The sequence below is a fragment of the Pleurodeles waltl genome, chromosome 1_2 (genome assembly GCF_031143425.1).
Source record: "Pleurodeles waltl isolate 20211129_DDA chromosome 1_2, aPleWal1.hap1.20221129, whole genome shotgun sequence".
Classification (NCBI taxonomy): Eukaryota; Metazoa; Chordata; class Amphibia; order Caudata; family Salamandridae; genus Pleurodeles; species Pleurodeles waltl.
Window position 1 is genome coordinate 896,896,043 of NC_090437.1, and position 72,089 is coordinate 896,968,131.

The following is a 72,089-nucleotide window of genomic DNA, read 5'->3' on the forward strand; positions in this document are numbered from 1 at the left end:
TCCTTGCTGCCAACCAAAACCCATTTCTAAAAATATATATATATATATATATATATATATATATATATATATATATATATACACCAACACTCAGGTAGTTATTGTGAGAACCCAGGGATTTTCAAGATGACTACAGCTCGGACCGCGGCACAGAATTGCACAAATATTTGGCAGAAAAATAGTTCTTGGTCTAGAAAGAGCCCTTTTTGTTATTTGTTGCACATCCATTCAGTAATTTTTGAAATATTAAACAAAAAACAAATTTGTATAAATAGGGGCGCAAAGGATCTGCGCACCCTCCCGATCTTGTGCTGAGATCTGATTGTCTTCAACAAGGGCATATTGGCAGCCAACTTGGGACTCTGCTTCAGCCAAGGCCCAGAAAAAAAGACAAAAAATAAGAAAAGGGGCCAGAGTAGGGACACCCTGAACCATTAGCTCTGATGGGGCCATAAATCTGCAGCACAAAAAAAAAACAAGTGATGTCTCCAGTGCTTGTTTCCAGAAAACCCACGGGTGGGCCAGAAATAAAGGAGGGGTCACAGGGTCCCCCTTTTAGGGCTTATTTGCTCGCCAGGGGCCACTACTGCCCAGGGGAAAAATGCTTTTTTTATATAAGGATAAATTGTTCTGAACACAATCATGCCCTGGGGACCACCACCTCCCTGGGGTTTAAATTCAATATATTGCAGGGGGCACAGACCCCCGCGCCTCAGGGACCACCACCTTCCTTGGACAAAATACCTTATTTATATAAGGGGGTCCTGAGACACCCCCTTGGTCCAGGTACCACCACCCCCCTAAGCGATGTATCAATTATATGTGGGGGTGCCCACCACAATCCGGCCCCAGGAACCACTACCTCCCAGGGGCTATTTAACAATGGAAAGGGGGATTGTGTGGCCCACTCGTGGAGCCAATAATCTCCCTGGGGACTACCTTCTCCCCAGGGCCAGCTTTTGCTATGTCCATTGGTACCACCCTAGGACATAGCTGTTTGTTGTGACTTGGTAGGAGCTTTGACAGCTTCCGCCAAGTCACAGCAAGCACTCTGGTTTCAGCAAGCGTAAGCTGTGAAACAGCTCTAGCTTGCTGGGAGCTGAGGTTTCCTCTTTTATCCAGCCTGCAGACATGCGGGCAAGGAAACAGATGCAATGATTGTGCTCACAGACAGGGAGTTGCATGCTTAGCAGCTCCCTGTCTGTGACAGCAGTGCTGACTCTGCAGGAGGTGGGGAGCTGACTGGAACTGCGGAGGCCTTTAGGCTCCCTGGTGGGCCCATTTCACACTAGTTGCCCTGCAGAGCATGCAGGACAGATGGCCAGGCCCCAGGAGATGGGATCCGGGGCTGAGACCAGCCGGACACGCCCCCCCCCACCCCAACACTGGCCATTAACCCAAAAAAGGTAGCACTTAGGTAAAGTCACCCTAAGTGGCCAGGGTATGCCCAGAGGTGGGTATCTTGCTCACTGTGCCACTGGATTCAAGCTAGCCTGGCTGAGGAAGGGTGATACCCTAAAACCGGTCTAAGGATGCTTGTTTCTGGTCCAGGGTGGACCTGGCCAGGCAGTTTGGACTTGTCTGTTCCCAGGGAGAACAGGGTTAAGACTGATTTTCATATGGCTGGGTCCAAACTGGGGTGGTATGGTGAGAAAAAAAAGATGGAATAATCCCAGATCTGTGACTTGGGTTGAGTGTTTGAAAAGTTTCAGCACTCCGTCCATCATCTTTTTGTGTAGCACTTACCAACTAACCAGTAGAAATTGTTCCAGTTGGATAGACATTTTGTGCAAAACTGTGGACTCTTGTTAGATAAACGAGCAGGTGAGTTTCCATTCTGGCCATGATGCTCATTTCACAGAAGTTAAACCTCAACAAGAAGCACTTACAAATAGAAAGGTAACAGGTGCCCCAGTTGAAGCTTCACCTTTGGAAAGGACAAATGATTCAAACGTCTGGGCTTGACAAAAGCAACTCTGCAATTCCATATTGAAAAATTATCTGAAATCCCTTGTGGAGGTGAATGTATCTTTCATCTATTGGAGTGCAATCAGAGATTCTATAACCAACTATCATTCCCAGACAGACTCTCTCACAGCCACTCTTACACCCAGAGTCACACTTTCACACCTATTTTCACACCCAGAGAGACAGGGCCTGTGGCCATCTCCCGACGCGCACAACCAATAACTGTGCGCAGCATGAGGTTGGATGGTTAGGGTGGTAGGTCAGGCCCTGTGGCCAAACCCTACAGCGCACGGCCAAAGACCATGTGCAGCAGTGGTTTGAATAACGTATAGTACTGAAAATTATTTTAAGTTTTAAAAAAAACATAGAAATTCACTGGAAAAAGTAAGGTTACAGTGACGTTACAGTTAGGAAATAGAATTAATAAAACCTCTGAAATGCAATTAAAAAACTAAGCAGTCAGAGTTATTTTAAGTAACTATAACTCACGGCCTAAGGTAAATATAACTCACGCCCTCGCCATACCCTGCTAATTACCCCAGATATTACAGCACTCATGACAACTTTTATAATGTTAGTAAAAATATCAATGAAACATTAGAAGTCAAATTATTGAAGAAAAAACTGTACATGCAGGGGCACGAGCTACAGTTACTTGAAATAACTCTAACTGCTGAATTTCTCTGGTTTTGTGCGAGTAAATTCAGAACCTAACTATAATGTCCCTGTAACCTTTGTTTTTTAAGTTAAAAAAATATATATACATATTTATAAACATATTTAACAAGCCAAACAGTTCTGCAGTCCTGCCGACCTTGTCTACCAATCAGGGCTTGTGCTGGAAAACAGCAGCAGATCCTGTTTATCAATTATAATTTGTCCTTCAGCTTTATAAAACAAAATGCCACACACAGTGTGTCAGCGTCTTTCAATAATTTATTCAGTTATGTGTTTCAACCGTGGCTGTGACGAAGACCCTCTGTGGGTTGAAATACATAGCTGAATAAGTTATTGAAAGACGCTGACACGTTGTGTGTGGTATTTCCTGTTGATTTATAATGCTGAAGGACCGGATTATATATATAGATATATATATATATATATATATATATCTATATATATGTATATTACCTATTGGCAGTTGCCAGTAGGAAGCTACTGTGAGGACCTAGTTTCCATAGGAAAAGCATTTTTTGTTTAGCCAATATATATATTACCTAATTACCTACTGTTGGTTGCCAGTAGGTAGTTATAGTTAGGACCTAGTCTCTGTAGAAAGAGTGTTTTTCGTTTTGCCTGTAACTTTGGCCCCGCTTTGACGAATCTTCACAAAAGTTTCAAAACGTATACTTTGCTAAGTGCAGCTTCCGTCTGAAACGTTTTGGGGTGATCTGTTAAGTGGGGCCCGAGAAAAAGCGGGGGGTGCCTAAACATGTTTTTCCCCTTCATTTTTCTATAGGACCTTAAGACACGCCTACAGCCCGAACCACTGAAAGGAATTACACCAAATTTGGCACAATGCTAAATTCTGTTCCGCAGATCCACGCGCAACAGGAAGAATATGATTGGCTGCTTGCAACCTGAGACAAATGTTGTGGATGCCATTTTCTTTTCTCAGAAAATGGTCCCGGGGCTGAAATGTGGGTGATGGGGTCAGGGTACAGGTTCCCTGACCCCATGGGGTGGATATAGTTGTTGTGATGAGACAAATAATGCCTTTGAAATGCGGGAAAGGATTTTGTTTTTACGCTTCGCAAGATCTGCAGATCCACCCACAGGGCCCAATGCGGCACCGGTGTGAATCTGCAGTTGGATCCACTGAGCTCGGGAAACCTACAAAAAAAAAAGACACTCTACATTCTGTATTACATACAGAAACTCTCACACCCAGTGTGACATGCAGGCAGACACTGTCACAGCCAGAGATGCTGTTATTTCCGGTGTCACATCTACACAGACAGTCTCACATTCACTCTCCCAATCACAGAGACACTCTCACACACCCACCCTTGCATCAAAAAGACACTGTCACACTCCCTTTCACACCCAGACACAGACTCTCATGCTCAGTCTCACACAAACATAGAGACTCTCACATGTAGTGTGAAACCCAGAGGCACACTCTGACACTCATCCTCACACCCACACGGGCACTCTCACGCCTAGTTTGACATCCAGGCAGATGCTGCGACAGCCATTCTCACTCCTACATAGATGTTGTGAAATCCATTGCCCCATGTACACAGACACTCTAACACACAGAGAGACACTTTCACACACACCATTGCATCCAAAAAAAGTTTCATAGTTAGCTCAGGTAACTATAGCTGCTGAATTTCCACAGTTTTGCAAGAGTAAATTCAAAACCTAACTGTAACGTCCATGTAACCTTTGGTTTTTCAGTGAATATTTATGCATATTCATATATGAATGTATACATTTATATATTTGTTATGTTATCCCGCGATCACCTCCCAATCTTTCCCTGCTTCAAATCACAAAGAATAACTGGGGCACCACCAAGTCAAAAATGAAGAATCCAATTTATTTCATCACTCCTTAAAGTGCAAGGTGCAAACAGAAAAAGTGGCGGCGCATTTCGGCCTGAAGCCTCCTACTGGCCATAGAGTTGTGCAATACCAGAGCATATTGAGATACCACCCTCCTCCAATTAAAATGCTACTAAAACTAGACCGCAAGTTGTTTTATCGTATGATCACCTAATTGTCTCTTTTCAGTAGAGATAGGGTTATTTTCCTAATTTCTATTTAATGCTCTGTTTTATTTATGTCAATGATCCTTTGCATCTTATGTTAAATTTCATTAAATTGTCTTTTGCTTTCTTATTTTAATTAAATATGATGCTTTCTTTCATTTGTATATTAATTTTAAGTGAAGTATTACAGGTTCGCCCTATGTATAGTCAAACTTGTTACCATGTTGTCCATTAGCCAGCCTTCTGAATAACTCCACATTTTTATGGCTCTGGTTACAAAAAGGTGACCATTCTGGCTCGTTGGACTGCCAAAATCTACTGCTTGTCACTAAGATTATTGGTAAAGTACCCAATGACTTTTTAAATCTAGTTTTTGACCTCCATACCATAATCTTTATCTAGGAGAAAAAATGGCTTAATTGTCACTGAGATCTAGTTTCTATCTCAGAATTCCATAGAAACAATCCTAGGGGATAGATTTTAGAGCAGATCAAAAGAACAAAAGAAGACTTCTATAAGCTTCACAGGAAGAGATACAGCACACATACATATAATATATATTTATATATATACACATATTTATATATACATATATGTGTGCGTGTGTGCATGTGTGTAGATATAGATAGAGATACATATATTGATATAAATAAATATAGATATAGATATAGATGCTGACTGGTGGTCACCAATGGGTAGTTGTAGTTAGTTCTGCTAAGCCATAGGAAGAGAGTTCTTTGGTTTGCTAATGTCTGTGGCGCTTTTTGACAAACCTTCGGGACACTTTCCAAAAAAATAAGTTCCTCCTTCTTAGTTCCTTCCTGGAAAGTTGTGAGATGGTTCGTCAAGCGGGGTCAGAAAAAAAAATGGAATTCAAATTTCCCTTTGCATTTTCTATTGACTCCTTTAGGCAGCGGTATTCCAAAAACTATTTATTGGAATTACACCAAATTTAGCAGGAAAGTAGATCTTACTCCCAAAAGCATGCTTTTTTGATTTGGTGTGCATCCATTTAGTAATTTTTGAGATATTAAAGGTCAAATATATTTGTATATGTAGATCAAGGGACTCTTGTGACCCGAGAAATGATTCCCCTTTCCTGAAGTAAAATAAAGAAAATATTAGAAAGGGGGCAGGTTAGGAATATCTCTCTAGGCTTGTGGTAAGCTCCCAGAAGGACCCTCGAGGACAAATAAACAATTTGTTTTTAAAAAAAAGCTACAATCTTGCAGGAACACATGGGATTCCCGCATGATCGTAACATAAAAGGAAAGATATGGTGGCAAGGTGCTGCCATGATAAACTATGGGAAGGGGGGTGGCCTTTCCTCCTCGAGCCCTATCAAATCTTGAGGATACCATCTCCTCAGACCTGAATTATGAAGAAAAAGAAAAGGTGTAGGAAAGTAGCCTCTTTCTAGGATGGTTACCCCCACTTTTGGCCTGTTTGTGAGTGCGTGTCAGTGTGTTTTTACTGTGTCACTGGGATCCTGCTAACCAGGACCCCAGTGCTCATAGATAAAAACCTATTTGTCAGTCTGTTTTGCCTGTCTCACTGGGATCCTGCTAGCTAGGACCCCAGTGCTCATAGTCTGTGGCCTAATATGTATGCCTGGCTGTGTAGTGCCTAACCGTGGCACTGAGGCTCTGCTAACCAGAACTTCAGTGCTTATGCTGGCTCTGCTTTTAAATGTGTCACTGTGGGCCAGTGACTTCATTTACCAATTTCACTTGGCGTACTGCACCCCCCTTATAAGTTCCTAGTATATGGTGCATAGGTACCCAGGGCATTGGGGTTCCAGGAGACCCATATGGGCTGCAGCATTTCTTTTGCCACCCATAGGGAGCTCAGACAAACCCTTACACAGGACTTCCAATGCAGCCTGCTTGAAATAACGCACACGTTATGAGTGCTGTGTCCCTCACATAATTAAGTACATACTAAAACATATTTTGTGATATGTAGCTTCATAATGGTAACTTCGAATATAGTCATGTAACATGTCTAAGATCATGGAACTGTCCCCCTATTCCAAATCTGGTATTGGGAAGCCAATTCCATGCATCCTGGGGGCTCCACCACGGACCGGGTTCTGACCTCCTGGGGTCTGGGCAGCCCAGTCCCAGGAAGGCAGAACAAAGCAGTTCCTCTGAGAGCAGAGTGTTACACCCTCTTCCTTTGGAAATAGGTGTTACAGGCTGGAGAGGGGTAGCCTCCCCCAGCCTCTGGAAATGCTTTGCAGGGCACAGATGGTTCCCTCCTTGCATAAACCAGTCTACACCAGTTCAGGGACCCATTCTTCCCTGCTCTGGCAGGAAACTGGACAAAGGAAAGGGGAGTGACTACTCCCCTGTCCATCATCACTCCAGGGGTGGTGCCCAGAGCTCCTCCAGTGTGTCCCAGACTTTAGCCATCTTGCTTTTCAAGGTGTGGGGGCACTCTGGAGGGCTCTGAGTAGCCAGTACCAGCAGGTGGCCTCAGAGACCCCTCCTGATAGGTCTATACCTGATAAGGGAGCCAATCCCCGTCTCAGGGCTATTTAGAGTCCCTCCTGTGGGTTCTCTTCAGATTCTGCTTGTAAGTTTGCTTCAGGAATCCTCTGCAACAACTTCAGACTCTTCTGACCTCGGTTCAACCGCAGCCTGCTCCAAGAAACGCTGTGACTGCAACAAAGGGTCTTCAAGAGAAACTTTTCTTCAGCAACCTCAGCTCCAAGTCAGCAACTGCAACAGTTTCCATGGTGTGCATGCGCGGGGGACTCCATCCTGCACCAGAAGGACCAAAGAAATCTCACGTGGAGTGACGGAGTCGCTCCCCTGCTCCAAGCAGGCACCTTCCCAGGTGACAACCGGTACCCTGGGACTCCTCTCACGGTGATGAGGGTGCTCCTAAGGACACAGAGGGTGGGCATCACTGACATAGAATGTCCTGAGGTCCTGCTGACACAATTTGGAGGAGGTAAGACATTATCTTCCCAGAGAACTATGGTACCCCTGTGTATTGTGTCTTCTTCACCTCCTGAGGCCTCTGTCCACTCTTTTCATAATTCCTTCATGCACTGCCTAGCCCAAGTCCCCAGCACTCCACCCTGTGATGCTCACCTCGCTGAGTTGTTCTTCAGCGGTGTGGGAACTTCTTTTGCTGTGCTGCATCACCCATGTTTTACACCTCCTTTGAACCTAGATCCTGCAGCTTCTGGGGGTGCTGGCTGGCATCCCGAGGGCTGTCTAAAGTGCTGAGAGCCCTCTCTTCCTCCTCGCACAGAGTTGAGGCCCTCAGGTCCCTCCTGGGTCCATCCAGTGCCATTTTGATGAAAAATGGTCTTTTGCCGTAGCCAAGGCTTGTTGGCGCCTTCCAACACAAAATCTCACATGCAACAAACTTCACACTGTGGGACATCATTTGCATCATGCAGGAACCCACTGGCATCTTCCTAGGGTGCATTTCTGCAGTCTTCAACTAACCAGGGACTCTTCTTTTGCACCCTCTTCTGGGTTGACAGGGGCTCCTGTCCTTCCTGGAACTTCTTTCGACTTCTGGACTTGGTCCCCTTCCTTTGCAGGTCTTCAGGTCCAATAATCCAGCAGTTGTTCTTTACAGACTTGGTTGGCTGCTGCGAAATCCCAAAAACGAGGTGCAGTGTGTCCTAAGGAAACTTGCTGTACTTTACTCCTGCTTTTCTGGGCTCTGGGGTGGAGTAATTTACTTACTGTTACTGTATTCGTACTCTCCCAGTGATTCTGCACACACTACACTCGTCTAGGAGGGAATTTGTGATTCTTTTTTAGTATATGGTTTGTGTTGCCCCTAGACCTATTTTCTCCCATTGCATTCTATAGGATTTCCTACTGTTTGCATTGTTCCATTACTATTTACTTGTCTAATTTTGGTGTCTAGTGTATATATTGTGTATAATTTCAGAAGGGGTATTGTCTCTAAGATATTTTTGGTACTGTGTCACCCAAATAAATACCTTTATTTTTGGTAACACTGAGTATTGTCTTTACTTGTGCATAAGTACTGTGTAACTATAAGTGATATTGCATGAGCTTTGCATGTCTCCTAGTTCAACCTAAGCTGCTCTGCTATAGCTACCTCTATCAGCCTAAACTGACAGAACACTACTACATTCACTAACAAGGGATAACTGGTACTGGTGTAAGGTGCAAGTAGCCAAGGTACCCACTACAAACCAGGACAGCCTCCTACATAAGGGCACGCTGTCCCCTCCCTAAACTGAGTTCAGCCCTGGGGAACCCATCCCTCAGGGCCACTTTATAATTAAAAGGGGGGGGGGAATGTGGCCCTACTAACCGACGCCGGTACAGGCCCCAGGGAAGCCATCTCCACCTGCCTAACTAATTATGAGTGGACTGATAACACCACTTAAATGTTTGAAATGACATGATTGATGAGAGGACTGGGCATGGCAGGGGCGTGACTTATATTTACTTTAGGGCACTATAACCCCTTCTGTGCCCAGGATGTAATGTTTACGTCCTGAGGCACAGTGCTCGTGTGCCCAAGACGTAACCATTACGTCCTGGGCACAGAGCCCAGAGGGAGCGCTAGCACTCCCTCTGTGGGGTTTCCCCCCACCCCCAAGGCAGGGATAGAAGGGTAAGCCCTTCCCCTTCCACCCCCGACCCCCCGCCACCCCCGTGACGTCAGCACGCGATTGCGCGCTGATTGTCACAAGGCCTCCTCCCATCGCGCTGGAAGCTCAGCTTCCAGCGTGATCGGAAGAGAAATGCAAAAGCATTTCTCTTCCGATAACGTGGAGGAGGCCGAGAGACTTCAAAGGGAAGGAAAGTTATTTCCTTTCCTTAACAGTCTCTTTCAGCGTTTTGGTAGCCGGACTGCAAGCAATCTGGCTGCCAAAACGCCCACTAGACACCAGGGATTTTTTTTTTTTTATGAAATTGCCATGAGGGAGCGGCTCCTTGGGCAAGGGTCACTCCCAGGGAGGGCATTTTTTTTTAAAGGCCTTTTCTGCCCCCCTTGGAGACAGATCGGCCTATATTTATGCCATCTGCCCCCGGGGGGGCAGAAACCTCTAGGCACCAGGGAACATTTTTTTTTTTGTATTGTTTTTGTTTTGTTTTATATTTTTGAGGTGGGGAGCGACCCCTTAGGTGTCTCAGACACCGACTGCGACTCGCAATGGGGTCGCAATGACCCACCTCATGAATATTCATGAGGTGGGTCGCAAATTGCGGCCCCATTGCGAGTATAGGCACTCACTAACATGGAGGCCTGCTGACGTCAGCAGACCTCCATGTTAGCGACCTGCTTTTAAATAAAGCAGTTTTTTTTTTTTTAAGTGTAGCCCGTTTTCCTGACAGGAAAACGAACTGCACTGCAAAAAAAACGAAACCTTTTGTTTTGGTATTTTTTAAGGGCAGGGAGTGGTCCCTTGGACCACTCCCTGCCCTGAAAAAATATTTTGGGGTCCAGTCACAAACTGGAAGGGGTCCCATGGGGACCCCTTCCAATTTGCGAGTGGGTTACCATCCACTTGAAGTGGATGGTAACTGCGATACGATTTGCGACCGCGTACGCGGTCGCAAATGGTATTGCATCCCACAGCGACTCGCAAATAGGAAGGGAACACCCCTTCCTATTTGCGAGTCGGAAATGCATATTGCGAGTCGGTAACGACTCGCAATATGCATTTCTGCATGCCAAACCCACGTTTGCGACTCGCAAACGGGTTGCTACATCTGGCCCCAGATTCAGACCTAGAAGATACAATTTTGCATGACCCCCTCTGAATATTTTCCGTGCCTGGAAAAATACCTGATGTGGATCTAGAATATGTAATTTTGTATGGCCCTCTGGCTGAGACAAATAATTTATTCAAGAACGAATTTAAAAAGTAAGTGTGGAAAAGAAGCAAAATCAGTAATACAGATGCTGCTAAATTACTGAGAAGGTAACAAAGCTTGGCGTGTATAATAATATCATGTATGAGTGTTTACTGAAGGCATTGCAACTTCTGTACTGTTTTTTGTAATTATATGGCATCATTTTTATACTCCGGGGGCACTATTACAGGAAGGGCACACTTTTCCTGTTTGCGCCACAGCGCACCTTTAAACAGGTACGCAGGGAGCAATCAGGGAAAGTGTGCTCTATTATGTTGAAAGTGCTGCTCTTAGGGCAGCTGCAAACTCGTGCTGCCCCCAAGGCAGCACATTCAAGAGAAATATAAGGCTGTTGTTTAAAAGCTGCTCTGTGTTTCTCTGTGCAGATGGCAACCTGCCTCCACTTTAAGAGGGATTAGAGATCCCCTGGTGACTGCACCTGCCTGCAGGGGGATATCTGAGGGCTCCATTGGGACCTCTTTATCGCTTCAGATGGTGGACTTTATCAGGCGCACTGAAGTGCACCTCTTTTTGTATGCACGCTGAAAGTGCTCCTCCTAGAGGCATGGTTGTGCAGAGGTCCTTATTTACATAGGGGAAAGTCCCATTCAAATGAGGTGATGTCCTCTAATGATAACTCTGGCGCTACATGTGCGCAAGTGCTATCTGTATTACTGAATTGTAAGCATTGCATTTGCAGCCCCTTCTGTAATAGCAAAGTGCCCTGAGAGCGCACAAAGCAGGCACAAACACTTGTGCGCCCCCAGGGCACTTCTGTAATATGGAGCCTGGAGGAAAATAAACTTTTTAGCAGGGTATTTCTGAGAGTCAAAATCAAGGAAAAATTGTGGCCACAATTCAATGTCACACCGGTTTCAGGGATGATGTATTTTGTGGTGATCATAATGTGGAATATGTTGCTCCCCTCCCAGGAACTGAGGTAGCATTGTTGATAGGATATATATATATATATTTATATTTATATTATTACTTTTTCATAGAATGTCTGACTAATGTATGGTAACAATGAGTCAATTTCTTGGTAAAACTACAAATGTATTCTTCATTCATATCAGAAAGAATCTGACATGTTGAGCGAAACATACATTTCCAACAGCAGGAGTATTTCAGTAGACTCCATAGTGCTGTAACATCTAGTAAGCTTACATTCTATATTCATAGCAAAATTGAGAAAATTCTGAACGTCGTCTTATTGGATTAGGAGTTGTTGAATATAAAGCAATGAGTATATGTACATAATTGGACTATTCGTTTTTTGTCAGGGTGGCAATGCAGCAGGCTATATCAGAGGAAGCCTTCACAAAGACAGATAGGCATTGGGCAAGACAGTGATAAAGCTAATGGGTTTGGTGGGAAAAGTTCTGAGAGAAAGAAATTTAAATTTCATGCTCTGGGAAGTCCACTGAGTAGTTGATATTTTATTCTGTCAAGGTTTTTATCTTGCAGCTTTTGCAGCCCTTTAGCCACAAAGGATAGGATGTCAGCCAACTGCCGTTTGGCATCCACTTCATAGTCCTGGGTACAAGATGAAGCAAGCTCAGTCTTTTAAGGCCCCTCTCAGGTCACAGACAGCAGGCCTAGTCTACTTCTATTCTTCCTTAAGTCAAGAAAATGCCCTGAGGAGGGATGGTGCATGAAGATACCACATTTATGCTTAGCACTATCTAGTGTATGTGAGTGTGTGTGACTCATGAGCCCTCCCTAACCAATGGAGTAAAAGTTCCTAGGGCTTTCCCTACCCACTTTTGCAGCTGTTCCTTTTTGCCTTACATTACACAATCCTTCAGTGCCTCTCACTCCAAAAAGCTAGGATTGAGAAGTCCCTTTCCCCTTTTGCAGAACCTAAGTGCCCACCCAGAGGAATGACTAGGGTAAAGAGCAGCCCCTCATATGTTGTTACTTCAAACCAGTTCTGGGGGAATATCTCCCCCACTGGGTTTGGTGCATGCCTGACTGGGAGGACTGGAAGGCAAAATGCTGGGGTCCTTCCAGGAGTCACCTATTATTTGATTGTAACAGAAGAGACCCATTTGAAGTAAATGAAGTTCTTGTGTACACCCCAACTGGTCTTCCTGTCATGGGAAGAAAAAACCTCCCTACCACACTAAGCCATTGTCTGTGCTGTAGGAAACATTTTCACACCTTGCTAGGGCTAACCACCCACTGGACTACTGCTAGAGAAGTAATAAATAATAGCCTCCAGAAGCTTCAGGCAGGGAAAAGACAACTTCCATAAGTTACCTTTTGTGAATACATATTTATTTAAATAAGAATTTACTGTTACGTTGGGCTTTCAATAGTTATTAGAGTGGCTTGATTTAGTCTTATTTCAAGCTGGTCCCAGCACAGAGAAAGCAGAATAAATATGCAATCCTATTCCCATCCTTTCCTATGGGCCAGCTGAATCTTCCTACACTGAACATAGCTTTTGGGTGTTTGTGACTGTTAGAAATTGGGTCTTTGGATGGCAGTCAGGTTACCCCCTGTCCACGCAAGGGCCCTAGTCAGGGTAAAGGAGAATCACCCTCAGTTAACCCCAGCTCGCCACCTTGGTAGCTTGGCACAAGCAGGCAGGCTTAACTTCAGAGTCTAGGTGTAATGTATTTGTACCAACACAGACAGTGACTCAGAGAAAACACTACAAAATGACACAACACAGGTTTAGAAAAATAGGATATATTTATCTAAACAAAACAAGCCCAAAACAACAAAAAAACACCATACACAAGTCAAGTTATGAATTAAAAAAAAAAAAAAAAGAGTCTTAAGTCCTTAGGAAACAGTGCTAACACTGTTAGCATGAAGAAAGAACATGGGTTGCTTAAAAATAACTCCGCAAGGGTGAGCGTGCGTCAGAAAAGGCCAGCGATGCGTCGACTTTCTCATTCGCAAGTGAGACCGTGAGTCGCTCTTCCTTCGGTTGGGTCGGCGTGTGGCGTTTTTCCTCTCCGCAGGAGAGCGATGTGTCGATCCAGACAGACACCTCGGGTCCCGGCAGGCTTTGCGTTGTTTTTCTGCGCCCAGCAATGTTTGCATCTAAAATCCTGCCACACGGTGTCAGCAAAACCATGCTCTGTGGGCTGTGACGTTATCAGCCTCCATCAGTGGGTGTTGCGCGTCGTTTCTACAGCCGAAGCATCAGTCTTCCATCCACGATGCAGGTGGAGCATAGATTTCAGACGTGAAGCCGGTGGCGCGTCGTTTCTCAGCTGCCTCCCGGAAGGTGTGTCAGAATTTTCCCTGTACAGCGATCTGTGCGTGGATTTTCAGTCTTGGTCAACCAGCTTCACCTTCCAAGGTCCCAGGAACTGGATAGGGCAGCACTTGGCAGGGCAGGAGTCTCAGCAGAGAGTCCAGGTGCTGGCAGGAGAAGTCTTTGATGGCCCCGAGACTTCAACAACAGGAGGCAAGTTCAGGACAAGCTCTTGGATATTTCTTCACAAGCAGGAATGCACAGCAAAGGCCAGTCTTTGTGTCACTGTCTAGGGAGAGGTGCAAACAGCCCAACTATGAAACTAACCCAGACAGGGAATCCACAAACAGGCAGAGTCACAGAATGGTTTAAGCAAGAAAATGCACACTTTCTAAAAGTGGCATTTTCAAACACAGAATCTCAAAACCAACTTTACTAAAAGATGTATTTTTAAATTGGAAGTTCAGAGACCCCAAACTCCATATGTCTATCTTTTCCCAAAGGATATCTATGCTTTAATCATTTTTAAAGGCATCACCCATGTTAACCTATTAGAGAGATAGGCCTTTCAACAGTGAACAATGAATTTGCCAGTATTTCACTGTCAGGACATATAAAACACATTAGTATATGTCCTACCTTAATCATACACTGCACCCTGCCCATGTGGCTACCTAGGGCCTACCTTAGGGGTGTCTTACATGTAAGAGATGGAAAGGTTTAGGCCTGGCAAGTGGGTACACTTGCCAAGTCGAATTGGCAGTTTACAACTGTGCATACAGACACTGCAGTGGCAGGTCTGGGACATGATTACAGTGCTACTCATGTGGGTGGCACAACCAGTGCTGGAGGCCCATTAGTAGCATTTGATTTACAGGGCCTAGGCACCTCTAGTGCACTGTACTCGGGACTTACAAGTAAATCAAATATGCCAATCATGGAAAGCCAATTACATACACATTTTATATAGGCGCACTTGCACTTCAGCACTGGATAGCAGTGGTAAAGTGCCCAGAGTAACAAAAACAGCAAAAAATTAGTCCAGCAGACATCAACAACCTGAGAAACAGAGACAAAAAGTTAGGGGAGACCACACCAAGGATGCCAAGTCTAACAGTGACTTTACGGACATGTTAACTTTGAATTTCTGCACGTCCTACTGGCAGCCCACAAGGCACCTTGCGTTGTGTGCTGCAAAGCCTACATTGAGTAACCTGTTAATATTTAAAAGGAAGGTTTTCTACATATAATTATTTAGACAGGTCACAGTGCTCTGCAGTTGTCAGTCTACACAGGGTAAGCCTGAAACATGTTTACCCTGTCTCTGTAGTGGATGGCACAATAGGTGCTGCTGTCTACAAGTGACACTTAACTTCTAAACTCTGGGTGCACTTTCTGCATGATTATTCTAAGGACTAAGGACTTCTAGGCAATTTAAAGGGGTCAGATAGGAACAAGCCATTTACACCAAGTTTTTAGGGTAGGAGCAGGCTCTTGACTACTGGTTAGCAGGGGTAAAATGCACAGAGTTGTAAAGTTAGCCAAACAGATAGGACAAAAAGCGGGGGGACAGCTAGGGGATAGTAATTTCCTGCAGTAATATGCTGCAGGAGAAGAGAAAAATATGGGACATTCATTGTCACTGTTATTCTTAACACAGATTTGAGATAATCAGTATTCAACAATGTGAGGAGAAATATACTTTTAAGTAATTTGGGGCATACATCTGGGTATGACTTTGGACAGAGAATTTGAACAAGAATGGTCACAGAGGATACCATCAACAGAAATAAATCAGTAATGTTTCTTAGCAGCATGCTTTCCCAACCCCTATATTTTCAGCATGAGGAGTACATTTTTTCACACGTATGATAAGTGTGGATTATCACGTGGGAAGACTCAAAGATCAGCATGCCTTAGAATTGTGCTAAAGACACCTTCACTCTTAGCTCAGAGGAAAAAGCTGTATGATATAGGCAACTGTTGGACCTGGCATCTTTTGCTGTAGTTTCCCCTGACTTTTTTATTTCTGACTGCCTGTTTTGACTGTGTGCTGAAGTCAGTTTTTGCTGTCTTTAGAACTCTGTGCACTTTATCACTACTATCCAGTACTAAAGGATGTGTTCTGTGTCGAAAACTTTGTAACATTGGCTGCTCCATTGACTGGCATATTTGATTTACTAGTATGCCCTTTGGAAAGTATACTATGTGTGCCCAGGGCCTGTAAATCAAATGCTACTAGTTGGCTGCCTGCAGCACTGGTTGTACTACCCACTATGGTAGCCTTTCACACATGTCTCAGGCCTGCCATTGCAGAGCCTGTGTGTGCAGGTTAAACTGCCATTTCTACCTGGTGAGTCTGGCAAGTGTTCCCACTTACCCCTAAGGTAGGCCCTGGTTAGCCCCAAGCACAGAGTGCAGTATGTTTAAAAAGTTCGACATGTACCTTTAAGTTTAACATGTCCAGGTAGTGAAAAATCCTAAAATTAATTTTTCACTATTGCAAGGACTATCTTTTCCATAGGCTAACATTGGGGTTACCTTGGAACATCTTCTAAGTGTAATTTTCAATTAGAAAAAGATAGAAAAATTGAGTTTGGTGCCTCTGGACTTGCAATTTAAAAATAGTCTTCTGGTAAAGTTGATTTTCCAACAGCGGGTCCAAAATTGCCTCTTTCAGAAAGATGACAGGTTCATTCTTAAATCGTTCTGTGCTTTAACCTGTCTCTGAATACACATCTGAGGTTAGGTGACAGCAACGTTTGTGCATTCTTGCCAGACAGCCACAAACAGGAAGGACTGGGTGTGAGCAGAGACACATCTGCATACTGCTAGTCCTCCTGGGCAGGCAGAGGGAGAGGCAGTTCACACTTACATCTGAATAGGCTGTGTCCTGCCCTCACACAAGGTTCTGATTTCCCCCTAATGGTAGTCTGAAGCCAAATGATGATTTGAAAGGGAACCATGTGCACGTCAGAGAATTGTTTTGAAGTTAACGCTACATCAAAGGCCATTTTGGGTATAAGTACTGGGCCTCTAACACCATACACTCAAAACACTTCTGGACTGAGGACATTCTTTCAAGAAGAAGAACTACTGTGCTGTCAGGAGGGACTGCCACTTTGCTGTTTGCTCTGCTTTGTTGGCCTGCTGCCTGCTACTTTTTGCCCGGGAGTGAGAGGACTGGATCTAACTCTCTACCTCCTGCAATCCAAAGTTTCTCCAAGGTCTGACTGAGCTTACCTCCTGATTCTGAAGCCTCAGGGTTATCACGGGTCTCACCTGCATCTTCCTACCAGTTCCTGGGTCCTGTGCTCTGAGTCCCGCTCTGCCAAGTGGTGCCAAATCCAGTCCTAGGCCCCTGCAACACAAGAATTGATACAATGACACAGGCTTGTCACTTGGAACTGACACATCCCACAACAGGAATGCTGCTTTGCTGCTGCCTGCCCAGAAGCTATGGACACTCCTTGCCAACTGCCGGATGCAACAACCTCGACTTACAATACAACCCTGGCTTGGCTGACGAGACACCCACGCATCCGAACCAGAATTCATTGCTTCTGGATATCAATGCATGCTTGATCAAGAAATGACACATCTCCTGCCAGAGTAACGTCCCCATTCCTCTGGATCAATGCATTGTTGCAGAGCATCGACACAACAAAGGTACTGTCAGTAGATCTGCGTGATTCCTGTACGTGGCCCGTGATCAATTGCGGTCAGACTGCACTTTTGGATTTGCCCCTAACCAGCATGACTAGATAGCTATAGTTGGAGCTTTTGTCTTCTAAGCACTGCATTTTGATTTAACGTTTAAAAATTCATATCTTGACTTGTGTATGTTGGAAGTTTGTTGTTTTGGTCTTGTTTGATTCAGATACATTTAGCATATTTTCCTAAACTGGTGTGGAATCCTTTTGTGGTGTTTTTACTGTGTTACTGTGTATGTTTGTGCACAAATACTTAACACATTGTCTCGTTAGTTTAGCTTAACTGCTCCTTGCCAAGCTACCAGAGGGTGAGCACAGGTAAACCTTTAGTGTGTATCTTACTTGCCTTAACTAGGATTATGGTCCCTACTTGGACAGAGCGCAAACTTCTGCTCACTAGACACCCAATGTCTAACAGCAACCTTTCTCACTTGTTTATCCCTTGAAAATTAGAGCCACACAGAGAGGGAATTCATTGATCTTAGTTGATCCAGTGGATCCGGAAACTATCATAGCAATGGCAGACACAAACAGGTGTATTTGACCACCGTCAATGGTTAACCTATCTTTTCTACCCCAATATTTTCCAGAGGACCCTCAAATGTGTCTCTATATTCTGCTTGTGTGTCATTCCCATTACACATGATGGTGGCTGAACTATCCAGAAGTTCCATCACCACACAACTGATAAACCTCTCATTGACCTATACTGTACAATGCTACTGTGGTTGCTTGAATTATCATGCCTAATAGAGTATGAGTAGTATTGCATGCTATGGGTCTTACTATGGCCCTGGCATCCAATGACCACCAAGGTCATGGTGACTGTCAGACCACCACCAATGTGGTGGTCCGACTGCCACATTACGACTGTGATGGTAGCGCCATGGTTGGATCACAAGCACCACCACTTCTCCTTGACACAACAGTGTGGCAGTGCTGGTGGTCCTATTCCCTGGGGATTACGACTCCCTTTCCCAGCAGTGGTTTCATGGTGGTAGCACCACCATGAAATGGCTAGCGGAGACAGGTGCAGGAGGCCCCAGGGGGGAACTTGGCATGGGCAGTGCAGAGGTCCCCCCGGCCAGCCCCGTCGCAATGTTCACTGTCTGTTTTGCAGACAGTGAACATTGGGAAGGATGGTGGTGCGCCCTTTGCACTTCAGCATTGCAGCTGGCTCGATTACTAGCCCAAGACAATGCTGTAGGCTGTTTCCCGCTGGGCCAGTGGGCAGAAACGGTGTTTCCACCTGCTGACCCAGTGGGAAACCCGTATTGGGGCCGTTGGGGAGGAGGCTGCACTGGCAGCATCCTACCCATTGGGACTTCGGAGGACGGGCTTTTCCATCTGCCAAAGTTGTAATGACCCCCATGTCTTTATGGAGTAACTGTATTACAAGAAGGCGTAGTTTCTATTTTGACTGAATCATTTATTTACAGTTGCCTCAAGTTTATGTACTGTTCTCCACATATTCTTGTCCACATTTAGCATCATGTGATTTCACAGGTTATATGTTTTATTGCTGTATACAAGTTTCTCATTCTGTTAGTTGTTCACCTCTAAAGGAGGAGGTGGGGCTCCTCTGTGGTTCCTGTGGTGCTCTTGAAAAAAGAGAAAATAGTTTGAGTTGGCTAACAGTGGGTTTAATGGTGGGGTACATAACTTTTTTATCTCATTTGGTGCTTGCTGCTCTTTTTATTTCTTCAACATTGTGCTAATTATGTGCTTTTGGATGTACTACATTGTACACTGGTTATGATCCCTGGTGTTTCAGGTAAAGCTGGCCTTAGATATTATAACATACATCTGAACAGTATCAACTCTTCTGGAAAGACTGCAGTGATGACTTATGTATCTGCTTCTCTGGGACAACAGCTGTTGAATTTATAGGACTGCTATTAAAATAGATAACCAGGCAAATTATCCCTCAAAGCGTTAAAGGCAGCATTGTTTTTTACAGGAGACCTGAGTTAGTGTTTGAAAGGCTATCTAACCAGTGGGCAGATCAGACTATTGGTTACTCAATGATGAAATCATAATAATGCTTTCCATGCAATCTAAACTAGATGTAAGATCAACTGAGCCTTACGTGGAAAGTCTCAGGTGCATGAAAAAATTATACAAGACTTGGGTTGAAATCTTTACAGGCCCAACTTCAGATATTTGCATTGAAGTGAACTGAAATATTGCTCAGAATTCTCGCGGTCATGAGATCCAGTGTAGAGGGATTTTACATTATAGTCGACCTCCAATATTGTTCTCCAAAATGTATTCATTTTTGTTTGATAAGCCAAACGTATGTGCAGTATTTAATTCTAAAATTGAACATATTCTTTCTGAGCATGCTTGAATCTCTCTGCACCATCATCAGGGTGATTCACAATCCACAAAGAAGATATGTAGGATGAGTTATGCTTGGGCATCTTGGCGTTCCCTAAATATAAAAAAGAGGTCATACCCCATAATATTGTATGCACATTAGATTTATTACAGTACAAATGGACCAGGTGGTAAACCTTAAGAATCAAATATGTATTTATCTGGTTCCACAATGAGCCATTTTTGCTCTGCCAATTAAAATTAAAGGTCCATGTTTATTAAAGTAAAACTCCTGCTGGAGTTTTGGTCTCTCAAATTTACTACGTGGTGGGGTAAAATTGAATCTGTTAGGATGATAGTAATCCCAATCATTATTTTTTTCCCTATAAAACTGTCCTATGTTTCCTTTAACCCCTTACCAGCTGGGCGTTTCACCCCCATCCCCCCAGTGCTGAGCCCTTTTTTGGCTCTTTGGGCTAGTTTGCGCTTAGGTCTTCATAACTTTTTGTCCATATAAGCTATCCACGCCAAAGTTGTGTCCTTTTTTTCCAGCATCCTAGGGATTCTAAAGGTACCCAGAGTTTCTGGGTTCCAATGGAGGAGACCAAGAAATTCGCCAAAATACAGCAGAAATTTCATTTATTTCAGAAAAATGGGAAAAAGGGCTGCATGTGTTTTTTTCCCCTGAAAATGGCATCAACAAAGGCTTTGAGGTGCTAAAATCACCAACTTCCCAGCTTCCAGGAACAGGCAGACTTGAATCAGAAAACCTCCTTTTTCAACACAATGGTGGTCATTACAACCCTGGCGGTCGGTGTTAAAGCGGCGGTAAGACCGCCAACAGGCCGGTGGTAACATTTTTGGCAATTACGACCGTGGGGGAAACCGCCAACAAAGACAGCCACTTTAATACTCCGACCGCCAGGGCGGTACAGACAAACAGCGCGGCGGTCACCGCCAACAGACAGGCGGAGGACAAAGTACCGCCCACAGTATCACAACCTACCAATCCACCAACTTTTCCGGGGTGGATTCACCGTGGATAAAAACACAGTGGAAAGAGGATTCCAAAGGGAAAACGCTCACCTCTACACACCCCACGAGGAACTTGGACACCATGGAGCCGGAACTCCAAATTCTCCCTGCGATAGTCTTCCTGCTCCTCTACCAGGAGCACGAACGCCGGAGGCGAAGACCACGGTGAGTACTGCACCTGCGACACAGGGGTGGGAAAAAACAGGGACACACACACGCAACACCCCCACCCTCACCCATGACAACACACACACTAATACATATTGATACATCACAGTTACACCCCTCAACCCCCCCTGGAAGAATGCAAAGACAAAAGAAAATGAGTGTAACCATTGTAATATATTAAAAGCAAGTATAAAAATATATATATATATATATATATATATATATATATATATATATATATATATATATATATATATATATATATATATATATATATACCATTAACAAAATATACACCAAGCATAGTACTCCAGGTAGTGCTCCAATTAAGTCTGTGGAACACTGGGCCCACATGGTATGGGCGAGGCCCACACAAGATCCCCGACCATGACAGAGAGAACACAGCAGGGGCGTCAGAGAACAATTAAACCGGCACCTCAGGGGTAGGGAAAGGGGGGGCACCTCAGCCGGTTGAGTGCACGGCGCCAAATCCACGAGAGGGCCACATGCCCACTGTTCAATCCTGGGGAGTGCAAAGCCACAGTCTCTCAAGTCTCTACAGTGGGTGGGTTCCCCACTGTTCCATCCTGGGGAGTGCAAAGCCACAGTCTCTCAAGCCTCTACAGTGGGTGGGTTGCCCACTGTTCAATCCTGGGGAGTGCAAAGCCACAGTCTCTCAAGTCTCTACAGTGGGTGGGTTGCCCACTGTTCAATCCTGGGGAGTGCAAAGCTACAGTCTCTCAAGTCTCTACAGTGGGTGGTTTGCCCACTGTTCCATCCTGGGGAGTGCAAAGCCACAGTCTCTCAAGTCTCTACAGTGGGTGGGTTGCCCACTATTCCATCCTGGGGAGTGAAAAGCCACAGTCTCTCAAGTCTCTACAGTGGGTGGGTTGCCCACTGTTCAATCCTGGGGAGTGTAAAGCCACAGTCTCTCAAGTGGATAACAGTCTCCACTGGTTCTGGAGGGGGCATTGTGCCCAGAGTGCTTCATCCTGCTAAGGACAGAGGTAGTGGATGTCATTCTCCACTGGTTCTGGAGGGGGCTTGGTGCCCAGAGTGCTTCATCCTGCTAAGGACAGAGGTAGTGGATGTCATTCTCCATTGGTTCTGGAGGGGGCATTGTGCCCAGAGTGCTTCATCCTGCTAAGGACAGAGGTAGTGGATGTCATTCTCCACTGGTTCTGGAGGGGGCACTGTGCCCAGAGTGCTTCATCCTGCTAAGGACAGAGGTAGTGGATGTATCTTTCCACTGGATCTGGAGGGTGCATTGTACCCAGAGTGCTTCATCCTGCTAAGGACAGAGGTAGTGGATGTCATTCTCCACTGGTTCTGGAGGGGACATTGTGCCCAGAGTGCTTCATCTTGCTAAGGACAGAGGTAGTGGATGCCATTCTCCACTGGTTCTCGAGGGGGCATTGTGCTCAGAGTGCTTCATCCTGCTAAGGACAGAGGTAGTGGATGTATCTCTCCACTGGTTCTGGAGGGGGCATTGTGCCCAGAGTGCTTCATCCTGCTAAGGACAGAGGTAGTGGATGGATCTCTCCACTGGTTCCGGAGGGGGCATGGTGCCCAGAGTGCTTCATTCTGCCTGTGACGGACTCAGTAGCGTCAGTGCCCTTGGTGCGCATGGGCCAGTGTTGCTTGAGACAGCGGTGCCCTGTTCAGCGGTGCTTGAGACGGCGGTGCCCTGTTCAGCAGTGCTTGAGACGGGGTTGCCCTGTTCAGCGGTGCTTGAGACGGCGGTGGCGTGTTCAGCGGTGCTTGAGACGGCGGTGCCCTGTTCAGCGGTGCTTGAGACGCTGGTGCCCTGTTCAGCGGTGCCTGAGACGGCGGTGCCCTGTTCAGTGGTGCTTGAGACGGCGGTGCCCTGTTCAGCAGTGCTTGGAGCAGCGGGCTCCTTTGCAGTGACTCAGCTGCTGGCAGTCCTTCATGACCCAACGGGGCTTGTGCTGGCGGTCCTCTCTGTCGCAGCAGGGCTTGTGCTGGCGGTCCTCTCTGTCCCAGCAGGGCTTGTGCTGGCGGTCCTCTCTGTCCCAGCGGGGCTTGTGCTGGCGGTCCTCTCTAGCCCAGCTGGGCTTGTGCTGGCGGTCCTCTCTGTCCGCAGCGGGCTTGTGCTGGCGGTCCTCTCTGTCCCAGCGGGGCTTGTGCTGGCGGTCCTCTCTAGCCCAGCGGGGCTTGTGCTGGCGGTCCTCTCTGTTCCAGCGGGGCTTGTGCTGGCAGTCCTCTCTGTGTCAGCAGGGATGATGGCTGTGGCCTCCTGGTCAGCGGGAATGACGGCTGTGGCCTCCTGGTCAGCGGGGATGATGGCTGGGGCCTCCTGGGCAGCGGGGATGACGGCTGTGGCCTCCTGGGCAGCGGGGATGATGGCGGTTTCCTCCGCCGTGCTGCTCTTCCCAGACTTTCCTGGTTTCTTGTGGCCCTTCCCCACCTTGGAAGGTGTCGCAGCTGACTCCACACTCCCACTGGGACCCCTGGGAGTAGCTTTGGTGGCTCGAGTCTTCCCCCTCCCCTGCCGGGCACTGGCCAACTTCTGATGCTTCACAGGTGGAGGACTGTCTGTGCTGTGGCTCCGTGCCACACTGGCTGCCCTGGTGGCCGGTGCACTCCAGATTCCGGTGACTACAGGCACCACTGGTCCCGGAGATGTTGTGGCTGAGGTGCTAGTTCGGGACCTAGGAGATGGACGGGATGGGGGAGGTGTGGGAAAGAGGTCAAGGTTGGACAGGAGAAGTTTTTTGGAGACACTGGGACGGGTAGCTGGAGGGGGTTTGGTTGTAGGAGGTGTTCGTTTGCTGACTTTGGGTGAAGGTGCATGCGCTGGAGGCTGTCGTGAGGTGGATGGCTGTTGGCTGGGTGTGTGCCTGTGTTTGTGTATCTTGGGAGTGGGCGTCACAGACACACTGGGAGAGGACACAGGGGACGTGTTAATATGTTGTGTTCTTTAGGTGTTTGGCACACGACGGCACGACACCGCGTGCCGGGTCTATTTCGCGTGCTGTCGGGTTCTCCGTTGCTCTTGAGCGCCAGAGAATGGTTGAGAGGCTGTGGAGGCGCTGGAGGACGTGACAGCGGCAGTCTTTTCTTCTTGTGAAATAAACATAAAGAAACCTTCAAGATGCCTTTTACCTTCATTACAACATTGAAATTTGGAGACGAGGGAGCCAGTTGACCGACGCTAATTACCCATGCATTGTGATGAAGAGAGATCCTCGTCTACTGCCAGCAGTAAACCTACAGTAACATGGAGCCCTGCTGGGGGAGGATCGAGTGACTGATGTGGCAGCAGACAACTGGAGTGGGACTCTGCAGGTGCTGTGGTTGGCATTTTTAAGCGCCATCTTGGATGTAGTTACTGTCAAAATTACACTGGGACATAGTAACAAGGATAACAGTGAAAAATACTTTTACATAAGTGTGGTTGGCGTTTTTTCTAAATGCCATCTTGGATGTAGTTGTCGTCAATGCTACACTGTGTCATAGTAGCAAGGACAACTGTGAAAAATACTGTTACATTGATTAAAAGTTCTACTAACAGCTTTTTATGGGAACAATAACCATCTGAAAAGGTCCTGGACAGTTCTGGTTTTATTGCTGCCTCTTGGTTTGTGCCATGCAGTCTGTTAATCCTCCACCACCCTTTTTGGAAACTCCAGGGGCCCCTCCCATCCCATGGAGACAATGGTTTGACGGTTTTGAGACATACCTAGGAGCTATTGGAGCCTCTCGTTTTTGCCCTGAAAGGAAGAAGTGTCTTCTTTTACATTCTTTGGGATATGAAGGTAGAGAGATTTTCAAACACTTACCGGACCTGCCGCAAACTGAGGAAGAGCTTGATGAATATCATATAAACACCAAGAAGTTGTCCACAAGGTTTGAAGTGCTGCCGAGTCTGGTGGTTTTGCGGCACAAATTCTTCAAGCGTCAGCAGGGTCAAAGTGAGGATGTTGACGCATACGTCAGTGCACTGAGACAATTGGCCTCGAAGTGTGAATTTAGAGATTTCCAAGACCAGCTAATAAGGGACCAGTTTATTGGTCACTGCTCAAATAAGCACATTCAGCAGAAGCTATTTACCATGGGAAACCCAACCTTGGAAGAAGTCATTAAAACAGCCAAGAGCGTTGAACTGGCGCAGATCTCTCTAAAGGAACTCTCAATTAGTACTGGGGTGAAGGACTCTGATCAAGTGCAAGTGAATGTCATTACTAAAATGGGAGCCGTAATGAAAGGCGACCTGAAGAAACAGGACAATCCATTCTTTAGGTCTTCTAACTTATGTTTTAGATGTGGGAACATGCCTCACTTTAAGGATGGCGAAAGTTGTCCAGCGAAGAATGCTGTATGTAGGAAGTGTAGTAAAGTGGGTCACTTTGCTAAAGTCTGTCAATCCATGTTTAATAAGCAAGCTAAGGTGTCTACGGTGGTAGAGGAAGAAGGGGAGAATGAAGAGGATTCTTTTGTTAAGGCCTATCAGTATGTGATTGTGGTGGTCACGGAAAATGTAGGTGGGTCAAAGATCAAAACCAGTGCATAGATCCTCTGGTAGATATTCAGGTTGGTGATAAGTGGCTTCAGTTATTAGTGGACTCTGGGGCACATATTACTATGATCACATCGGATCTCTTCCACAACATTTGGGGTGATAGGAAGTTATTGCCTCCCAACAGATCACCTGTATCTTATGAGGGCAGGAAAATTGATTTGGAAGGCTACATAGAAGACAGTCTAGAGTTCAAGGATCGAAAGATCTTTGGTAAAATTTATGTGGGATATAAAGGTTTGAACATTTTAGGATGGTACCACCAAGGGCTGTTTGGTATGGTGTTGAAACCTGGTGCTAAAGAACAAGTCCTTGTTGTAGGGAACTCAGAGTCAAAGACACCATTTGAGGAGGAGTTTCCTAGCATTTTTGCACAGGGTTTGGGAAAGATTGCTGGTTTCAAGCACAAAATTAAGGTGAAGGATAGGGCCATCCCAGTGAGACATAAGGTCAGGTCGGTGCTGTTTAGTCTAAGAGATAATCTTAAAGCTGAATTGCACAAACTTCCAAATAATTGGGTAATTGAGCCTATTGAGTCCAGTTTGTGGCTTTCTCCGTTGGTGGTTGCCCGTAAACGAAATGGGGACCTACATTTATGTGTGGACCTGAGGAGTCTCAATAAGGAGATATGGGTAGACTCATATCATTTACCTAAGATTAGCGACCTGCTCGATGAGCTTAGAGGCTCTGTGTTTTTCCAAACTAGATCTTGCATCGGCATATCACCAGGTGGTGTTGGATGAGGATTTGCCTCATTACACAGCCTTCAATTCCCCGTTTGGTACTTTCCAGTTTTACAGGATGCCATTTGGGTTGTCCTCCACTGCGTCAGCATTCCAACGCATCATGCACAAAATGTTGGGGGAAGTACAGGGCATTCTGGTTTTCCAAGATGATGTCTTGATCCATGCTAGGGATTTGGAAGGTCATCATGAGAAAATCAGATCTGTCTTCAAAAATTTTCAGTCCTATGGCGTCTGTGTAAAGAAAAAAAAAAATTGAGTTTTACAAGAAAAACATAGAATTTTTGGATCACTGCGTGTCTGGGGATGGTGTTGCACCGCGGCCCAGCTTGGTAAAAGCGATCGTGGAATTGCCTAATCCCAAGGACAAAGACGAGTTGCAATCATTTGTAGGCATGTGTGAATATTATTCTAGGTTCATTTCCAACTATGCTAGCAAAATGAAAATTTTGTCAAATTTGCTCAAGAACAAAGTACCATTCTCTGGCGCTCGAGAGCACCGGAGAACCCGACAGCCGGCAGCACGCGAAATAGACACCGGCACACGGTGTCGTGCCGTCGCATGCCAAACACCTAAAGAACACAACAGAATGGTAGTGGGGTGGTGACTGCACGTGAGCGGGGTGTGTTGGTGGGTGTGCTGGTGATGGTAGTAGTGGCTGTAGAGGTAGTGCATGCAGGTGTGAGTGTAGGCGAGACTGGGAGGGAGGAGGGAGACGAGGAGGAGGGGGACACAGTGGAGGCAGTGGATGTTGGTGTGTCTGCATGTGTCTGATGCTTGTGTGAGTGCCTGTGGGATGTGTGGTGCTTATGTTTTGCCTGAGCTTCCCTTGTGTGTTGACGTGTGTGCATGCTGGTCTAGAGGTATGCTTGGGATAGGCTGGGGTACAGGGGATTGGGTCTGGGTGGAGGAAGTTGGAGGGGGGAGGCTAGACACAGGGACAATGGCTGCCATCAGTGCTGAGGCCAGAGTCTGAAAAGCTCGCTGAAGGGCCGCCTGACCAGAGTGAATGCCATCCAGGAATGCATTGGTTTGTTGCAACTGCCTTTCTACACCCTGGATGGCATTCAAAATGGTAGGCTGCCCAACAGTGAGGGACCTGAGGAGGTCAATGGCCTCCTCACTGAGGGCAGCATGGGTGACTGGGGCAGGGGCTGAGGTGCCTGGGACGAAGGTGATGCCCACCCTCCCGGGTGAGCGGGCACGGGGCAAAGTCTGAGGGGCTGCTGGGAGGGTGGTGCTGGAATGGGGTTGGCGGCTGTACCTGTAAATGGGGGGGGCACAGATGTTGCCGCCACCACAAGGGAGCTCCCATCAGAGGACGAGTCCGTGTCACTGGTCTCAGCTCCTGTCCCCGCCGTGGAGCTCCCCTCGCCCGTCGTCCCACTGGTGAAGTCCGATTCCGTAGTGTGGCCCTCCATGGCCATGTGGCCACTGCTCCTCTGTCTAATGATGCTAATGCACACAAGAACAGGGAGACCACAAAAAGGGGGACGACGACAGAAGAAAGACATGTTGAGTGCATGCATTACCGCTACCGTTGGCAGACATGACAGACACACAAGCCCCCTGCACTACGCTGCACTCTTGGGCTCCACTGTTCAATTCCTGGGAAATGGCCTACTAGGCTATGGACGACATCTGCACACATAGATGACACAGGTGCATGACTAGGGGTACTTGGCACTCTACAGAGGTGTGGTGGGGTGCCACATGGCCTGCCTTACGGAGGGACCTTGCCTACGGAAATCGCACTGGCCTAGGGAAACCCACAGCCCACCTCCCCCACCCAGAACCCTCCACTCAAGTGCAGGTGCTGTCAGAGCTCCTTTTCCTTTCAAGTGGGTCATTTCAAACAACAGTGGCCATGGCATCAGGGATGTCCCATCCTATGTTTTCCAACGTGTTGTCCAGAGTGTTGTCTGCCCTGCTGAAACACATGCGGAGCTACATCGTTTTCCCTCAGGTGGAGGATTTGCCTACAGTGAAAGGTGATTTCTATGCCCTGGGACATATCCCCTACATCATAGGTGCCATTGATGGGACACATGTGGCTTTGGTCCCCCCGCAGGAGAGAACAGGTGTACAGAAACCGGAAGAGTTATCATTTGATGAATGTACAGATGGTATGTTTGGCTGACCAGTACATCTCCCACAGTGGGAATGGTTGTCTGGGTCTGGGGATATCCCTACAGGTTAGTGTGTGTCTAACAGTTGTCCCTCGCCATTTGCAGGTGACTGTGGTTACCCAACCTGTCATGGCTACTGACCCCAGTGAGGAATCCCAGGACAAGGGCAGAGGAACACTACAATGAGGCCCATGGGTGAACTAGGAGGGTGAACGAGCGGACCTTCGGCCTCCTGAAAGCCAGGTTCAGGTGCCTCCATATGACAGGTGTATCCCTATTCTACTCACCAAAGAAGGTGTGCCAGATCATCGTGGCCTGCTTTATGCTTCACAACTTGGCTTTGCAACGACAGGTGCCTTTTCTGCAAGAGGATGGGTCAGATGGTGGTGTTGTTGCAGCTGTGGAGCCTGTGGACAGTGAAGACGAGGAAGCAGAAGAAGAAGACATGGACAACAGGGACTCAGTGATCCAGCAATATTTCCAGTGAAACACAGGTAAGAATAAAAACCTGCCTACTACATGTACTTAAACACTACTACCTCTCTACTTTCTGTCGTTTTCACCCAGTGTATGGTCACTGAGTTGTCACTTTCCCTTACGATTTCACAGATGTGGGTCCCACAGTGTGACATCTGCTTTGATTCCTCATGGACTACAGCTGTGTGACATAGGTATGTTGACATTACAAATGAAAGAGCTTTTTGCCACGGTAATTGCTAATACACTTCCGAAATCACAGACTAACTCGAGATTGTTTTGTGCATTAAGGGTGTTTATTTAAGTGCTCAGTATTGGAGGGGGTAGCAAAATGCTGAGGGGTGATGGTGGAGAAATGTCCATGGCAGAGTCCAGTCTATTAGTCTCACAGGTGCATTGCCCTAATGGGCATAGGAAGTGGAGCTGGGGCAGTTTAAGGATGGACAGGGTGACAAAGTGGGACAGTAGGATGACATTCAAGGTGACATCATTTCTTGGTGGGGGTCTTGGCATCGTTCTCTGTATTTGTCCTGGATCTCAGTGACCGTTTGCGAGGTGGTTCTCCCTCTGCAGGGGGTGGGGTGCTGGTGTGGTGGTCCTGTGGCGGTGCCTCCTGTCCACTAGCGCAGACGGAGGTAGTGGGCAGTTCATCGTCCATGCTAGTGTCAGGGGCCCCTTGTAGTGCCACAGTGTCCCTCCTAGTTTTTGAGTACTTCCTTCAGCACCCCTACGATGGTGCCCAGGGTGGAATTGATGGCTCTGAGTTCCTCCCTGAAGCCTGAATACTGTTCCTCCTGCAGGCGCTGGGTCTCCTGAAACTTGGCCAGTACTGTTGCCATCGTCTCCTGGGAGTGGTGGTAGGCTCCCATGATGTTGGAAAGGGCCTCGTGGAGAGTGAGTTCTCTGGGCCTGTCCGCCCCCTGTCGTACAGCAGCCCTCCCAGTTCCCCTGTGCTCCTGGGCCTCCGTCCCCTGGACTGTGTGCCCACTACCACTGCCCCCAGGTCCCTGGTGTTGTTGGGGTGGTGGGTTAGCCTGGGTTCCCTGTAGTGGTGGACACACTGCTGATTGACGTGTCCTGGGGACGGAGGTATGGGCCCGCTGGGTGGGTGCTGTGCTGGTGTTTCCAGAGGGGGGGAAGGTCTGTTGTGGCCTGTGACTGGGTGAGGGGAACCGACTGTCCAGAGGTCCCCGATGGGCCGGGCTGGTCATCTAGATCCAGTTGGACAGAGGTGCAGCGATCACTGTGGGCCTTTTCTGTTAGTGGTGTGGACATGTGTGGACCCTCCTGTCCGGTGACGTAGGGTAGGGGTCATGCAGGGGTGTAAAAGGATGTTTATTACATCTGTATGTGGCATGGTATGCAATAGGTGGGTGACCATGTACCCCAGTGCTTGCATTCCTGTGTGGGACCTTGTGTGATGATGGTTTAGGGGGGTGTATGGGTATGTGCAGTGGGCATGCTTTAGTGATGGGTGTCCATGCTTTGTTGTTGCATGCAGGGCTTGGTGTTAGGATGTGTGGTTTGTGATGTTGGGACATTTGTGAGGAGTTAGAGTGATGGGGTTGAGGGTGAGGGTGGGGGTATGTGCTGGCATGCAGGTGGGGTGGGGGATGTAATAGTAAAGATTTGACTTACCGGAGTCCATTCCTCCACCTACTCCTGCAAGGCCCTCAGGATGCAGAATTGCCAAGACCTGCTCCTCCCATGTTGTTAGTTGTGGGGGAGGAGGTGGGGGTCCACCGCCAGTCCGCTGAACCGCCAGGTGGTGTCTTGAGACCACGGAACGCACCTTCCCCCGTAGGTCGTTCCACCTCTGCCTGATGTACTCCTGATTTCTTGGGTGCTGTCCCACTGCATTCACCCTGTCCACTATTCTTTGCCATAGCTCCAGCTTCCTAGCTATCGAGGTGTGCTGCACCTGCGATCTGAATAGCTGTGGCTCTACCCGGACGATTTCCTCCACCATGACCCTGAGCTCCTCCTCCGAGAACCTGTGGTGTCTTTGCTGTGCCATGGGGTGGTGTAGGTGATGCATGGGGTGGTGTGTGGGGTGATAAGTGTGCTGATATGTAGTGGTGTGTAGTGTGAGGTGCCTAGAAGTTATGTGGGTGGTGGTATTGTGTGCCTGTGGATGCTAGTATTGTTGATGGTGGTGTCTCTCTCTGGCCTTCTCTCAGTAATTTTTGTCGTAGGGGTTTGTGGGTGATGTGGGTGTGTGTTTTATATTGTATTGGGTGTGTGGGAGTGGTGTGTGTATGTGTATGTGTATCAGGTGTGTGTATTTCGAATTGTCCAATTTGGTAGTGTTTTGTAAGAGTTTGTGTATTTTGAGCGCAGCGGTGTGTACCGCCAATGGAATACCGCGGTTGAAAGACCAGTGCGTGGATTCGTGTGTCGTGATAGTGTGGCCGTATTTCTGTTGGCGTGACGGTGGAGGATTTGTTTTCGCCAGTTTATCACTGACCTTTGGTGTGGCGGACTTGTGTGGGTGTCTGAATTTTGGCAGATTCCGTGCTGTGGGTCATAATAGCTGTGGCGGATTTCCGCGGCCGCCAGTGTGTTGGCGGTCTTCTGCATGGCCGTTAGCGGCTTTTACCGCCAATGTTGTAATGACCGCCAACGTTGGCATTTTACAGGGACATGCCCCATTTTTACTATTTTTTGTATTTTTAGTCTCCTTACAGTTAGTGACAGAAATGGGTGTGAAACCAATGCTGGATCCTGGACAACTAAACATTTCTAAAAAGTAGACAAAATTCTAAATTCAGCAAGGGGTCATTTGTGTAGATCCTACAAGGTTTTCCTACAGAAAATAACAGCTGAAATGAAAAGAAAAGATAGAAATTCTGGTAAAAAACAGCCTTTTCTCTCTAAGTTTTACTCTGTAACTTTTTCCTCTGATGTCAGATTTTCAAAAGCTATACACCAATATGTCTGCAGGAATCTTCTGGTTGCGGGGATATAGAGGGCTTGTAGGTTCATGAAGAACCCTATGTACCCAGGGCCGATAAATGAGCTTCATCTTGCAATGGGTTTTCATTGTATACCGGGTATACAGCTATTTAGTTGGTGAAATATAAAGAGTGAAAAATAGGTATCAAGGAAACGTTTGAATTTCCAAAATGGAAACAAGATAAGGTGTTGAAAAACAGTGGTTATTTGCACATCTCTGAAATCGGGGGTCCCCATACTAGCATGTGAATTACAGGGCATTTTTACATTTGAATTGGTAAAATGTAGAGAAAGACAATGACAGTAACACTTGTTCTTCTATTCTGTGTTCCCCCATGTCTCCTGATAAAAATGGTACCTCACTTGGGTGGGTAGGCCTAGTGCCCGCGAAAGGAAATGCCCCAAAAAGCAACACGGACACATCAAATTTTTACATTGAAACCTGACGTGTATTTTGGAATGTGCCTAGCTGTGGATTTTGGCATCTAGCTCAGCTGGCACCTAGGGAAACCTACCAAACCTCTGCATTTCTGAAAACTATACACCAAGGGGAATACAGGATTGGGTGGCTTATGGGGTTCACACCAGGTTCTGTTACCCAGAATTCCTTGCAAACCTCAACATTTAGCAAAAAAACGCTTTTTCCTCACATTTCAGTGAAAGAAAGCTGTGGAATCTGAGAGGAGCCACAAATTTCCTTCCACTTAGCATTCCCCCAGGTCACCCCATATAAATGGTACCTCACTTCTGTGGGTAAGCCTAGTGCCCATGACAAGAAATGCCCCAAAACACAATGCGGACACGCCACATTTTCCCAAAGAAAACTGAGCTGTTTTTTGCAAAGTGCCTAGCTGTGGATTTTGGCCGTTAGTTCAGCTACCACCAAGGGAAAAATACAAAACCTATACATTTATGGAAAGTAGGCACCTAGGAGAATCCAGAAAGGGGTGGCTTGTGGGGCTCTCACCAGGTTCTATTACCCATAATACTTTGTGAACCTCAAAATTTGGCAAACAAAAAACACTTTTTCCTCACGTTTCAATGATGGAAAGTTCTGGAATTTAAGAGGAGCCATAAATTTCCCTCCACCCAGCATTCCCTCAAGTCTCCCAATAAAAACGGTACCTCACTTGTATGGGTAGCCCTAGTGACCACAACAGCAAATGCCCCAAAACACAATGTGGGCACATCACATTTTCTCAAAGAAAACAGCAGTATTTTTGCAAAGTGCCTAGCTGTGAATTTTGGACTTTAGCGCAGCCGGCATACAGGGAAACCTAGCAAACCTATACATTTTTAAAAACTAGACACCTAGGAAAATCTAGAATGACTTGTGGGGCTCTCATCAGGTTCTGTTACCCAGAATCCTTTGCAAACCTCACAATTTGTTAAAAAAAAACACTTTTTCCTGATTTCGGTGATGAAAACTTCTGGAATCTAAGAGGACACACAAATTTCCCTCCACCCAGCATTTCCCTAAGTCTCCCGATAAAAACTGTATCTCACTTGTGTGGAGAGGCCTAGCGCCCATGACAGGAAATGCCCCAAAACACAATGTGAACACATCACATTTTCTCAAAGAAAACAGAACTGTTTGTTGCAAAGTGCATAGCTGTGGATTTTGGCCTCTAACTCAGCTACCACCTAGGGAAACCTAGCACACCTATACATTTATGGAAATTAGACACTTAGGGGAATGCAGAATGGGGTGAATTGTGGGGATCTCACCAGGTTCTATTACACAGAATCCTTTGCAAAACTCGACATTTGGCAAAAAAAACACTCTTTCTTCACATTTCGGTGATGCAAAGTTCTGGAATCTAAGAGGAGCCACAAATTTCCATCCACCCAGCATTCCCTCAAGTATCCCGTTTAAAAATGGAACCTCACTTGTGTGGGTAGGCCTAGAGCCCATGACAGGAAATGCCTCAAAACACAAAGTGAACACATCACATTTTCTCAAAGAAAACAGAGCTGTTTTTGGCAAAGTGCCTAGCTGTGGATTTTGGCCTCTAACTTATCTACCACCTAGGGAAACATAGCATACCTATACATTTATGGAAATTAGACACTTAGGGGAATCCAGAATGGGGTGACTTGTGGGGATCTCACCAGGTTCTATTACGCAGAATCTTTTGCAAACCTCAACATTTGGCAAAAAAAAACACTTTTTCCTCACATTTTGGTAAAAAAAAGTTCTGGAATCTGACAGGAGCCGCAAATTTCCGTCCACCCAGCATTCCCCCAGGTCTCCTAATAAACAATGTACCACACGTCTGTGTGTGGGGCTAGTACCCGTGAAAGGAAATGCCCCAAAACACAACATGGACACATCACATTTTCCCAAAGAAAACTGAGCTGTTTTTTGTAAATTGACTAGCTGTGGATTTTGGCCTGTAACTCAGCCGGCACCTAGGGAAACCTAAAAAACCTATACATTTTTTAAAACTAGACACCCATGGGAATTCAGAATGGGGTGACTTATGGGCTCTCATCAGGTTCTGTTGCCCAGAATCCTTTACAAAACTCAAATTTTGGCCAAAAAAAATACTTTTTCCTCACATTTCGGTGATGCAAAGTTCTGGAATCTAAGAGGATCCACACATTTTCCTCCACTCAGCATTTCCCCAAGTCTCCCGATAAAAATTGTACCTCACTTGTGTGCGTAGGCTTAGTGCCCATGACAGAAAATGCCCCAAAACACAACGTGGACACATCACATTTTCTCAAAGAAAACAGCTGTTTTTTGCAAAGAGCCTAGCAGTGGGTTTTGGCCTCTAACTCAGCTACCACCTAGGGAAACATAGCATACCTATACATTTATGGAAAGTAGACACATAGGGGAACCCAGAATAGGGTGACTTGTGGGGATCTCACCAGGTTCTATTACACAGAATCTTTTGTAAACCTCAACATTTGGCAATAAAAACACTTTTTCCTCACATTTAGGTGAAAGAAAGTTCTGGAATCTGAGAGGAGCCACACATTTCCTTCCACCCAGCATTACCCAGGTCTCCTGATAAACACTGTACCGCACGTCTTTGTGTGGGGCTAGTACGCGTGAAAGGAAATGCCCCAAAACACAACATGGACACATCACATTTTCCCAAAGAAAAATGAGCTGTTTTTTGCAAAGTGCCTAGCTGTGGATTTTGGCCTCTACCTCAGCCAGCACCCAGGGAAACCTAAAAACCTATACATTTTTTAAAACTAGACACCCATGGGAATTCAGAATGGGGTGACTTATGGGCTCTCATCAGGTTCTGTTGCCCAGAATCCTTTGCAAAACTCAAATTTTGGCAAAAAAAACACTTTTTCCTCACATTTCGGTGATGCAAAGTTCTGGAATCTAAGAGGAGCCACACATTTCCATCCACCCAGCATTCCCTTAAGTATCCTGATAAAAATGGAACCTCACTTATGTGGGTAGGCCTAGTGCCCACGACACAAAATGCTTCAAAACACAACGTGGACACATCACATTTTCTAAAAAAAAAACTAAGCTGTTTTTTGCAAAGTGCCTAGCTGTGGATTTTGGCCTCTAGCTCAGCTACCACCTAAGGAAACCAAGCAAACCTATACACTTATGGAAAGTAGACACCTAGGGAAATTCAGAATGGGGTGACTTGTGGGGCTCTCACTAGCTCCTATTACGCAGAATCCTTTGCAAACCTCAACATTTGGCAAAAAAACAAAAACTTTTTCCTTATATTTCAGTGATAGAAAGTTCTGGAATCTAAGAGGAGCCACAAATTTCCCTTCACCCAGCATTCCTTCAAGTCTCCCGATAAAAACTGTCCCACACTTGTGTGGGTAGAACTAGTGCCCATGACAGGAAATGCCCCAAAACACAAAGTGGACACATCACATTTTCTCAAAGAAAACTGAGCAGTTTTTTGCAAAGCGGCTGGATGTGGATTTTGTCCTCTAGCTAAGCCACAACCTAGGGAAACCTACATTTATGGAAAGTAAACACCCAGGGGAATCCAGAATGGGGTGACATGTGGAGGATCTCACCAGGTTCTATTCCCCAGAATCCTTGCAAACCTCAAAATTTGGCAAAAAACACTTTTTCCTCACATTTTGGTGAAGGAAAGTTATGGATTATGAGAGGAGCCACAAATATCCTTTCACTCACTATTCTCTCAGGTCTCCCCAAAAAAATGGTACCACACTTGTGTGGGTAGGCCTAGTGCCTGCGACAGGAAATGCCCCAAAACAGAACATGGACACATCATATTGTCCCAAAGACAACTGAGCTGTTTTTTGCAAAGTGCCTAGCTGTGGATTTTGGCCTCCAGCTCAGCTGGCACATAAGGGAAACCTAGCAAATCTATACATTTTTTAAAACTAGACACCTATGGAAATTCAGAATGTGGTGACTTCTGGGGCTGTCATCAGGTTCTGTTACCCAGAATCCTTTGCAAACATCAGAATTTGGCAAAAAACTTTTTCCTCATATTTTGGTGATGGAAAGTTATGGAATCTAAGAGGAGCCATGAACTTTCTTCCACCCAGCATTCCCTCAAGACTCACGATAAAAATGGTACCTCACTTGTGTGTATGGCTAGGGCCCGCAACAGGAAATACCCCAAAACACAACATGGACACATCTAATTTTCTCAAAGAAAACCGAGCTGTTTTTTGCGAAGAACTTAGCAATGGATTTTGGCTTCTAGCTCAGCTACCACCTAGGGAAACCTAGCATACCTATACATTTATTGAAAGTAGACAGCTGGGGGAATCCAGAATGGGTTGACTTGTGGGGCTCTCACCAGGTTCTAGTACCCAGAATCCTTTGCAAACCTCACAATTTGGCCCAAAAAAACGTTTTTTCTCACATTTCGGTGAAAGAAAGTTATGGAATCTGAAAGGAGCCACAAATTTCTCTCCATCCCAGCATTCCATCAAGTCTCTCGATAAAAACGGTACCACACTGGTGTGGGTAGGCCTAGTGCCCATGACAGGAAATGCCCCAACACACAATGTGGACACATCACATTTTCTCAAAGAAAACCGAGCTGTTTTTTGCAAAGTGCCTACCTGTGCATTTTGGCCTCTAACTCAGCCACCACCTAGGGAAACCTAGCATACCTATACATTTTTTTAAACTAGACACCCATGGGAATTCAGAATGGGGTGACTTGTGGGCTCTCATCAGGTCCTGTTACCCAGAATCCTTTGCAAACCTACAATTTTGGCAAAAAAAACACTTTCTCTTCACATTTCAGTGATGCAAAGTTCTGGAATCTGAGAGGAGCCACAAATTTCCCTCCACCCAGCATTTCCCCAACTCTTCTGATAAAAATTGTACCTCAATTGTGTGGGTAGGCCTAGTGCCCATGACAGGAAATGCCCCAGAACCCAACATGGACACATCACATTTTCCCAAAGAAAAGTGAGCTGTTTTTTGCAAAGTGCCTATCTGTAGATTTTGGCCTCTAGCTTAGTCGGCACCTAGTTAAACCTAGCAAAGCTGTACATTTGTGAAAAATAGATACATAGGGGAATTCAAAATAGCGTGATTTGAGGGGCTCTCATGAGGTTCTGTTACCCAGAATCCATTACAAACCTCAAAATTCGGGGAAAAAAACACTTTTTCCTCACATTGCGGTGATGTAAAGTTCTGGAATCTGAGAGGAGCCACAAATTTCCATCCACCCAACATTCCCTCAAGTATCCCAATAAAAATGGAACCTCACTTGTGTGGGTAGGCCTAGTGCCTGCGACAGGAAATGCCTCAAAACACAACGTGGACACTTCACATTTTCTCAAAAAAAACTAAGCTGTTTTTTGCAAAGTGCCTAGCTGTGGATGTTGGCCTCTAGCTCAGCTACCACCAATGGAAACATAGCATACCTATACATTTATGGAAAGTAGACGCCTAGGGGAATCCAGAATGGGGTGACTTGGGGCTCTCATCAGGTTCTGTTACCTAGAATCATTTCCAAACCTTAACATTTGGCAAAAAAACACTTTTTCCTCACATTTCGGTGATGGAAAGTTTTGGAATCTAAAAGGAGACACAAATTTCCTTCCACCCAGCATTTCCTTCAGTCTCCCAATAAAAATGGAACCTCACTTGTGTGGATAGGGATAGTGCCCATGACAGAAAATGCCCCAAAACACAACGTGGACACATCACATTTTCTCAAAGAAAACTGAGCTGTTTTTTGCAAAGTGCCTAGCAGTGGATTTTGGACTTTAGCTCAGCTACCACCTAGGGAAACCTAGCATACCTATACATTTATGAAAAGAAGACACCTAGGGAAATCCAGAATGGGGTGACTTGGAGCTCTCACTAGGTTTTACTACCCAGAATCCTTTGCAAACCTCAAATTTTGGCAAAAAAACACTTTTTCCTCACATTTCGGTGAAAGAAAGCACTGGAATCTGAGAGGGGCCACAAATTTCCTTCCACCCAGCCTTTCCCCATGTCTCCCGACAAACATTGTATTACACTTGTGTGTGTGTGTAGCTAGTGCCCGTGAAAGAAAATGCCCCAAAACACAACATGGACACATCACATTTTCCCAAAGAAAACTGAGCTGTTTTTTGCAAAGTGTCTAGCAGTGTATTTTTGCCTCAAGCTCAGTTACCACCTAGGGAAACCTATCATACCTATACATTTATGGAAAGTAGACACCTAGGGGAATCCAGAATGGATGGACTTGTGGGGCTTTCATCATGTTCTATTACCCAGAATGCTTTGCAAACCTCAAAATTTGGCAAAACAAACACTTTTTCCTCACATTTTAGTGAAAGAAAGTTATGGATTCTGAGAGGAGCCACAAATGTCCTTCCACTAAGCATTCCCCCAGGTCTCCTGAAAAAAACTGTTCCTCACCTGAGTGTGTGTAGGGCTAGTGCCCGCGAAAGTAAATGCCTCAAAACACAACATGGACACATCATATTTTCCCAGAGAAAATTGAGCTGTTTTTTGCAAAGTGCCTAGCTGTGGATTTTGGCCTCTACCTCAGCCGGGAATTAGGGAAACCCAGCAAACATATATATTTGTGAAAACTGGAAACATAGGGGAATTCAGAATGGGGTGAACTGTGGGGCTCTCATCAGGTTCTGTTACCCGGAATCCTTTCCAAACTTCAACATTTGGGGAAAATAAAACACTTTCTCTTCACATTTCGGTGATGGAAATTTCTGGAATCAAAGAGGAGACACAAATTTCCCTCCACCCAGCATTTCCTTCATTCTCCCTATAAAAATGGAACCTCACTTGTGTGGATAGGGCTAGTGCCCGCAACAGGAAATGCCCCAAAACACAAAGTGGACACATCACATTTCCTCAAAGAAAACTGAGCTGTTTGTTGCAAACTGCCTAGCAGTGGATTTTGTACTCTAGCTCAGCTACCACCTAGGGAAACCTAGCATACCTATACATTTATGGAAAGTAGAAACATAGGGGAATATAAAATGGGGTGACTTGTGGGGCTCTCACCCAATTCTATTACCCAGAATCCTTTGCAAACCTCAAAATATGGAGAAAAAAACTGTTTTTCCACACATTTTGGTGAAAGAAAATTTTGGAATCTGAAAGGATCCACAAATTTCCCTCCACCCAGCATTCCATCAAGTCTCCCAATAAAAACAGTACCACACTTGTGTGGGTAGGCCTAGTGCCCGCAACCGGAAATGCCCAAAAACACAACCTCGACACATCACATTTTCTAAAAGAAAACTGAGGTGTTTTTTGAAAAGTGCCTAGCTGCAGATTTTGGCCTCTAGCTCAGCCGGCACCTAGGGAAACCTAGCAAACCTATATATTTTTTAAACTAGACACCTATGGAAATTCAGAATGTTTTGACTTGTGGGGCTCTCATCAGGTTATGTTACCCAGAATCCTCTGCAAACCTCAAATTGTGGCAAAAAAATAACTTTTTCCTCACATTTCGGTGAAAGAAAGTACTGGAATCTGAGAGAAGCCACAAATTTTCTTCCACCTACCATTCCCCCAGGTCTACCAATAAACATTGTACTACACTTGTGTGTGTAGGGCTAATACCCACAAAAGGAAATACCCCAAAAAACAAACATGGACACATCACATTTTCCTAAAGAAAACTGAGCTGTTTTTTGCAAAGTGCCTAGCTGTGGATTTTGGCCTCTAGCTCAGCCGGCACTAGGGAAACACATCAAACATATACATTTGTGAAAAGTCGACACCTAGGGGAATTCAGAAGGAGTGAACTGTGGGGCTCTCATCAGGTTCTGTTACCCGGAATCCTCTCCAAACCTCAACATTTGGCAAAAAAAAACACTTTCTCTTCACATTTCAGTGATGGAAATTTCTGGAATCAAAGAGGAGACACAAATTTCCCTCCACCCAGAATTTCCTTAGGTCTCCCTATAAAATTGGAACCTCCCTTGTGTGGATAGGGCTAGTGCCCACAACAGGAAATGCCCCAAAACACAACGTGGACACATCACATTTTCTCAAAGAAAACTGAGCTGTTTGTTGCAAACTGCCTAGCAGTGGATTTTGTACTCTAGCTCAGCTACCACCTAGGGAAACCTAGCATACCCATACATTTATGGAAAGTAGACACATAGGGGAATCCAAAATGGAGTGACTTGTGGGGCTCTCACCCGATTCTATTACCCAGAATCCTTTGCAAACCTCACATTTAGGTGAAAGAAAATTCTGGAATCTGAAAGGATCCACAAATTTCCCTCCACCCAGCATTCCATCAAGTCTCCCAATAAAAACAGTACCACACTTAAGTGGGTAAGCCTAGTGCCCCCAACCGGAAATGCCCAAAAACACAACCTCGACACATCACATTTTCTAAAAGAAAACTGAGGTGTTTTTTTGCAAAGTGCCTAGCTGTGGATTTTGGCCTCTAGCTCAGCTACCACCTAGGAAAACCTAGCATACCTATATATTTATTTATAAAAAGGTAGAGACCTAGGGGAATCCAGAATGGGGTGACTTGGGGCTCTCACTAGGTTTTAATACCCAGAATCCTTTGCAAACCTCAACATTTGGTAAAAAAAAAACCTTTTTCCTCACATTTCAGTGAAAGAAAGTTGTGGAATCTGTGACGAGCCACAAATTTACTTCTGTCCAGCATTCCCCCATGTCTCCCGATAATCACTGTATTACACTTGTGTGTGTGTAGTTAGTACCCGCGAAAGGAAATGCCTCAAAACACAACATGGACACATCACATTTTCCTAAAGAAAACTGAGCTGTTTTTTGCAAAGTGCCTAGCTGCAGATTTTGGCCTCTAGCTCAGCCGGCACCTAGGGAAACCTAGCGAACCTATATATTCTTAAAAATAGACACCTATGGAAATTCAAAATGTTTTGACTTGTGGGGCTCTCATCAGGGAATGTAACCCAGCATCCATTGCAAACCTCAAATTGTGACAAAAAAAAACACTTTTTTCTCACATTTCGGTGAAAGAAAGTACTGGAATCTGAGATAAGCCACAAATTTTCTTCCACCTACCATTCCCCAAGGTCTACCAATAAACATTGTACCACACTTGTGTGTGTAGGGCTAATACCCGTGAAAGGAAATACCCCAAAACACAACATGGACACATCACATTTTCCTAAAGAAAACTGAGCTGTTTTTTGCAAGTGCCTAGCTGGGGATTTTGGCCTCTAGCTCAGCCGGCACCTAGGGAAAACTAGCAAACATATACATTTGTGAAAAGTAGACACATAGGGAAATTCAGAATGCGGTGAACTGTGGGGCTCTCATCAGGTTCTGTTACCTAGAATCATTTCCAAACCTCAACATTTGGCAAAACAACACTTTTTCCTCACATTTCAGTGATGGAAAGTTCTGGAATCTAAAAGGAGACACAAATTTCCTTCCACCCAGCATTTCCTTCAGTCTCCCAATAAAAATGTAACCTCACTTGTGTGGATAGGGATAGTGCCCATGACAGAAAATGCCCCAAAACACAACGTGGACACATCACATTTTCTCAAAGAAAACTGAGCTGATTTTTGCAAAGTGCCTAGCAGTGGATTTTGGACTTTAGCTCAGCTACCACCTAGGGAAACCTGGCATACCTATACATTTATGGAAAGTAGACACGTAAGGGAATTCAGAAGGGGGTGACTTGTCGGGCTCTCACCAGATTCTATTACCCGGAATCCTTTGCAAACCTCAAAATTTGGAGAAAAAAACTGTTTTTCCTCAAATTTCGGTGAAAGAAAATTCTGGAATCTGAGAGGAGCCACAAATTTTCTTTCACCCGGCATTCCATCAAGTCTCCCAATTAAAACGGTATCACACTTGTGTGGGTAGGTCTAGTACCCACAACCGGAAATGCCCAAAAACACAACGTGGACACATCACATTTTCTCAGAGAAAACTGAGGTATTATTTGCAAAGTGTATAGCCTGGGATTTTGGCCTCTAGCTCAGCAACCACCTAGTGAAACCTAGGATACCTATACATTTATGAAAAGTAGACACCTAGGGAAATCCAGAATGGGGTGACTTGGGGCTCTCACTAGGTTTTACTACCCAGAATCCTTTGCAAACCTCAAATTTTGGCAAAAAAACATACTTTTTCCTCACATTTCGGTGAAAAAAAGCACTGGAATCTGAGAGGGGCCACAAATTTCCTTCCACCCAGCCTTCCCCCATGTCTCCCGATAAACATTGTATTACACTTGTGTGTGTGTAGCTCTTGCCCGCGAAAGAAAATGCCCCAAAACACAACATGGACACATCACATTTTCCCAAAGAAAACTGAGCTGTGTTTTGCAAAGTGCCTAGCAGTGTATTTTGGCCTCAAGCTCAGCTAGCACGTAGGGAAACCTATCATACCTATACATTTATGGAAAGTAGACACCTAGGGGAATCCAGAATGGATGGACTTGTGGGGCTCTCATCAGGTTCTATTACCCAGAATCCTTTGCAAACCTCAAAATATGGCAAAACAAACACTTTTTCCTCACATTTTAGTGAAAGAAAGTTATGGATTCTGAGAGGAGCCACAAATGTCCTTCCACTAAGCATTCCCCCAGGTCTCCCGAAAAAAACTGTACCTCACTTGTGTGTGTGTAGGGCTAGTGCCCGCGAAAGTAAATGCCTCAAAACACAACAGGGACACATCATATTTTCCCAGAGAAAATTGAGCTGTTTTTTGCAAAGTGCCTAGCTGTGGATTTTGGCCTCTACCTCAGCCGGCAATTAGGGAAACAAGGCAAACATATATATTTGTGAAAACTGGACACATCGGGGAATCAAAAATGGGGTGACTTGTGGGGCTCTCACCCGATTCTATTACCCAGAATCCTTTGCAAACCTCAAAACTTGGAGAAAAAAACTGTTTTTCCACACATTTTGGTGAAAGAACATTTTGGAATCTGAAAGGATCCACAAATTTCCGTCCACCCAGCATTCCATCGAGTCTCCCAATAAAAACGGTACCACACTTGTGTTGGTAGGCCTAGTGCCCGCAACCGGAAATGCCCAAAAACACAACGTGGACACATCACATTTTCTCAAAGAAAACTGAGCAGTTTGTTGCAAACTGCCTAGCAGTGGATTTTGTACTCTAACTCAGCTACCACCTAGGGAAACCTAGCATACCTATACATTTATGGAAAGTAGACACATAGGGGAATCCAAAATGGGGTGACTTGTGGGGCTCTCACCTGATTCTATTACCCAGAATCCTTTGCAAACCTCAAAATTTGGAGAAAAAAACTGTTTTTCCACACATTTTGGTGAAAGAAAATTCTGGAATCTGAAAGGATCCACAAATTTCCCTCCACCCAGCATTCCAGCAAGTCTCCCAATAAAAACGGTACCACACTTGTGTGGGTAGGCCTAGTGCCCGCAACCGGAAATGCCCAAAAACACAACCTCGACACATCACATTTTCTAAAAGAAAACTGAGGTGTTTTTTGCAAAGTGCTTAGCTGTGGATTTTGGCCCCTAGCTCAGCTGCCACCTAGGGAAACCTAGCATACCTATATATTTATTTATAAAAAAGTAGAGACCTAGGGGAATCCGGAATGGGGTGACTTGGGGCTCTCACTAGGTTTTACTACCCAGAATCCTTTGCAAACCTCAGAATTTGGTTAAAAAAAACACTTTTTCCTCACATTTCAGTGAAAGAAAGTTCTGGAATCTGTGACGAGCCACAAATTTCCTTCTGTCCAGCATTCCCCCAAGTCTCCCGATAATCACTGTATTACACTTGTGTGTGTGTGTAGTTAGTACCCGCAAAAGGAAATGCCTCAAAACACAACATGGACACATCACATTTTCCTAAAGAAAACTGAGCTGTTTTTTGCAAAGTGCCTAGCTGCAGATTTTGGCCTCTAGCTCAGCCGGGACCTAGGGAAACCTAGCAAACCTATATATTTTTAAAACTAGACACCTATGGAAATTCAGAATGTTTTGACTTGTGGGGCTCTCATTAGGTTATGTTACCCAGAATCCTTTGCAAACCTCAAATTGTGGCAAAAAAAACCCACTTTTTCCTCACATTTCGGTGAAAGAAAGTACTGGAATCTGAGAGAAGCCACAAATTTTCTTCCACCTACCATTCCCCCAGGTCTACCAATAAACATTGTACCACACTTGTGTGTGTAGGGCTAATACCCGCTAAAGGAAATACCCCAAAACATAACATGGACACATCACATTTTCCCAAAGAAAACTGAGCTGTTTTTTGCAAAGTGCCTAGCTGTGGATTTTGGCCTCTAGCTCAGCCGGCAACTAGGGAAACCCAGCAAACATATACATTTGTGAATACTAGACACCTAGGGGAATTCAGAAGGGGTGAACTGTGGGGCTCTCATCAGGTTCTGTTACCCGGAATCCTCTCCAAACCTCAACATTTGGCAAAAAAAAAACACTTTCTCTTCACATTTCAGTGATGGAAATTTCTGGAATCAAAGAGGAGACACAAATTTCCCTCCACCCAGCATTGTTTTAAGTCTCCCTATCAAATTGGAACCTCAATTGTGTGGATAGGGCTAGTGCCCACGACAGGAAATGCCCCAAAACACAACGTGGACACATCACATTTTCTCAAGGAAAACTGAGCTGTTCTTTTGCAAGTGCCTACCTGTGGATTTTGGCCTCTAGCTCAGCTACCACCTAGGAAAACCTAGCAAACCTATGCATTTATGGAACGTAGACACCTAGGGGAATCCAGAATGTAATGACTTGTGGGGCTCTCATCGGGTTGGTTCAATTACCCAGAATACTTTGCAAACCGCAAAATTTGGCAAAAAAAACACACCTTTTCCTCACATTTCAGTGAATGAAAATTCTGGAATCTGAGAGGAGCCACAAGTTTCCCTCCACCCAGTATTTCATCAAGTCTCCTGATGAAAACAGTACCACACTTATGTGGGTAGGCCTAGTGCCCGTGACAGGAAATGCCCCAAAACACAACATGGACACATCACATTTTCTCAAAGAAAACTAAGCTGTTTTTTGCAAAGTGCCCAGCTGTGGATTTTTGCCTCTAGCTCAGCTACCACCTAGGGAAACCAAGCACACCTATAGATTTATGGAAAGTAGACACCTAGGGGAATCCAGAATGGGGTATCTTGAGGAGGTTATCACCAGGTTCCTTTCCCCAGAATTCTTGCAAACCTCAAAATTTGGCAAAAAAACACTTTTTCCTCACATATTCGTGAAACAAAGTTATGGATTCTGAGAGAAGCCACAAATTTCCTTTCACTCAGCATTTCCCCAGGTCTCCCGAAAAAAATTGTACCTCACTTGTGTGTGTGTAGGGCTAGTGCCCGTGAAAGTAAATGCCCCAAAACACAACATGGACACATTATATTTTCCCAAAGAAAACTGAGCTGCTTTTTGCAAAGTGCCTAGCTGTGGATTTTGGCCTCTAGCTCAGCCGGCAGCTAGGGAAACCTAGCAAAAATATACATTTGTGAAACCTAGACACATAGGGCAATTCAGAATGGGATGAACTGTAGGGCTCTCATCAGGTTCTGTTACCCAGAATCCTTTTCAAACCTCAACATTTGGCAAAAAAAACAAAAACTTTTTCCTCACATTTCGGTGAGGGAAAGTTCTGGAATCTAAAAGGAGACACATATTTCCTTCCACCCAGCATTTCCTTCAGTCACCCAATAAAAATGGAACCTCACTTGTGTGGATAAGGATAGTGCCCGCGACAGGACATGCCCTAAACCACAACGTGTACACATCACATTTTCTCAAGGAAAACTGAGCTGTTTTTTTACAAAGTGCCTAGCTGTGCATTTTGGCCTCTAGCTCAGCTACCACCTAGGGAAACCTAGGAAACCTATGCATTTATGGAACGTAGACACATAGGGGAATCCAGAATGGGGTGACTTGCGAGGCTCTCACCAAATTCTATTACCCAGAATCCTTTGCAAACCTAAAAATGTAGCAAATAAAACATCTTTTTCCTCATATTTCGGTGATGAAAGTTCTGGAATCTAAGAGGGGTCACAAATTTCCCTCCACCCAGCATTCCCTCAAGTCTCCCGAAAAAATTGTACCACACTTGTGTGGGTAAGCCTAGTGCCCGGGACAGGAAATGTCCCAAAACACAACGTGGACACATCACATTTTCTCAAAGAAAACTGAGGTGTTATTTCCAAAGTGCCTAGCTGTGGATTTTGGCCTCTAGCTCAGCAACCACCGAGGGAAACCTAGCATACCTTTCTATTTCTGAAAGGTAGAGACCTAGGGAATTCCAGAATGGGGTGACTTGGGGCTCACACTAGGTTTTACTACCCAGAATCCTTTGCAAACCTCAAAATTTGGCAAAACAAACACTTTTTCCTCACATTTCGGTGAAAAAATGTTCTGGAATCTGAGAGGAGCCACAAATTTCCCTCCACCCAGTATTCCATCAAGCCTCCTGATGAAAACGGTACCACACTTGTGTGGGTATGCCTAGTGCCCGTGACAGGAAATGCCCCAAAACACAACGTGGACACATCACATTTTCTCAAAGAAAACTAAGCTGTTTTTTGCAAAGTGCCTAGCTGTGGATTTATGTCACTAGCTCAGCTACCACCTAGGGAAACCAAGCATACCTATACATTTATGGAAAGTAGACACCTAGGGGAATCTAGAATGGGGTGACTTGTGGAGGCTGTCACCAGGTTCTGTTCCCCAGAATCCTTGCAAACCTCAAAATTTGGCAAAAAAACAATTTTTCCTCACATTTTAGTGAAAGAAAGTTATGGATTCTGGGAGTAGCCACAAGTTTCTTCCACTCAGCATTCCCCCAGGCTCCCGAAAAAAACTGGACCTCACTTGTGTGTGTGTAGGGCTAGTGCCCGCGAAAGTAAATGCACCAAGACACAACATGGACACATCATATTTTCCCAAAGAAAACTGAGCTGTTTTTTGCAAAGTGCTAGCTGTGGATTTTGGCCTCTAGCTCTGCTGGCACCTAGGGAAACCAATCAAACATATACATTTGTAAAAACTAGACACCCAGGGGAATTCAGAATGGGGTGAACTGTGGGGCTCTCATCAGGTTCTGTTGCCCAGAATCCTTTCCAAACCTCAACATTTGGCAAAATAAACACCTTTTCCTCACATTTCGGTGATGGAAAGTTCTGCAATCTAAGAGGAGACACAAATTTTTCTTCACCCAGCATTTCCTTCAGTCTCCCGATAAAAATTGAACCTCACTTGTGTGGATAGGGCTAGTGCCCGCGACAGGAAATGCCCCCAAACACAACGTGGACACATCACATTTTCTCAAAGAAAACTGAGCTGTTTGTTGCAAACTGCCTACAAGTGGATTTTGTACTCTAGCTCAGCTACCACCTAGGGAAAACTAGCAAACCTATGCATTTATGGAACGTAGACACATAGGGGAATCCAGAACGGCGTGTCTTGTGGGGCACTCACCAGATTCTATTACCGAGAATCCTTTGCAAAACTCAAAATTTGGCAAATTAAACCTCTTTTTCGTCATATTTCTGTGTTGAATGTTCTGGAATCTAAGAGGAGCCACAAATTTCACTCCATCCAACATTCCCTCAAGTCTCTCTAAAAAATGGTACCACACTTGTGTGGGTAGTCCTAGTGCCCAGGACAGGAAATGCCCAAAACACAACGTGGACACATCACATTTTCTCAAAGACAACTGAGGTGTTTTTTGCATAGTGCCTAGCTGTGGATTTTGGCCTCTATCTCATCTACCACCTAGGGAAACCTAGCATACCTTATAATTCATGAAAAGTAGTCACCTAGAGGAATCCCTAATGGGATGACTTGTGGAGGCTCCCACCAGGTTCTATTCCCCAGAATCCTTGCAAAACTCAAAATTTGGTAAAACATCACTTTTTCCTTACATTTTGGTGAAAGAAAGTTATGGATTCTGAGAGGAGCCACAAATTTCCTTCTACTCAGCATTCCCCCAGGGCTCCCCCAAAAAACTGCACCTTACTTGTATGTGTGTAGGGCTAGTGCCCGCGAAAGTAAATGCCCCAAAACACAACATGGACACATCATATTTTCCCAAAGAAAACTGAGTGGTTTTTGTGAAGTACCTAGCTGTGGATTTTGGCCTCTAGCTCAGCTGGCACCTAGGGAAACCTAGCAAACATATACATTTGTGAAAACTAGACACCCAGGGGAATTCAGAATGGGGTGAACTGTGGGGCTCTCATCAGGTTCTTTTACCAAGAATCCTTTCCAAACCTCAACATTTGGTGAAAAAACACCTATTCCTCACATTTTGGTGATGGAAATTTCTGGAATCTAAGAGGAGACACACATTTCCCTCCACCCAGCATTCCCCCATGTCTCCTGAGAAACATTGTATTACACTTGTGTGTGTGGGGCTGGTACCCGCGAAAGGAAATGCCCCAAAGCACAACATGGACACATCACATTTTCCCAAAGAAAACTGAGCTATTTTTTGGAAAGTGCCTAGCAGTGGATTTCATCCTCTAGCTCAGCTACCACCTAGGTAAGCCAAGTATACCTATAGATTTAGGTAAAGTAGTTACCTAGGGGAATCCAGAATGGAGTGAGGTGTGGGGCTATCATCAGGTGCTATTACGCAGAATCCTTTGCAAACCTCAAATTGTGGCAAAAAAACACTTTTTCATTACATTTCGGTGAAAGAAAGTTCTGGAAACTGAGAGGAGCCACAAATTTCCCTCCACCCAGCATTCCATCAAGTCTCTTGATAAAAACGGTACCACACTTATGTGGGTAGGCCTAGTGCCCACAACAGGAAATGCCCCAAAACACAACATGGACACATCACATTTTCTCAAAGAAAACTAAGCTGTTTTGTGCAAAGTGCCTAGCTGTGGATTTTTGCCGCTAGCTCAGCTACCACCTAGGGAAACCAAGCATACCTATACATTTATGAAAAGTAGACACCTAGGGGAATCCAGAATGGGGTGACTTGTGGAGGATCTCACCAGGTTCTATTCCAGAGAATCCATGCAAATCTCAAAATTTGGTAAAAAATTATTTTTTCCTCACATTTTGGTGAAAGAAAGTTATGGATTCTGAGAGGAGCCACAAATTTCCTTCTACTCAGCATTCCCCCAGAGCTCCCAAAACAAACTGTATCTCACTTGTGTGTGTGTAGGGCTAGTGTCCGCGAAAGTAAATTCCCCAAAACATAAAATGGACACATCATATTTTCCAAAAGAAAACTGAGCTGTTTTTTGCAAAGTGCCTAGCTGTGGATTTTGTCATCTAGCTCAACTGAAACCTATGAAAACCTAGCAACCCTATACATTTTTGAAAACTAGACACCCAGGGGAATTTAGAATGGGGTGAACTGTGGGGCCCTTAGCAGGTTCTGTTACCCGGAATCCTTTGCAAACCTCAAATTTTGACAAAAAAAAACACTTTTCCCTCACATTTTGGTGAAAGAAAGTACTGGAATCTGAGATAAGCCACAAATTGTCTTCCACCTAGCATTTCCCCAGGTGTACCGATAAACACTGTACCACACTTGTGTGTGTAGGGCTAGTACCCGCAAAAGGATATGCCCCAAAACACAACATGGACACATCACATTTTCCTAAAGAACATTGAGCTGTTTTTTGCAAAGTGACTAGCTGTGGATTTTAGCCTCTAGCTCAGCTACCACCTAGGTAAAACAAGTATACCTATAGGTTTATGGAAAGTAGTCACCTAGTGGAATCCAGACTGGAGTGAGTTGTGGAGCGCTCACCAGATTCTATTACCCAGAATCCTTTGCAAACTTCAAATTTGGCAAATAAAATCTCTTTTTCCTCATATTTCAGTGATGAAAGTTCTGGAATCTAAGAGGAGCCACAAATTTTGCTCCACCCAGCATTCCCTCAAGTCTCCTGAAAAAATGGTACCACACTTGTGTGGGTAGACCTAGTGCCCGGTACAGGAAATGCCCCAAAATACAACATGGACAAATCACATTTTCTCAAAGAAAACTGAACTGTTTTTTGCAAAGTGCCTAGCTGTGGATTTTGGCCTCTAGCTCAGCTACCACCCAGGGAAACCTAGCATACCTATACATTTATAAAAAGTAGACACCTAGGGGAATCCAGAATGGGGTGACTTTGGGCTCTCACTAGGTTTTACTACCCAGAATCTTTGCAAACCTCAAAATTTGGCAAAAAAGCACTTTTTCATCACATTTTAGTGAAAGAAAGTTCTGGAATCTGAGAGGAGCCACAAATTTCCTTCACCCAGCATTCTCCCATGTCTCCCAATAAACATTGTATTAGACTTGTGTGTGTGTGTGGGGCTAGTACCGGCGAAAGGAAATGCCCCAAAACACAACATGGACACATCACCTTTAACCAAAGAAAACGGAGCTGTTTTTTGCAAAGTGCCTAGCTGCGGATTTTGACCTCTAGCTCAGCCGGCACCTAGGGAAACCTAGCAAACCTATACATTTTTAAAACTAGACACCTTTGGAAATTCAGAATATGGTGACTTGTGGGTCTCTCATCAGGTTCTGTTACCCAGAATCCTTTGCAAACCTCAAAAGTTGACAAAAAGAACACCTTTTCCTCATATTTCGGTGGTGGGAAGTTCTGGAATCTAGGAGGAGCCATGAATGTTCCCCCATCCAGCATTCCCTTAAGTCTCCCGATAAAAATGGTACCTCACTTGTGTGGGTAGGCCTAGTTTCTGCAACAGGAAATGCCCCAAAACACAATGTGGACACATCTAATTTTCTCAAAGAAAACTAAGCTGTTTTTTGCAAAGTGCCTAGCAGTGGATTTTGGCCTCTAGCTCAGCTACCACCTAGGGAAACAGCATAACTATACATTTATGGAAAGTAGACACCCAGGGGAATCCTGAATGGGTTGAATTGTGGGGCTTTCACTGGGTTCTATTATCCAGAATCCTTTGCAAACCTCAAAATTTAGCAAAAAAATACACATTTTCCTCACATTTCGGTGAAAGAAAGTCCTGGAATCTGAGAGGAGCGACAAATTTTTCTCCTCCCAGCATTCCATCAAGTCTCTCGATAAAAATGGAACCACACTTGTGTAGGTAGGCCTAGTGCCCGTGACAGGAAATGCCCCAAAACACAACGTGGACACATCACATTTTCTCAAAGAGAACTGAGCTGTTTTTTGCAAAGTGCCTAGCTGTGGACTTTGGCCTCTAGCTCAGCCGGCATCTAGGGAAACCTACCAAACCTATACATTTTTGAAAACTAGACACCTAGGGGAATTTAGAATGGGTGACTTGTGGGGCTTTCATCAGGTTCTGTTACCCAGAATCCTTTGCAAACCTCAACATTTTAGCAAACAAAAAACAATTTTTCCTCATATTTTGGTGATGGAAAGTTCCGCAATCTGAGGGGAGCCACAAACTTCCTTCTACCCAGCGTTCCCCCCAGGTCTCCTGAAAAAAATGGTACCTCACTTTTGTGGGTAGGGCTAGTTCCCGCAAAAGGAAATGCCCCAAAACACAACATGGACACATCACATTTTCCCAAAGAAAACTGTGCTGTTTTTTGCAAAGTGCCTAGCTGTGGATTTTGGCATCTAGCTCAGCCGGCACCTATGAAAACCTAGCAAACCTATACATTTTTGAAAACTAGACACCTAGGGGAATTTAGAATGGGGCGACTTGTGGGGATCTCATCAGGTTCTGTTACCCAGAATCCTTTGCAAACCTCAAAATCTGGCAAAACCAACACTTTTTCCTCACATTTCGGTGAAGGAAAGTTCTGGAATCTGAGAGAAGCCACACATTTTCTTCCATCTAGCATTCCCCCAGGTCTCCCAATAAAAATGGTACCTCACTTGTATGTTTAGGCCTATTGCCTGCGAAAGCAAATGTCCCAAATCACAAAGTGGACACATCTCATTTTCCCAAAGAAAACGGAGCTGTTTTTTGCAAAGTGCTTAGCTGTGGATTTTGGCCTCTAGCTAAGCCGGCACCTAGGGAAACCTTGCAAACCTATACATGTTTTAAAACTAGACACCTAGGGGAACTTAGAATGTGGTGACTTGTGGGGCTCTCATCAGGTTCTGTTACTCAGAATCCTTTGCAAACATCAAAACTTAGCAAAAAAAAACACTTTTTCCTCACATTTCGGTGATGGAAAGTTCTGGAATCTAGGAGGAGCCACAAATTTCCCTCCACCCAGCATTCTGTCAAGTCTCCCGATAAACATGGCACCTCACTTGTCTGGGTAGGCCGATTGCCCGCGACAGGAAATGTCCCAAAACACAACATGGACACATCACATTTTCCCAAAGAAAACTGAGCTGTTTTTTGCAAAGTTCCTAGCTGTGGATTTTCACTTCTAGCTCAGCCAGCACCTAGAGAAACCTAGAAACCTATACATTTTTCTAACTAGTCACCTATTGGAATTCAGAATAGGGTGACTTGTGGGGCTCTCATCAGGTTCTGTTACCCAGAATTCTGGGCAAACCTCAAAATTTGGCAGAAAAAAACACTTTTTCCTTATATTTCGGTGAAGGAAAGTTCTGGAATCTGAGGGGAGCCACAAACTTTATTCTACTCAGCTTTCCCCCAGGTCTCCCGATAGAAATTGTACCTCACTTGTGTGGGTATGCTAGTGCCTGCGACAGAAATGGATCACACAAGGGTCAATGGTAGTTTTTGCATAAGGGCTGCTGTTAACCCTGAAGTGATCCATTCCTGACGCAGGCACTAGGCACACAAGTGGGGTAGTGTTTTTATCAGGACAAGAAGAGAAACACTGGGTGATAGGAATTATGTGGATCCCTGCACATTCCTGTAGTTTCTCTTATGAGAAAGCAAGGAAAAATAGTGTTTTTAATCAACGTTTTACCTAAGCAGGATATTCTGGGTAAGAAACTTTGTGAAATGTTTGGGTTTGGTAGGTTTCCCTATATGGCCGACAAGACCAGGACCAAATACTCAGGTTACTGTCTCACAAAACAAGACTGTTTTGTGGCAAGTAATTTTGGTGTCTCCACTATCCGTTTTGGGCTCTTCCCTGTCGCTGTCACTTGCCCACCCACACAAGTGAGGCACCGTTTTTCTCTGGAGACTTAGTGGAACGTTGGGTAGTTGAAAATGTGTGCCTGCCTGCAAATCATGGACTTCCCCTCACTGAAGTCACAGAAGGCAAATGTGTTTCTTAAGCAAAGTTTGTGATTTCAAGGGGATTCTCAGTGAAGGAAAACAAGTGAGAGCCACACAAGTCCTGCACCCTTGGACTTCCCTGGCACCAGTATGTTAAAGTTAATCCGCCAATCACACTGGTTGGTGTTAGCACCTCCAGAAATTATAGTTTCAAAGCATGAATGCTTATCAAAGTATCTGAATATTGAAACCAAGCCTTCTGAAGGTGGGCCATAAAGCTGCGTCCAGACACTAACCTCTTTATGGTCCATTCACAGACCATTCATGCACAACAAACAACCCTTTTATGCCGCCGCCACGGGCCCAATCAAACCAATCATTGCACTCACATTAACTTATCGCTGCCAGACAAGGGCCCATCACATTCATACGCCACAGGACGGAACACATTTCACTACATTTTAACACCTGTCAAATAACTGCCTCCTTCTTCCTCAACATTACCGAAGGCATTCGTAACAAACCTTTACTAATGACTCCCATGACTGCCACCCGAGGCTCAGGATGATATTTTTCTTGCGCCTATAGCGCACTCACTGTGCTAAATCCAACTCCTTCCAGTTTGTGGAAGCAAGCTGGGGGTGTCTGAGTATGCTGTGCAAAGCGATTCCTTAAATCTGCGCAAGCATATCAACCTTTGAATCTAAGGCAGACATGCTGGGGAATTCTCGCAATGTTCCTAAAAGAGAAGGTCATAGGCTATGAAAAAGGGTAGTGTTTGGCACACAGGGGAGTCCGTGAGAGCCTAGTTCATGTCCCAGTCAAAATGATGTGCAGTGATGTGACTGTAATACACTTATCACACAGCAAATTGAACATCTACTAGGCTCTGATAGAGGATGAACATGAAATGCAGGTCAAACACTGACCCATACATGTCATTGTCCTTCAGTGCTGGGATAACACTAATGGGTTTGAACCCATAGGTGTAGATGATGTACATCTGTACTACCTTTACTATCTGCCTTCTACCTGTGCAATATCCCTGTGAAGGCACACCTACCATAAGCTTTCCTTACTCATTCATGTCTGTCCTCATCAGAGTCCTGACTAATCCTGTATAACTGATTTGTGGATGCAAGTTGGCAGTGTCGAGTATGCCTTGGGAGGCCTATGCCTCAAACTGAGAAAGCATATCTACCATGAAACTAAGGCAGACATGCTGGTGTATAAATCCTAAGGTCTCTAAAGTAAAAAGGCAAACAAATATCCTGTAGGACTCATTCACCAACACTTCTACTTTTGTTTTGAAAGTGAAGCTACAAATTGAGTTTGCACACTTTCAAACAGGTCGAAATGTTGGTGAACTTGTCCGAGAGGACATTTGTTTGACCTATTATACTTACTCTAGTTCTTGTTGGCAATCCTGGTGGTCCTTGTGTATCATACATGAGTTCCCTAACAAGTACTTCAAAATTCACGCCTTTAACATTTTGCCACAAAGGGCACTCCGTGGCAATGTGGCATATGTTCTGTCCACTAGTATGTGCAGTATGGGGACTATAATGCACGTTAATTGAATAGAACACCTACCACCTTCTGACGGTGGACATAAGTGTCAAGCAAGCCATAAGGAAGTCCATGATTTCCTGAAGTAGATGAAGTAAAATTCTGTGGCTGTTTGCCTAATGAAGCAGTGGCCCATGGACATTCAGTATCCACGCACAGACACTGAAAGGATTACCCAACGGCAGCTCCACCTCAGTCGATTTCCCAGAACTTTGCTTTAGTGTGATACAAAGTACCGCAAGTAGGGACACAGAGGCCTATTTGAGATGGGCACTGGGGATAGTAATACTGACTCTCCTGCCGCTCTCCATGCTTCGAGCAAACTTTACAGCAATGACATGAACGATCCTTACTGGGTGTTTTAGGAATGCGATCAGCAAAGTGTTGCTCCTGCAGCCTTGTCACATCCTCCAGAACATATGAGGTGGAGGCTGTTGCTGCTTCTGTAACAGCAGTGAGGCTTTCAATTACAATCAACTGGAAGTCAAGGAAAGTCATGAGTTTTTCTGTGGTTGCCTCACGGTAAACTACATACACATTGTATGTTGCCATCTGAATCAGGTGGGTGAACAGTTTCTTGTACCAAGTGAGAGTTTTACGACACGCATTGTATGGTTGAAGAACCTGATCGTTCTTGTCCATGCCACCCATGTACTTATTGTAAGCAAGTATACAGATGGGCTTATGGACTTCGGCCATCTGACCCCAAACCGTGATGGGGGAAGTGCTCTCATCAAGAATTGTAGTGAGCACGTATACATCACGCCTATCCAAGAACTTGACTGCGAGCAGTTCGTTGGAACGCAACGCAGTACTCTGGGATTTCTAAAGCTTCTTGCAAACAAGCTCCTGCAGGAATCCTTTGCAGTTACAATGAACTGTACTCCAGGACACAGTGCCAGCTTTGTAGAGCTCAGTGAACAGCTGTGTAGAATTTGTCCACTTAAAAGTTTTAACCTTTGTGAAGGAGTGGCTGGACAAGTTTCCATACAATCCAACCAGTGACTCCGAACGCAGGAAGGCAACCTATAGGGGTTAGGGTAGAGTCCTTCCCTGTATACACTCTCAAGCTGTACACATAGCCAGAAGAGCTCTCACATAGCATGTACAGCCTGATGCCATAGTGAGCTCTTTTGCTCACAATGTACTGTCTGAACAGCAGTCGTCCTTTGTACAGGATCAAGGACTCATCGACTGCTATATTCTTTCCAGGAGTATAGATCTCTGGAAACCTGGCAGACAAATGTTCCATGACAGGCTGAATTTCAAACAACCTGTCCTGGTCTGGATGGTCCCGGGGCAGTGCAGCAGAATTGTGACTGAAATGCAGCATGGACTGAAATAGCAAAAAATGATCTCTGCTCATGTATGGTACAAAGATGGGGGTTACCTAAACTGTGTGATTCATCCAGAAGGACTGCAAGGTGGGTTCTGCACTAACCCCAATATCTTCAACTCTGCCAGCAAAGTGGGAGTCCACTGGCGTGCCCTAGAGTTCCTCCATGCTCCCTCAGAAATTGGTCTGTACGCAAATTTGTTTGCTGCACAATTTCCTGAAGGAAGTCAACATCCAAAAACATATGGATGTAGTCGACTGTCAAAAAGTTGGCCGTATTGACTTTAGATCCAGCGTCACCAGTAAAAGGTGGAATTTGGGGCTGAACTAAATTGAGAGTACTGTCTCTGTGCTGGCAGCCGCACACACCTGCTCTCTGGGTTCGGCTAACCCGCTGTTGGCCCGCTGCACAGACTGTGCTTGCAAAGGGACAGCACAACTGTCGTCATCATCTCCCTCAGAATCACTGGAAGAGGTGTCGTCGGATAGGACTCCGCCGACTGAAAAATCATTCCCAGATTCTGCCTCATTGTCCTCTCCCTCAGATTCTGTCTCAGTCTCTGATCCTGCCTCAGAGCTATCCTCCATGACCTGAGTTAGGGCTTGAGCAGCAGTCATCCAACGAGCCGCCATCTCTGCTACTGGCTAAACTGTCCGTCTAAAGTACTAGCCTACTTAGAAGGCAGATAGAGTCACAAAATTCCTTGTGGGTGTGTGTGATGTGTCCAATAGTAAATGTCATCACCTTACCTACGCTTCTTATCTGATTCAGCAGATTCTCTGAAGACACTGAAAAAAACAAAAAAGACACACTATTACTTCACCTCACCACATACCCATCATTACAGCCTTTAGCGCTGGTGGCACCCAGTGCAACAGTCATTTTTGGTGCTCTGCCGCCCATGACCTCCTCTTCTAATTCCCTCAGTACCACCCAGCAAAAGAACCCATCATATCTCCATAGCCCCCTCCACATACATTTCATTTGTTTTAAAGCGCAGGTAACGCCTGCCTTTACTAATCCACTCAGCTAAATAAATGTAAACTGCCATTAGACAAAAGACAGATCAATCTATCTCTCTCTCTCTCTCTCTCTGTCTCTCTCTCTCTCTCTCTCTATATATATATATATACATATATATAAATCACTTTTATATATGCGTGGTGTGCCTGGGGGGGGGCGATCGTGGCTCCCGGAAATCAACACATGTAAAAAAAAAATTATATATATATATATATATATATATATATATATATAAATAAATACATTTAAAAAAGCGGTGAAACATCAATCACCAAGGGGCTGCACAATGTCCCATGGGTCATGTATAACAAGCAGAACAAGGAAATCCAAAAATAGTATAATTAAAGTTTGTCGACTGTTTATTCTGCAAAAATTATATATATTAATTTCTGGAATTCAGGGCAAAAATAATAGATCCAAATCATGCTGTCCCGGCCAAAATGTCAACGCGTTTCGGAAAACGCCTTCAACTGGACATACATACATATCTATGGAGATTTGTCTCGCGTTAAATGTGTGTAGATGTATATATATATTTTATATATATATATATATATATATAGAGAGAGAGAGAGAGAGAGCGAGAGAGAAAGAGAGATAGACCCTCTACATAATGTCTCTCTTTTTTTTTATACATGTGTGCTTTCCCTGGGGCCGATCATAACCACATGGCAATGCACACATGCATAAAAAAATGCCCCCCATAGATGTCAGCCCAAGGGCTGACACCAACATTTTCTTTTTCTTTTTAAATATTCCCTGGTGGGGTGCGATCGCCCCCCCAGGAAAAACTATTTAGCATATTACCCTCAGGGGTCGGCCGTGTACAAACGGCCGACCTCTCATTTTTTTCTTTTTTTTAAATATGTTTATTTCATATTCTGGGGGGCAAAGACCCCCAACAGACATTCATAAAATATTAGTACCCCCACTGGGGGCCGGACATTTACACGGGGGCAGACCCCCACACACAAGATCCCTTGTGTCTAGGAGCGTTTCCTGGCCATGGATCACAGCCGCGCTGCGATCCATGCCCAGGAAACGGTGCCAGGAAGGCATTGATAGAAAGAGGAGACTCTCCCCTGTCCATTGATGACTCCCTGGCATCTGGGGAGGCCGTTTTTACCTTTTTTTCCCCACCAGAGTGGGAAGAGGATGCTCACCTGCTCCTCCGCTGCTCAGGTGGGGAAAAATGTGATGTCAGCGCACCTCGCGGCATTCTGATGTCACAGAGGGGCGTGTGGGGGGCAGGGGAAGACACGGAAGTTCTTGGGAAAATGTTGAATTGCTGCAACCTGGAGTTTGGCAATCAATTTAAATGGATGATGTTCCTTCAATGTAATATGAAATTACACCTTTGACTAATCTGAACAGTTTTGTGAACTAATATACAGTTGGATATTTGAACTTTGCTCAGAGCAGTCCAGTCTGAAGACCTGAATCAGTCCCAGGCTTGTCTTGGTCAGAGACAGACTCTTCCTGATGCTTGCAGATGCCTTGCAGGCTAGATGCTCTGCTGATGAAGATTCCCTGAATGTTGTATCCCCTGCAGAGGTATTTTCCTCTCTGCCTTTTGCCAATTCACCTTGAAATGCCCTTTCAAGTTAGAAACTTTGGTATGCTGATGCTTTATTTTTTCTTTTTGGTTAGTGTCCTGTAGCGCAAGATTTTCTTTTCCAAATTATTTTTGTCCTTTTTTTGTTCTTATTTTTGTTTTGTGCCCAGCCAAGATTATTGACTCTGATAAATCTGATTTGTGCAATTTGAGCAATGTGTGATTTCTGTGTCACAGATATTTCTATTGCCTTTCTGTATCATTCTTCTTAAATGCGTAGTTCTATTGATGATAGTATGCCTGAATCTATTTTGTCGCCTTGGAAACCCTTTGGTGATTATGTATCTTTATAATTTGGTTTTGTGCATCATCTACATGTCTGTGAGCTTGTGTTTGTAATAAATATTTTTACTGTATTCCTGATTCTGAAGCCACTTTGGTCATCATGATGTCTATTATTATTGGAGTGGTATTGAAGTAATTGTTGATGGTTCACGACGCATCTTTCTGGGTCTAAAGGTCCCTCAATCTTGTGCATTTGATTCCTGCGAAAGATGAAACATGCATCCACAGAAATGTGGGATCTCATAACTCTTCACTTAGCTTTACTGAGCTACAATTACAAATGTGACCTCTAAAAAGGCCTACTTCTGTGTTTTTTTTAACTGAAAGCATTGATCTCTCCTTTCTGGTTCGATTAGCTCCTACAGACTCGCCATAGTCATTAATAAACTAACGTCTACAGGCCATCGTGCATCTGAATCTTCTCTATCTGAACGGAGAAAGTAGATGATTTGCGGAGGACTCAAGGTTGCCCACTATTTCAACATACCAATGGCACTCTGTGTGGAAATACTCCTTTTCAGCTAAGATCATCCCTGTTTTACAACAGTGCAGCTATCTGTCAGTTCATGCGCTTAAAAGGCACATGATGGACAATTTAAACTAGGCCTTACTTCAACTAGAAGACGCTGGAACTGAAGAGAAACCACAGAGAATCTGAACTGAAGGGGAAAGTAAAGGAAATTAATGCATATTTTTGTCCCCCTCTTTGGAAGATTTTCAATCATATCTACATGTTTGGTTGCCTTTGGATTTTACTACGTCAATGTTGGCAACTACCAGATTTCCCCCTGACTAATATACTTCTCATGAGGGATAGAAATAGACTTCAGTGAGCAGAAATGAGCTGATGGTATATATATCCATGCCTGGTGTGTGAGGGATTGCTTCTTCCCTGAAGCTGACAGCACCTTGCTCTGCAAGCCTAGACCCTACAGGTCCTCAAGAGTTTTTTTTAACAAACTGCATGCATATCTGAAAAAGACCAAACCCTCTAGAACTGCTGTTGATGATATTATCCCATACTGCATGTTTCTCCCTGTCATGACCAATTGATTACACACTGGACCTCATGACAAGTGCAATATATATTTTGTCACTGCTCTGAGGAATTACTATTACTGTATTTGCGTTTTTTCTATGCACATTGGCATATTTCGTGTTTGTTTATGATAAGTCATTTTAGTGTATTTTTGTGGGTTGTGTTTTCCGTATATTATATTATATTATATTATTTCTACTGAGTATTACACACTCTCTCCCCGCCCATATTTGATCTCCCGCTGATGTTCTTGGATTGAACTCTTATACCTGCTAGCTGGTAGGTATTTAATAGGCAGTGGGCTGTGTGCATGTTGTCACTGGATTACTGGTTTGTTTAATGTTCTTCTGTTTAAAAATGTAATCAAGATATTTGGGCGCAAAATATATATTTCTGTAGTATAGAATGCAAGTCCCAAATGTGTTTGTACAGCTAATTAGAATTTTAGCTCCTGCTGTAACAGTATTTTGTATTTCATTGTGTGGTGCTGAAGACATATACCACTGCATGCATAGAAACAATAAATGCTGTATTTTCACTGGTTGTTAAATAAAGTGCACTTCCCCTCTCGTAAAGTTTATAGAACATTTGGACTTTCAAAGGAAAATTCTGCTTAGTAACCCAAATGCGCACAATAGTCGGACCCCGTTCTGTGGTTCAAAGGACAGGCATGGCCTACTGGGCCTCCCTCGGTTAAGTAGGTTTCCCCTAGCTCCTCCCTGCACTCTTACCTGTTCCCAGTCCTCCAACCAGACAAAGCCCTTTCGGGCCCACCTCCAGTGCTGACTCGAGGCTCCCCACCTCGACCTCCTCTCTCTGTCTCTCTTCTTCAATCTTCTGTTCTCTCTCTCACTATTCTATTCTTTCTTTCTTATGTCACCACTTTCTCTGCTTCTATGCCTTTTGTCATCCTTTGTCCTTTGTGTTTTTGCCTCTCTGACCTTTGTTCATGGCTTTTTGCCACTTTGCCCCTTCCATGCTCTGTTGTGCTTATGCCTCGTTCTTGTCTCTCGTCCTCTCTTTTTCTTCTTTCCTCACTCACTCTTTACCATTTTCCTTTGACCTACAAACTCTGTCTTTGCTGATTTTCTGTGCCTCCCTACTCTCTCTTTGCCATTTTTATTTTTCCATGTTTGCTCTTTGCCACTTTCTTTCTTGATTTTCCCACTTGCCTTGACTCCTTGGCCTCCTTGGACTCTTGCTCATTCTGTGCCCCTTTTCACCCCTTTACTCCTGATAACGCGTCCCTTTATGATATTTTATTACACATCAGGACTCGTTTTAGGCAAATGAATCTTTTGACCCAGTTGAGAGACACCTTAGGACGAGATAACTAATCAATATGTCAATCAATACATCAATAATGTCATCAATATTTATCACAACAATGTATCTCACTTTAATCAAAGTCATTAATCAATTCAAAAACGCTACCATGACCTTTAGCCATGAATAACCACACCTTGTTTAGTAGAATTTTATCAATTGTATTCCCTATTAATTACAGACTATAAGCACATGCGTTAACCTCAAAACCAAGAAACATAATAGCATAGTCACGATATGGCAACTTTGATAAGATTTCATTAGAGCAAGAATCACAAATATCAGAACATAACACAGTGTGAACATAGATCGAGATTAGCAGAGTGTCAATAACGCGTCAGTTCAACAAAGCATAGATTCGGTCGTTTGTCTATTTGCATCAGTTTAGTGAACACCTGTCCTAACCACTGATTAGCATTGGCATGTTGGGGTTCTTGCAAAACAATTTAGAACACCAATTTGGAAAACATCTAACTATGGTCTCTGTCAAAAGTAAGCAGTTGGTACCTAGAAAGGAAAAGCAAACAGACAAATCACAAATGCATTGTCATAATTACCCTCCAAAGTTTAGATCAGCGCACAGGTTCAGTCTTCGTCCTCAGGACACCAGTCAAATCGCCATCAGTCAGGACTCGTCTCCGGGGCAAAAGGGCACTTCCCTCATAAGGAGGAAAGTGTAAATGGATAAACTAAGGGCAAGGATGGTTCTAATAAAGTAATAAGTCACCAAGCAGAGTGACAGAGTTTCTGGATAAAATCACTAGCATTCCCTAACCCACCTTCTAAATGACTCCCTGTGACATGGGTTTTTATCCCTTTTTCGTTGTACATTCCCCCAAAATTCTATTGGTCATCTGTTATACCCCACTATCTTTAACCTATCAGAAAATACATTAGGTAACCCAACTCTTCACCCCATATTATTTTACAAGTCTTTGATTGGTCTTCATAATTGACGTCTTCAGAGGTGGCACATCCGGTATGATTTCATCTTTCTGTAATTCTTTGCACATCTTTTGGTCAGCAGTTCCATTGTCTTCATCGCTTTGAATGACCTTGTACGTAACATTAATCTACACTGTTTCAGTTTACTTTAACATTTATTCTGCAAAGGCGGTGAGAACGGATCTAACATGGTTACATTCGTCTTCTGATTTGAAGAAAAGAACACGCAGGTTCATGTCCCTTTGTGAGTCAGCACACTGCAAAATAGAAAAATGCATTTAATATGAGAGCCAAGCAGCTAAGCTTCGGCTCATGCTAACTTAAGGCCTATGAAGATTTCAGTACAGATTCAATAATGCAATCATTAGTGTAAACTTATTTAAACATGATATAAACATTTTGGTCATCATTATTAGTCCAGGTATATATTGGTGGCCACTCCCCATGGTCACAATTCAAGTGCACGTTTCAGCAAAATTGCCATTATTATAGTTTCTATGCAGCATTATCACACATTAATTCATAAACATTTCATGTTAATATAGATTTTATAGGCTACGCTCTCTCAACCCTTTTCTTCTTGTTCTTTGTTTCCTGCTGTTTTTGTTCCTCTTCACACCCTTCCAGCCTCCTCTCCCATGCAGTGCCTACTTTCCACTGATTGCTAAGCTCCACCCACCTCACACTCCTACTTAATGCACAAGCACCAGAATCCCAGGCCCTCCTCTCACCCACTGCAGCTACTGCTCTGCATCCCTCCTCACCCTGAACCCCAGCTATGCGTCACAGTGCTGCTACTGAGCCTTGCAGTCTGCACCTGACACTTCTCCTTCACCCGAGCACCCCCATGCCACTCCGTATGTACTACACCCAGCATACACCTCACACATGACAATGCTTGCTCAACTCCCAATATCCCGCAAACCCTCACTATCTTGCCTTCTATTCAACAACTGCTCTCTCACCAAACACACCACTGAAATCCAGAACCTCTGTACAATCACTCTCCAGGCCTGCTCTCTGTGATAGAAACCTGACTGATTCCCACATCTGTTTTCAACATCACCACAGCTATCCCTCCAGATACAAGATCTTAAGACAGGAAATCAGTGCCTACTTCCTCCGTGGTGACCTCAAGCTCCACCTGCAGGGCCTCACTGACCCCAACACACCAACCTCCTGAAAGACCTGACAAACCTCAGACTCTCCCAGTGAGTGGATGACCCCATTCATTCTGCTGTACATCTTCATAAGCTTCAGCAAAATCCTAACATAAGCTCACACCCGATGATGTCCGAAAAATCCTGGTCCTCAAAGCTTCTTCACCAACATTCACTTTTATGACCTTCGCAGATTAATCTCTAATTTCAGTACCTGTGTCATATCCTGCGCAGATGCCCTGGCTCCGCTCAAGACCACCAAGGTCACCAGAACCAGGTTACAAACAAGATAGTACACAGAAGAGCCCAAACTCACCAAAGGCCACTGCAATTAGCTAGAACACAGATGAAGACAAGGCCATGAGGACACCGACAAGAGCACCTAGAGATCAATCCTCCAACAATACCACCAGCAAATCAGAACCACTAAACACACCCCCCTCCTTGAGTGCATTGAAAGCAGCACCAGCAGTGCAAAGAAAATCCATGGTGAAAAATGTCTCCTCTCTGCAAGTGCTACGAGCCTCATTCCCTCATAAGCCCTTTTTATCCAACTGTCCCTCATTTGTAGTAGCAAGATCCTAAGCATCTACAACATTGAGCCCCAACCAAACCCCTTCACTCCCAAAGACACTCTTAGCCATAACTCCAACGACCAAGGGACTATTGTGACCATCTGTCTCCCCTCACCATTCAAGACACCTCAGTGACTATGATGTCTGTCCACTCCTGGGCACCCTTGGACCCCATTATGTCTTCACTAAAAGACTGGACCCCATTATCAAATCCCAATTCAGAATGACTTGATCAACCCAGCCACTCTCCCAGACACATGGAATGTAGGATGCCACAGTTCTCACTCTCCTGAACAAACCCTTAGTAGAACCAAATATGATAGCCAACTACCGTCCCATAACTCTGCTACATTACCTAGCAAAAAAAACAGGGAGAAGATAACTATCAAATGTCAAGCTATTCACCTTAATGACAACCTCCTCCTCAACACCACTTAATCTGGATTCAGATCCAATTACAGCATCCTCTTTCCCACCATGGATGACATCCAACACATCATAGACAGAGGAGACACCCCTGCCTTCATCCTTTGGATCCATCAGCTGCCTTCAACATTGTCTCCCACCACATCCTCATTCAAAACTTACACAAAGCCAACATACAAGGTCACGCACTTTGCTGGATCTGCTCCTTCTATGCTGCACCCACTTGGTCGGCCTAGCACCTTTTATCACAGCCGCTGCCAACCTCATCTGCAGAGGACCGCAAGGAAACTAACTAATTTCCACGTTGTTCATCACTTACATGGCCCATCATGCCATTATCATTCATCGCCATGAATTCAGCATTCTATACTATACAGATGACACCCAACTCATCCTCTCCCACTCAAGCAAAACATCAAACACCCAGTCCAACTTCTCCGCCAGCATGTCCAAAGTCACCAGATTGATGAAAACTAACTTCCTTAAACTCAACACAGACAAGACAGAAGTAGTCGTCTTTGGTAAAGTCTCCTCACTATAGGATTCTACCCACCGGCCTGCTGAATATGGATCCATAGCTAACCCAAACAGCCATGTGAAGAACTCTGGAAAAGTCATCAACAATAAGCTTGCTATGACTGGCTAAGTGAACACATGAATAAACCCCTAAATGAGCATATTTCAGATCGTACAGAACTCAGTTTCCTGACTCATACTCAGACTACCCTTCCCCTACAGGCATATCACTTCGCACCTCACAAACCTCCACTGGCTCCCTGTCCACAAATGGGCATTCTTTTGAACTTCTCACATACACATACAGATCCTTGCACAACATCGGCACCCTCTACTTCACCAAACAAATTAAGTTCCACCTCCACTCAGTCAGACTCAACATGCACACATCCCTCATATACGCAGATCCAACCTTCAGATGTTTTTCCTCACTCTAAAAACCTAAAATGACATGATTCTACTGTCTCTTAGGTGCCCTCATAGTTTTTGAATTTTGCACGAAATTGAAGACATGGCTTTTCACCTTGTCGCAGCCCAGGCTGGTCCTCTTTTCAGCACCAGGATAGCCTCCTGGATGAGTCGCACGATCTACTAATATACATAAGATAACGCTGTGAGAATTGAGGTAATTTGCTTCAGATGTGCCAGGGCCCTTTGTAGTATAGCTTTGCAAACTGGGCCAAGTACAACACCTTCTACACTTCTCATGATAGCAAGGTTAGCAGTCACATACTTCTCCTTGAGGTAGTGTAGGAGTGGTGGAGCTCAGAGATCAACAATCAAGGAATAGGCCCAATAAAGTGAATGTCCAGCTCAGTGCTTAACTTTTCATGAAAGTACTTTAAAACACAGTTGTACTAAATACCCTACACTTCAATGTTCATATGCCAGTCACTGTTTCTTTGTGCTCCCCGTTGTAGGCATGGCACTAACCTCACTCCCTCTCTATCCCTCATACAGGTTCTGTCTCCTGGTTCTGGGTCAGGACCTCTTTTTTAGAGATTATTAGGAGTAGCATGAATCAAGCTCAGGTTCATTTTAATCACTGATAGTTTATAGTATGCTCAGTATCAAGTGGTGCCCTTGTGCAGAATTAAGGAGTTTTCGCATTTCTCTTTAAAGGGCTGCCTTATACTCTGGCAACACTCTCATTTAATTGGTGTTCCTCAGCGCTAGACAAATGGACACATTTAACAGCATGGCTGCCCAGTATTTTGTTTTTGCATTTGTGCCAACTAAATGATGACTAATGCAGTTGGTCACTTTATAATCATCAGTCCTGAAGAAGATATAACTCTAACTCAACTGTAGGTAGGTGCAGTACCCAGGGTTCCCTCCACAATCTAAAGTATTAGCCCTTATCTGGGATAACTTAACAGCAGGTTTAGCCCCTGACTGGGAAATCAGTACATCAGCAGATGTACCCTCGGATAGGCTTTCAGCATTACAGTATTAGGGTTGTGCAAAAACCTAATTCGCTTTCATGTAGTCACGTAAAATTTTGGGGAAATTACATAAAATCCCACATCAGTACACAAAATGCAAATATGTCATTTAGCTATATATTTTAGTGTGAAAGGCATCCTCACCTCAATTTTTACACTCATGAAGAGTCTCCACAGTCTTAAAAGTATAAGTAGTAAAATTACACTTGTGGTTCATGAATTCCAAATCAGTGGTAAACATACTACAAAATGTAAATTTACCTTTATGAATTAGGCTCTTAACACACACTTGAGATGTTAGCACAAGGAACTAGACAAGCGTATAGAAGCAGAACTTTGTATGGGTGGCCACTGGCCAGTAAGCCATCACTCAAGCAACTCATAACAAGGTCTGGTCACACTACTGATTCTCAGAACATGGTATGTTAACACCACCACTCTCTCTTCTAAACCCAGTACAGGTAGTCCTCTGCCAGAAAAGAGACTATGCTTGTTTTGCCCCTCAACATTGCAGGACAAGTCCAGGACCTCTCATAGTTAAGCATTTACCTAGGCATCTGTGCACAAGCTTGGATTAGTATGAGGTCAGGGCTAAAATAAAAAGTCACAATTTCAAATACATACAGTCATGCCCTCAGGGCAGAGGAATCTGTCTGTTTACCATGCAGCGAACCACAACTGGTTACCATTCAGGGGACATTCCTGTCCCAACAACAATAAATAAATATTTCCAAATGTTCCTATTTGAACAATGAACCGAGTACTTTAAAACAAAGTAAGCAATGTAATAGCAAAGTTCAAAATAATTGCTCTTTGGTATTTTTATAACAGGGCTCTCAACCCTCATAGCATGATTTTCTGTGTACTTAACTGGGTCTGAATTTATTTCTGCTTTGGTACCTCTGTGTCCTGTTAACGGAATACAAGTATGTTTGTTGCTTCATTTCACTACTCCAATAGAAGAATGAGGCACTTTCCCCATTGTATTTAATCTGACTGACAGAGCAATGGGCACCATCTTGGGTTGCTCTGAATGAAGTCACTTTACTGATGTGATCCTGGCAGGCAGTCTAGTTCTTTCTTGGTTACCCTCAGTGGAGCTATATAATGGCAGGTGCTGCATGGCCATGCAGTGATCGTGCAAAATGCACGTCTAGGGCAAAACTTTGGGGCATATTTATGACCCCCTATCACTTTTTGTGATGCTCCGGTGGCGCAATGCCCTGCACCATATTTGCGAGGTGGCTTTAAGCCACTTTTAGTGGCTAAACGGCACCTTGTAAACACAGCCCCGTCACATACAACCCTTTGCATGGAAGAGGCGTGCAATGGGTATTTCTGTGGGCATGCTGCAGCAACTCCAGAAACATTTTGATGCTGCCTCAAATTTACGAGTTTTCGTAAACCTGAGGCAGCGGCAAAATCTAATGCCACCCTAGTGGTGGCGTTAGCAAGGCGCAATGAGGAGGAATACTTTAATTCCTCTTTGTTTTTTGCTTCTTCTATGTGTGCTGCATGCTCCAGCACGCATAGAAAGGGCAAAATGCCAGACATGATTGATTATGTGTGGAAAGGTGTCCCTTCCTACACATAAACAATCATTTCAAAATGACGCTTTGGCACTTCTGTGTGTGCTGCATTCTGCAGCACACACAGAAGTATCAAATCGCCATTAGTGATTGTTTATGTGCAGGAAGGGACACCTTCCCACACATAAACAATCAAACCCCAAAACGCAGACATCCTTGCACGACGGTGCAAGGATGCCTGTGTTGGTGCTAGGCAGCACAATTTAGCGCCAGTGCAGGGGACAGCACAGGGGTGCGCCGTATTCAATTAAATATGGCGCATCCCTGCTTTGTGAAAATGGAGCACGGCACTGCCAATTTTGGCGCAGGGTTGCGCTCTGTCATTTTCTTTAAAAATGGGCCTTTGTGTGCTTCTTCCTCACCTTTCACCTGGTCATGCTCCTGTCTTCCACCACAACAATTCGCATGCCACTGTTTTATTATGACCCTCCTGAACTTTTAAAATTGTTTTCATCTAATTATGCCCTAGAGCCTCAGTGCAATTGCACCTAAAATTTAACAATTTGCTTCTTACAGCTAAATCGCAAACATATTTTCGCTTTCAAATTCTGATCTTCTGAAAATATGTCTAGCCAGTCATTCTGCCGAACATATATATCACCAGTTTGCTAATTTACTTAAGCTGTAATTGCGATGCATCGTTTAGGTCTATTGATCGCTTTGAAGTTGGATGTATAGCCTAATGTTTCTAAAGAAAATAAAGTGCATATCATATTTGAACGCAGTAACTCAATAATTACTAACGACAGTGCAGATAGCCTGTTGTGGGAAACATTTAAACATGTATGTGGATCATATGGCTGACTGTTTTGTAATTCATTTGGGCTGTTTTTCCAAATAATTACCTTGAAAAGTGACAGTTGTTAAACACGCAGGCTGTGTTTTTGATTGTTCATCTCATTATTAATGTACAATATTTTTTATTTTTAAACCAAATTAGTTCATATAATGATACTCAAAGAATAATGATAAATGTAATTTATATACATATATATAACATGTTGATGATTAGATAGCCATTGGTTTGGTAATATTACTGAAATTATAGTTTTGGTTTTCCTCAATAGTTCGTTCTAATTCTCTGACCTGTTCTACTCTTGTGCCGATTGCTTTCCATTAGACTGATCACGTCGGTCTTGCTCTTTTACATCAACAATGATTTGGCGCCAGTAACTTGATATTCGTAAATATGATACAACATTGAAGTGGGCATAAGTTATCAACTCATACAATTTTTTTTCTGACTTTGCTTCTCTTTTTATTTATCTGGTGCAGTCAATCTCATCACTTTATAGAACTGCCAACTACAACAAGCACTGGCAAAGCCAATAGGTTTTTGACCTATGCAAAATCTATTAGCTTTGTCAATGTTCTTTTTTACACTTTCCATGACAGTTGAGCTGCAGTGAATCATGGCTTAATAAAAATGCTATGACGTGGTCAAAGTTGGCCACGTCATAGCGCTTTTTGTTTTAACTTTAAGCCATATTGCACAGCAAGTCAACTCCTGTGCACAATTAAAAAAAAACACTCACAAAGTCAATAGTTCTTGCATGAGCGAAACCTATTGGCTTTGCCAATGCTTGTCTAAATTGGTGTGGATCATGTTTGTGAGGTGTTTTCAGTGTTTTACTGTGTTGCACAAATACTTTATGCATTGCCTCTTATGTAAACCCTAACTCCTCTGCCCCAAGGTACCAGTGGGTGAGCACAGGTTATTTTAGGTTTTGTATTTGACTTACTCTGTCTAGAGTGGTGGTCCCTACTTGGACAAGGTGAATAGCACTGTCTACTAGAGACCCCATTTGTAACAGAAAAGTAACCTTAAACAACAACTATTTTCAAGTGATACCATCAGAGGATGTTATAATCTGATAATTGAAGACCCAATTGATAGCATGGATGGCTGGGAACGCTTACTGGGTATTCTCACTTTGACCTCAGCCCAACAAGAAGGGATCTAGCTGGCGGTGACATTTAATCAGACAGCACATTTTAAATTTAAGAGCAATCAATGGTTGAGCCCTGTTGGACGACCACTGCAATTCTCTGCAACGTTGTGGCATTTTAGACTATGGCGGTCATTCCGACCGTGGCGGTCGGCGGTGAAGCGGCGGTAAGACCGCCAACAGGCTGGCGGTCTTTTTTCATGAATTCTGACCATGGCGGTTACCGCCATGGCCAGCTGCCGCTTCACCGTTCCGACCGCCACGGCGGTAACGACCGCCGGGCTGGAGACCTGGGTCTCCAGCCCGGTGGTCGTCACATACCGCCGGCGGTATTCCAACCCGCCTGACCCCGGCTTACCGCCATGGATTTCATGCGGTTTGGGACCGCCATGAAATCCATGGCGGAAAGCACTATCAGTGCCAGGGAATCCCCTCCCTGGCACTGATAGGGGTCTCCCCCACCCCCAACCCCCACCGACTCCCTCCCCTACCCCCCCCACCACCCCTGCCACCCCCAAAAGGTTGCAGGACCCCCCTCCCCAACCCGATCCCCAACATATACACACACATACACGCATGCATTCATGCACGCACTCATGCACATACACACACCCCCCGCATTCATGCACGCACTCATGCACATACAGTACACACACCCCCCGCATTCATGCATGCACTCATGCATATACACACACCCCCCGCATTCATGCACGCACTCACACGCACCCTCAACATACACACACGCACATCCCATGCACGCACACAACTCACAACACCCTCCCACCCCCCTTCCCTATCGGACGATCACCTTACCTATTCCGGTGATCCTCCGGGAGGGAACGGGACCCATGGGGGCAGCTCCCCCGACTCCGCCACGCCAACAGAACACCGCCACAGCGAATCACAGGTCGTGATTCGCTGGGCGGTGTTCTGTTGGCGTGGCGGTGGAGGTGGAGCTATCTCCACTTCCCCGCCTGCCGCCAGTATGGCTGTTGGCGGCTCTTCGTCCGGAAACGGGCGGAGCTCTGCCAACGGTCATAATGGCCCGGGCGGAAGACCGCCAGCACTGGCGGTCTTCCGTACGGCGGTCCCTCGGCGGTCTATTGAAAAGACCACCGAGGTCGGAATGACCACCTATATCCTTTTATATATCCATTTGCACTGATCTGATGGTGATCAGGTGAAATGAAAGAGATCAAGTGCTAGTAACACTTGCTACTGATGTTGTGTATAGCTCTCTCTGAGAGTCATTAGTGCAAACGCCCATTTCTAAATCTGATAATTCACAGCTGTGAGGTTGCAACTGTGGGTTCCGGATCTTGAAACTCACTGCTTTTATGCCATAAAGGAATTCCATGCTTCTATGGCTGTGCGTTGTGAGAGCCTGTCAGAGTAGCACAATAATGCAGAGAGTGCAGCTTCTGAAGACAATGGAAGGGAATGAAGAGAAGTGGGAGTGAGAGACAGGAGGTCAGGATTTTTTTTTATTCTAGGGCAGGTACTGGGAGCATTATATGAAGTGAAGAGGAGGAGTCAATAAAAAAACAGCACTTTTAAATTTGGTAAATAAATTTATTCTTGTATGACAGCAGTCATGAATGTCTGATTCTGGAATGGGTTCGCTTTCTGTGCAAGGACTGTGCAAAGGAAGGCTAAGATGAGGAGTAATGGAGATCATTAATAATTAATTATGCCATTTTGAATGTAAAAGAAAAAGGTGGCATGACAGATTTGGGACATTTTTAAAATATAATCAGTCCTCACGACATTTAGATCTTGATATACCTGTTTTACTGTAAAGGTTCTGATAACGCGTCCTTCTATGTCAATTTATACACATTAGAACTCGTTTTAGGCCGATGAATCTTTTGACCCAGTGGTGAGACACCGTAAGACGAGGTAACTGATCAATATATCAAGCAAAATAGC